General features: G+C 36.8%; 1 protein-coding gene across 1 annotated transcript; it reads right to left on the bottom strand.

Annotated features, from left to right (window-relative positions):
- Nucleotides 1-22,972: 22,972 nt before the first annotated feature.
- HFM1 (HFM1, ATP dependent DNA helicase homolog) lies at nucleotides 22,973-63,048 on the bottom strand. Its single transcript, XM_026057653.1, is given in 38 exon segments — nucleotides 22,973-23,039; nucleotides 23,318-23,475; nucleotides 23,895-24,000; nucleotides 24,311-24,371; nucleotides 24,815-24,913; nucleotides 27,172-27,275; nucleotides 27,395-27,498; nucleotides 28,305-28,423; nucleotides 28,810-28,905; nucleotides 29,322-29,477; nucleotides 30,987-31,090; nucleotides 31,812-31,969; nucleotides 33,090-33,173; nucleotides 34,207-34,292; nucleotides 37,259-37,390; nucleotides 37,476-37,573; nucleotides 37,789-37,861; nucleotides 37,919-38,033; nucleotides 38,892-38,983; nucleotides 39,609-39,689; nucleotides 42,518-42,565; nucleotides 43,527-43,660; nucleotides 45,411-45,505; nucleotides 47,000-47,145; nucleotides 49,247-49,348; nucleotides 49,440-49,483; nucleotides 50,468-50,556; nucleotides 50,639-50,839; nucleotides 51,280-51,441; nucleotides 51,587-51,664; nucleotides 52,016-52,167; nucleotides 54,464-54,596; nucleotides 56,530-56,600; nucleotides 58,416-58,463; nucleotides 59,634-59,878; nucleotides 60,655-60,973; nucleotides 62,460-62,581; nucleotides 62,978-63,048. Coding segments are annotated over 38 exon segments (4,353 nt in total).
- Nucleotides 63,049-72,089: the final 9,041 nt, after the last annotated feature.

The raw sequence follows: 72,089 nt of genomic DNA, 5'->3' as shown, positions 1-72,089 counted from the left end.
ACTATGTACATCTAAATCTACACATCCAAGCCTAAATTTTCCCATCTGTTAAAAAAAGAAAAAGAAAAAGAAAAAAAAAGGCTTGAAATACTTCTCTATTTCTCATCACAGTTATTGGGGTTAATTAATTAATTAATGTTTGTATACCACCATATTGTCAGAAAAATCTTTCCCCTGAATCCATGTGTTTTCAAATATTTCAGTTGAAGAGTTAAATAAATTCTACAAACAGGTTTGAGACAGGATATAAATCGGGGCAGATAATCTTGAGATGATAGCCTTAAAATTAACCTAATATTGCAAAATCTTTAAGAGCAACTATTTACTTTCCCTGTTCCATTTCTGTTGAGGCAGTTGGACTCAGCAACCCCATTTGCTTTCTCAGCATCTGATGCCAGAGTACACAAGCAGAACTGGTGGAAAGAGCACAGCAAGAGAGAGATGTAATCACCAAAGAAATGGAGCAACAGACTTAAAAAGAGCATGAATCTCACAGCAGGTCAGTTGAAATGGCAGCTGTGCATTTCTGGGCTAGTACCAAGTGTCCACTACGGCCTTATGAGAGCCTTGTGGCTTTAGATTTTGTCCCCGTTGACTAAAACATATACATATTTTCTAGCATTACTATCACTTTTTAAAAAGTACTAGCTCAGCCTTAGCTCAGGACAAACTTTCTCCAATACTCGATTTTTCTAATCTCCAAGACTCAAACAAGACATGTGTGGAGAATCTTTTTGTGCTGCCCTTCACATTTACATTCAAATCTTCCTTGCTTAATGAGCCATGGGCTGTTGCTCTGAAACAGAGGACATTAACAGTTCAGAAAAAATAAACCCCTGCAGATTAATCACCTGGCTTCATCATGGGCCCAATTCCAATCAGTAGACAGGGTGAAAGCAGAGTATCTCTGAACACCCTGTCTGCCTGATAAGCATGTTAGCAGATCACTACACTCGGCTTTGACAAGCATGTAGCATATGCGTCCTATTCCGCTGTTTATTTCAAATGAATACCAGAGGTCTCCAAATGTTACTATATTCACAAAACTGACAATTGTGTAGCCATTACATGATTCTCTTCGCACTCCCCCCTTCTCTGTGCCAGTGAAATAATATCTATTTCCTGTCTCTTTATTTTTAAAGAGAATGTCTTAGTGCTTCCCAAACACCACTAAACTGCTACATATCACTTCCAAGTCTGCCATGCAGTAATCCTTGCAAAACGATCTCCACACATTGAGAACCTCGCTTTGCTAGAAACTGGTCACTGACTCATGGTATTCATGCTCCTTCATAAACCACTAGTAGCTTTATTGTTACTTAGCCCAGCTACTCCATTTTAGTACAGGAGGGGCAGTAAAAGAAGCAAACATGATTAACTGTTGGCCAAAAGGATGACAAACCCATCAAAAGCCCTTTGCCAAACCCTGAACATAGCACAGACATGACACAGTGCTTAATTCTCTGGAAACACAGAGAAAAGAAACAGCCGCAGAGCCAGTTGTGCCATTAGCACAACTTCCCCCATCCCACAACAGACTAAGGTCAGAAAAGACAAATGTTATATGGTATTAAAGAGTTAAACAAACCTGAGCTGCTCCAATTTATGTAACAACAATACTCCCCCCATCACCATAACCCACCTTGTCACCCCTGCTGCCCCAGCCCTCCATGGTTCAGGAGACTTTTTGAACAGAGTGATTCTAGCACAAAATGAAGCAAGTACCAGCTCTATTTTTTGACCATTTCTTATTCATCTCCTTTCTCTTGTTGGGTCAAATCTCAGTCCCACTGAGATCCAGATTTGGCCTATTAGCTGGAAAGGGTGAACCTCCATCCTCATTTCTTCCCTTCACCTATTCTAATAGCTTATTTCCCATGTTTCCATTTTTATAGCCCTTAGTGACTACAGGAGCGTGCTGCTTCGATTGCCTTTACTTTATCCTTCCCACAGGTCATGCAGGTCAGTGGCATACCTGGAATAAACTGGGACTGTTATTTCAACCGTCAGTTGTGCATCAGCTGAAAGGCAGAGTCCTGCTGGCAGGGAGACTGAAGCAGCACAGAGCAAAGCAGCGGACAGCATCTTTGATGGCAACTGTGCGCTTCAGCTCCCAGCTGTTAACAGGTATCCATGGGCACCGTTGTTCCCCTGGCCCCATTTCCCTTTGATAATTTTGTGTTGCTATTGGCGCATTTCCCCTGTGACAATGCACCACAGGCTAGATCCTCCACAGATTAAAAACAGCACAGACCTGGGCAGAAAGCAACACTGTGCTGTTTCCCTGAGCTGAGGATTTGGCCCTCTGTTCTGAATAGTCCTCACAGACCTCATTTGATGGTCTCATCAGGCAGGGCACTGAGGAGCACCAGGTTTGATTAAGAACACTGTGAGCAGGGTACGCTCAGCCCCAGATTCCCCAGAAATGATCCTTTACAGACTGCAACCTGGATTCTACAAAATGATCCACATGGGGAGTTCCCGTAAATACAGTGGGGCTTCAAACATCTTTGCAAAACTTTGGCCTATGCTGGGGTCACAAGCCCTGGGCTCAGGCACCGTTAATTCACCACATCTTCATAGAAGCAACAATACTGCCGAGAGGGATGCAGACATGTTTGCTTTATGATGACGCACAAGGACTCTGCCTGGAGTCTCCCAAACAAGCCTTTCCTCTCCTTTAGTGGCATGCAAACAGTGCACGCTACATGCTTTAAATGGGATTCAAGTCACTTCTTTCATTGCTGCTAGAGCAGGTACTGCTGGAGATAAAAGCAACTGTCTCAGAAGAGCAGGTACGACATCTGGTACATAGCACCAAAAATAAATCTTTAACTTCCTCTCATACCTGCCAAATCTGCTCCAAGGAAATAAACTTGGGAAATACTACAAATCCACACTCTTCTCTGATTTCAAAGGAAGAACTGACCTATTTTTTTTTTTGTCCATTTTACACATTTCCTATGACAAGATCAGTTTGCTAAAACAATGGGATATGTTTGGAGTAACCAAAATCATAAAAGAAAACTGCATGCAAATGAAAAAGCCAAGCAGCCTGATGTTTGCTTTGGAGGTAGTTCACGCTAATACCACTATTTATAGCGCAGCAGCACCTCAGGGATCCAGTCATGCTCAGCACACCTACTTGGTAGGCACTATACAAATATGAAATCTGATAGTCCCTCCCCTGAAGCGCACTCATACTTGTGATTTATGGAGACTGGTTGCGTAACTCCCCCATGCACTTTGGGAGTGGTCCATTGTTCAATTATTTTCTCCGATCACATTTGTGTAATAAGTGTTTTCTATACCATTTTAGTAGCTCATCTGGCTTATAAAATGGGAGATTTGTGTATTGGAGAAGATGACCTACTTAAATCAGGAACAATTAAAGATCCACTTCCTATTTACAAGCTTGAATAAGAAACCACATGCAAAAATCAAACTGAAGAAGCTGGGAAATGTTTCAGTGCTACAAATCTGGTCATACTAGAGGGTCTATGGGGGGATCAAAAAGGAAGTATATGTGATTCTTTATTAGCAATGTAAATAGGACACATTTGGAGGCTGTCACCACCCTGATCACTCATCTGCTTTTATTAGTCCTCATTCTTTATTCTTATTGTCTTTGGTTTTCTGCACTTGTCATTAAAGTTAGTTATGTTATAGGCATCTGTTTAGCATATTCTATATGAAAATGCAAATGGAGATGAAAAACAGTAAAATAAATATATGCAGCTTCCATATCATGTGCGTATTTGACTGTAGCATGTCAAATACAAAAGAATTGTTTATCACTGCGAAAGTCTTTCATTCTGTGCATTACTTTTTTTACCAGCAGATGGCAGTTTACTATTATTTTAAATAGGCTCCTTTGTTACTATCAGATGTCTTAAAGTTTTAAGTGACATGTAAAGTCTTTAGCTAATATAAAATTTAATTTTCTTCTGCATCACCCCCTCCAGAGAAAGTAATCAGAACTAAGCTATTTATTTCAGTTTATAGCACTGCTGCTGACCCAAGCTAAACATTACCTATACAGAGTTATCCGACAGCAAGTTCACCCAGCTACACTGGGCATTATCGAGCCCCAAACAATCACCATTGCTACCAGCTCCCGAAAGCACACCTTACACGTGCTGATTCTCAGTCTGTACTCAGGGACTTGCACACAATATTATTAAGCCTGGAAACAAGGGCAATGCAAAGGATGTGACTCTGCACGAAAGGGCCACTAGTTTATTTATCTATGTGTTGCTGGACGCTATCCGAATTTTAGGTGACAAAGAGTTGAAACTGCCGGCCCACTCTTGCTGTGAGGGGCCAAGGAGGAGGCCGGGGTTGTGCCTGGAGGACTCCTGGGGAGACACAGCCCATGGGGCTGCCTGCCCAGGACTGCTGCCGCCCAAGACTCTCCTTTCATTTGCTCAGAGGCCCAACTATGAGGCCATCACTGCTGGCCTAATGCAGAGCTGAGAACAAGCGCTTTCTTAGCGCAAACCTCCAGCTATGAGCACAGCAAAATGAGGGGATGAGTCTGTCAGTCCAAAGAGGCCTCAGCCCCTTCAGGGCACAGCTTTCCCGGGGTCCCCAGAGCTGCCCCTCACTGCCATGCGTGGCTCTCGCAGGCAGAGCGGTGTCCTGTAAGTCCTAAAACCAGGCATCCAGGAGGCCTAACGCACCAACAGCCTCACTTCCCTACTGAGCCCGTGGTGGCACTGCTCAGGCTGTACGAGCCCATCTTCCCCCTCCCGCCCCGATGTCTCCCTCCTTTGTGCCCGTACCACATTCAGGCCAACCTGATGAGGAAATCGGTGAGCTTTTAGTCTGATTTGTCCCCTCATCCAACTCTCTGCCACCAACCACAGCACGCAACTGCTCCTTCTGGCAGTAGCAGCCACAAAGATTTATGCCAGCTTAAAGTGATCACATAAACGCTGGCTTCTTGCAGGAGCAGCACCAAAACAGCAACAAGGAGCAGAACTCCTTTCAGCCTGCACCACGGGCATGCCAGCTCAGCCTCACGCAAGACGATGGATGACGTTTCAGGTATATTTACATTTCTGCCAACTCTCCAGCCACTGAGCATGAGAGCAGGCTGGAACAGGCCTCTGTAAAGAGCGGGAGCAGGAAGGAGTAAAGGGCTTCCCTCACCTGCCCACAGGCTGGGGACAGACTGGTTTTGTGGCTGGGTTGGGATTCTGTTAATTTGTTTTTTCGTTTTGCTTACATGGCAAACTGCCTTTTCCTTAGGGCTGCACATGTCCTGTCAAGTCCTGTAACTTTTGAATTTCTCTGTGTTCCTTGTATTCTCACACTGAAGTGGCAAACAGGCTAAAATTCAGAGATCATTTTGCATCTGTTAAAGAACTAAAGAAAGCTAAAAGTCTCTAAACAAAGAGTATTGATGCACACCAGTGCAGTACACTAAGCGAGCTACCTTGGGAATGCAGAGGTTTTTTTATTGCTTTTTTGTTTTTTTTTTTTTTACAAGAAGTCCCACATAACCTCTTGTTAACGATCTGCACAGAGAGTGAGAAATTCACCAGTGGTATTAAATTAGGAGAAACTGAAAACAACAGAGAGAGCRGATGCATTATACAAATAGGCAAAGAAAGGTGAAAAACATGGGGAGGGGAAAGGAAACGTGATTCCATTTGGGAAAAAACAGAGCATGTTACAGTTTGGGAAACAATAGGAAAGATGTATACATGATATTAGGCGCAGGTTGACCAGGGAAACTGCCAGGTGTAGCGTTTGCACTCCCGTGCCACCGAATACTTTCATAGCAACATGTCCCCCCATGCAGGCTGGGGCTGGATCCACCTCAAGAACTGCAAGTAGGCACAACAGGATGAGTAACAGGAAGGGCAACTTCACTTTGAACATCACAACAAACTGTCGACACCAACATGAATGACGTACTGCCACAAAGCTCATCGTATAGGACTTTTAAAGCTAGGTTGGATAAAATACTCCAAAATGTGCTGAAGGCGACAGTTTAGCACTAGCAGGAGGAGAGACTGCCTAAAGGGACCTTTCCTCACTCTAACTTAGAAGATCCCAAAGATGCAGGACTCCAGGTACTCAGCATGGTGAACTTCTCACAGACAGAGCTGTGCTTGTAAAATACTGCTGACAGAACACCAACAACCAAAAGCAGCAAATATGAATCACATAGTGACTTTTTAGCATTTGATAGTTCCCAAACAATCACACAGGCTGAAAATACATGTTAATCAACCTCTCTTCTTAGTGTGTGCAACAGCATAAACACAGCAGACGTCCAAGTGAATCTGACACCATCCTATCAATTTTTATTTCCATCTGGGAAATACTTTAAATAATATTCAAAGTTGGTTTAACATCAGTTATTACTCTGTTTGATTATTGCATTCCTGAGATAATGGGTTTCAAAACTGTATTTTCCAGYTGAAGATTAGAGAGCTACTTCTAGGCTTCCTAACCTTCTTTAATAAAGCAAGATTCAATCTAGTCTCAGAAGTTGAACATTAATATAGAGGAGATTTGCTGTTATCTTAGTAAGTGTTAGCAGTAATCATTTACCATTTCCATTACTTTCCCACCTAAACCTCATCTACTCATGTTGAAAAGCAAACTAGAGTTCTCGTACCACACACTACCTTCTTCTTGCAGATACTCAGGGATGCATTCCCCTGCTGGACACCAGCTTTTCAGCTCTGCCCCACAGAGAGTGAAAACAAGTTCCAGTCTCAGGGCAGAAAGAGGATTAGTTCCTAGACCTGCTGTTGGGGATATTAAGGGGCAGGCGGAAAAAAAAACCCCACACATCCTGACAAGAATCCAGAGCAGGACTGTGGCCCACAGACTTTGTCTGAGATACTGCATTGCCATTTTTCAAAGACACCCTGGCTAAATCAGGAGGCCTAATCACCACACAATACACTCGTACTCGCCCCAAAATCTGTTCTAAAGACTGAGCACTGTCAGCCACTTCATGTTCCTGTGCCGTGGGTCACACTAAAAGTTAAATCAGCACCCGGACTCTGCCTAGGTTAGCCACTCTATAGCTGAGCAGTATATCGGGGGGGAAGGAAGAGCTGCAATCCAGGCCTAAGAGCCAGGATGTGCATTTCCCCACACTTTCCCCAGGCTTTATGSCACAAGCAGAGCAGCAGCCAAGTGACTTATCTGTAGTCAGCACCTTCTGTTTTCTGAGTTTCCTATCAGAGCACAGAGAAGCCATAATGCTGAAAAACTACAGAACCTCACTTTAAACCAGATTTTCCACCTCCCTTATGACCTGCCATGCCAAAATCTTTGCCATTGGAAGAGCAGGAGATTAAGGCTGATCAAAATCTGCAATTTTGCCCAGGATACGCAGCAAACGTCTAATTAGAAATTAATGGTTTTGGACTATATTCCTCTCCTATAATTTGTTATGCTCCGAAATATCTATACGGTGTAACTTAGAGGACAAGAGAGGGTCAAGTATAAGTCTCTTAATGAAGAAACATAGCAGCGCACGATGTAGGGGGCAGAAGAGATTGCAGACTGGCAATATTTGGCTCTATAGAGATACTGGGCTGCAAAACAGGAACAGAACAGCCTAGGGACAGGAGAACTTCAGGACATTAAATACCTGGTGGCTGAGAGCTGGTGCAGCTGCAACAACCAAGAAGGGTTTGTCTTCATCTGCGTCTGAGCAGGGCTGCAGGATCGCTCCCGATGGAGGCGGACGTGGGTCGTGTCACGTGTGGCTTTGTCCCTGGAGTCTGGCTTCCTGCAATGTGCTCTGCAGAGGGCAGCAGCTGAAGTCAGCTCAGAAACTGAAGCCAGTGAAGGGGGAAAAAAAAAAATCAGACTGTCAGGCGACATGTCTTGCTGTGAGTATGTCCCTGTGCTCTCTGCCTTTGCCTGTTGGTTTCTGGGTAGAATGAAGTCCTAGAAATCAGTGTCTTGAACCAGACACCACAAAATAGAGCTTCAAAATAACTAGATAATTTTAAAAATTTGCACTATAATGTGTATAGCAAAGTTGGGAATTAAACATACAGTAGAGAAATCCATGATTTGACCGTGTGTGGAGGAAGCCAGGTCCCATCAGAAACCAACCTATGATTAAAACCAGGAATGAAATAATACATGAGCGCCTACAGAATGGAAACCACTCTCAAATGAAACAAATCACTTTCATTTCTAACAGAAACAAAAAGAACCTAGAGAGTCAAATCTCCTTTCACCTCCAGGCAGTACGCAAACTCCTGAAGGCCAAGCTTAGCCACAACTTCTGTTGGGTTTTGTGGTAAGTTCTCTCTGATTAAAAAACATGTTTTGGTCCAGCACCTGAGGAGATCTTTGGTCAAACTGCACACTGCTTTGCACTTGGCAATTCTTCTAGTCAGCCAGGGTGTGGGACAAATGCAAAACTAATTCCTCAGCCAAGACTCATCTATTGTGGAACATATGATGAAGTAAGAATATACTCACTAGGTCAGTGGGGTCTATAAATTACAAGTGTTCCAAGAGTTACTAACAAAAGAAACTATAAGACTTCTTGGGTTTCATTTATGCCTACAAAGCTTGTTTACTGGAAACAAGGATCTTTACCCTGGAGTGAATTTTGCTGAATGAAACTCTTAAAGTTTAAGTAAATGCAAATAGCCCACACTGAAAATGTGAAAAATAAACAAAATATAATTTAATTTAATTTGAGCACCTAAGCAAGTCATTCGGAAGTCTGTTTAATGTTTAGGGAGAAAAAGCCTTAGTTCAGTCTCTACAAATGGTTTCAGTTAGTTCTGTGACTTACCATCTCATGAGGATAATCTGCTCCTAATAAGGACAGTTGCTTAGATTTATTACCCCACTGAGGTCTTGTTAAAGATCTAACAAAAATCCTATTTAATGAAAAGCACAATAGAATTTTTAAAATCAGTGTAGGGTTTAATTAGAACCTGAAACAGAATCCATGTTTTTATGCATAAGAAAAGCAAAAACAGATTTCAAAGCTGTTTGACTGCATGTAATTGGCAAAAACTATCCATTGAGCCAAAGTTAAAAAAATGTAGGCTATCATATGGAAACTGGAGTCTATTAATAAATAACAAACCTGATACATGTGCACAGCACTACATTTTTTTCATGTATTTTTTAATTTGCCTAATTTGCTGGGCATATCTTAGAGCAAACATGAGACACGCTAGCTGTTAAGTTGAACAAATCCAAAAGGGACAAAAAAAGACTGGTTGAAATCAATACATTAACATGCACCAGCATTTAAAAACATTCCGTAATGTTCCCAAAGAGTGCAGGCAAACTGCGGCAGTCTCGGTGCAAAACTGCTCTAATCTGTGTTCCCATGTAGTCATTACTCACACATGGAAGTATACAATTCCTACAGTCATTTTTCATGCATGAATAGTTTAAAACCCAAAATCACTGACATAAATACACAAGGGGGACCTCCCTTTAAAAGTTAACATCTTACGAACTCTGGAAGGGAGCATGCAGACACACACCAGCCCCCATGCCGGCACCGTGTTCCGAGAGCGTAGCGTCTGGGGGCAGCTGCCCCCTGTGGCAGGGCACGGGCCTTCCCCGGGCCACCGGTCACCACCAGCCACTTGGCCCCAGCTGCACAGGGCCAAATGCGGCCAGGTCACAAAAGGACGGGGCACAGCAAAGGCTCACAGCTTCTCCCTTCCCAGCACAACACATTTATGGGAAGAGAGGTCAGCTCAACAGCTGGTCAGGGCAGGCAGCTTCCTTCTCGGGAGATCATAAATTCTGAGAGAAAAGTCCCATAGCCTGTTTCTGCTTTAAGAAAAAGGCACTTTCCCTTCTCTGCTTTTCCCCAGGACAAAGGAGGCATTAGCTGGGGGGCAGGCACACATAGGTGGGCTCTGCACAGAGAGGAGCCGCACTTGAAGACAGCTCTACACAGCAGTAGCAAGCGTAACATGGCGGCTTGAAAGGGAGGTGACACAAAATGGTGGCCCAAAGAGGAGGTGACACAAAATGGCGGCCTGGCCCCGCCCGGGCAGCTGGTTCGGTTAGCACGGCAGGGTTGGAACCGCAAAGCAGAAGAGCCAGCAGGAGACTGCAGTCTGGACCAGGTCACGAGACTCCCGCGTGGGAAAAAGCCCCTAGAAGATAATATGTCAATATTCCCTCTGCAGCGAGTCACTCCCTCCTTTACCAATTCAATGCATTTTGTCACAACACATTTCAAGCCCACGGTAAGTGGCCCATTTGCTATTTAGGCTTTTCTCTACATAAAATTACAGCCCTTGGCAGTGCTGCACTAGGCAACCAGCACCTTTGCTTTTAAGGTGCATTTCTGTGCGAGTGAGCCCGGGGCAGCAGGGCTACAACCTCCGCACAGAAACAGCCAGATGACCTGAGCCAACTCCTAGCCCACATCTCAGGCTTCTGCAGCCAAGGCGGCAGGACGGCGCCGGAGGGAGTTTTATAGATCTAGGGACACCTCTGTAATCGAAATTCAGGAACAAAACGCCCAGGGCGAGCCGAGTGTCGGGCCAGGAGGGCCTGTATGGCCTCAGGCTGAGGCCGCGCTACCCCTCACGCAGCTGCACTGCCACTTCCCCACGAGGGCAAGGTCGGTGCCAGCCCTCGCCGCGGAGGGAGTTGCTCCCGGCCCCGCCGCTCGGCGACGCCATCGAGGCCGGGGGTCCAGCCCGCCCGTCCCCATGGCGATGGGCCGCGGCGGCTCAAGGACGCGGCGCCCGCCGCCAACGGCCCCGAGCGGCAGCGGGCTCGGCCCCGGCGGGGGGCGGGGAGCCGACCGCGCCCCGGCCGCGCCGCCCCCAGGGCTCGTCCTCGGCCTCGCTGCTCCTCGCCACCGCGGCGGCTTAGGCTCAGGCAGGCCCTGCTCGCGGCCGCGCCTGTGTGGAGAGGGAAGCGCGCGGCAGCGCTTAAAAAAAAAAAAAAAAAAGGCTCTGCGTACATTTTTTTTTTTTCCAAGGCAGATGGATGATTCTTCAATGTGCCTCAGGCTGGAGATTGTTAGCATAATTAAGAAGGGGAAATGTCCAATATGAGGCCTCTGTGAGAGCCATATTAAAACACTTAGTGTGCAGTGCATCCTGGGGGTTGTATTCCTCAATGACCTTTTTAAAGAAATATGTTCTGAAATCTCTCGTCGGGGTCTGGGGGCAGGCACAGATGTTTACAGATGTTTGCCAGTACTTGAAATGATATTACCGATTCCGCTTGGTGGCAGAGAGCTCATTTCCCATTCCATCTGCATAGCAACTGGAAATGTAAATTTAATGCTGCTTTTTTTTCAGCTCTTTCACTGGAGACACAAAACCCAGCACGGTTTCAAGGCAACATAGAGAGCTGTGAAGCTGGGATGAAATCTTGAAATATCCCAAGCGCTCTCTGCCGTCTGTGAAGCTAACAGACAGGACTACATCTTGGTGAACTGTCACCAAGCTACGATAAAAATACAATTGAAAAGACATTAATAGCTGCCAATGGCAATTCCAAGCAGCATTCAGGATCTCTATATAATTAATGTGCTATGTAGTCCAATTGCCATATGCATAAAACAAAAGTGTTTTTAGTTATCAGATGAACTGAATTAAAAGTCTGGGGCCAGATGTTCCTCTCCTACATTAAGAGTTACAGGAGGGGCATTTTCATAAAACACATCCCCCGAGAGTTCCCGCGGCAGCCTTACCCTGCTTGCCCCTTTCTGGGTATGGACTGGGGTCCTTTTTCCGTGACGAGCCGCTCCAAGGGGGCTGGTCCCAGCCACGCAGCTGCTCCATGCATTTGCTTTGATCCAGGACCTGTGACCCACCGTGCAGCCCTGCGTCAAGATGTGTCCATGTCCAACAGTGACAATACCAATGGCTGTAGGCACAGGTTTTCCAGTGACTATTAGGGCAGCTACAGCAAATGGCCTAACACTGCAGCAGTCTGGCACTGCCAGAACATACAAAGGACGTGGAGGAATACAAGCAAAGTGCCTTAATTTCTTTCATGCATCATTACACGCTAGAAGAGGAAACAGTTCCCCACAGGGCTTCAGTAAACAAAAAGTATGGCCTACTAGCCTACAATTAACTGGGGCCACAGATGCAAACATTCTGATAATCACCTCAGTGAATAGCTAAATGCTTCAATGATTACACCTGAAACCTTAAAAATGGTGGTCAAATTTTAAAATCAGCCTAAGAGAAACAAATAATCCAAACGGGAATATACAGCTGCTTTGGAAAATATTCATGCAGAGTAAATCCAGTCAATAGCAGAAGTTGGAGTTACTCATAAGCTCCTCTGGTCCTCAGATCTGCTCCTCTGAAGGAAAAGCACTTTGGGAACCTGACAGACACTTTGTTTTTGAGCACTCTCCCGAACAGCTCAGATGCTAGCTCATGTGAGTTTGCTCAGGTGAGCAAACAGGCATGTCCCACATCTGTTACAGCCTGTCCACTGGCAAAACTAGCACCCAGTTTTCTCTGTAAGGCTAAAAACAAACAAATAAATGAACAGTAGTTATTAAAAAGCAAGAGGTATTTTCTTTGCACAAAATTCAAAGTGACATTCAGCCAGTACTAAATTCAAACATGCAGACTACTTCTGCTGTCACTATGACTGTCACCTTAGTTTTCCTTCTGTTGTTCACTGGTGCTCTGTTTCACACACATGTGCATGCAGATACACCCATCTACTAAAACAAAATGCAATGAAGCCTCTACCCAGTCTCATATCTGCTTAAACTGATCATGAAGCCACACAACATGCTAGAAGCTACCTATAGGTATTCTCAAGAAAATACAATTAAGCTTAAATAAAATTCTAAAAATATAAGAAAATTTACAGCAGGTGCTATAGGAATTTTCAGACATGAATTTACAGCAATACTTCTTTTCAGATTACCATTTGTTTTGCAGTACATTGAAACATTAAAGAATATTGCAACATTTTCTGTTTTTTGTTGTGTGCTAGCAGGAAAAGGTGGCTATGTTGTTATTCTGCTGGTGTTTCTCTGGGCACAATAGGACAGTCCTTCTCCAGCAAAACTGCGGAGGTTGGCTCTGGTGATAGAATGCGGTTAAAAAGGATGGCCAGATGGTGGCACAGTAAACACCCTCTCTTAAAGGGCTCTACGTGCGTATCCGAAATATCCCTTGTTCCATATGCATATTACAGCCCATACAGGGTTAGACACATACACTCCTCATGCAGAACAACCACCTTCCAAAACGTATGTCAGCAGAGTATTTACTACCAAATCCAGACGGAGTTTGTGATTCTAACATTGTCCCCATTAATGAGAAAAATGTCACTATACGAAAGCTTTTTTTTTTGCTCCTTCTTATCAAATACTTCAAGCAGCTGATAACTAGTTTTTACAGATTGGAGAGTCAGATAGAATTCTGAATCTATTATTTTACTAAAACCCCAGGGGTCAACTTATCACCTGAAAACCATTTTATATGGACAATTTGACTTTCATGTGGAGTGTCAGAACATACCCTAGATGGAAATCTAAAATAAATTATATGGAGTACTACCTTCCTTGTGCTGAAATTTATTGGTCCCACACTACAATAATTTTGAAAATTGTATCCCTTAAGCTACAGTGCTGAGATATTATTAACTGCTTGAACTGAAAGAGCATTTGCGATTGGCTGCTATAAACTCTATGGACAGAGACTAATTTCTATTGAACCACATGCTTATCTGAAACTGTTTTCCACCATTCCAAGCTGCCAATTCTATCTTCTTCCAGAACAATGTCCATTTTATCACCATCATCCTCAGTATGCACTGTTATTTCAGTAAATCTGGTCCGGAAACTAAGAATGTTTCTAACCTTCTGCTAATATGGTTGTCTGAGACAATCACACCCAAGAGAGAAAGAGCGATCCACTTGTACCTCTTACCTTCCTAATATAGGCTATTTTCCTCACTATGCAAACCTCCAGTCTCTCAAATGCATCCCTGTAATATATCACAAGTCAAGCAGATTCATCTCATTGCCCACACTTTCTCCAGCATTTCTACTGCCATTCTTCTGAAGTAAAATTATTCTGATAATATATGTTGATGCTTTGCTCAAAGCTGCCTTTGCCTCTCTCAGTACAATTTTCAGAAACCACCCAACCGACCTCAGCGCCTAAAATTTTTTAAATTGAGGAGATACTGAAAATGTTACCAGTGTTCTAGCTGCTGGGTGATTATTCTCTGAGTAGCAATTCCCAAGCTAGGTAGAAAAAACTCCTCTAGGTATAATATCTAAGACACAAGAATGGTGCCATCAGATAAAAGAAGTTTATTTCCTGCACCCAGTCACCTAACAAGTCTGGACTACAACAGCTAAAATATGTCACAATGAGAAAAAAAATCCTACAGCCTCCTTTCCATTCAAAGAAAGCAATAGCCTTTACAAACTAAAACAAATTGCCAAGAAGGAAGCTCACTAGTCTTCTAACCTCCACATCCAAGTCTCTAGTATTAAAGCATTCCTTTAACTTGTTCTTTCCTGAATGATACCAAGCCTCTTCAAGAGGCATTCAGACCAATTCCAATTCACTGTGACCACTCAGCCCCTCTGCAAGCAGGAGCCCTGTGGCTTCTAGCAACAGCATTCAGCTCAGTGAGGCCTTCGCCAGACAGGAATCAGAAAAACAAGGTTTGGAAGCCTTGGCGAGACAAATCCTTCACTTCCAAATGCTTTACTGCCTGGCTCTCTGACATCTTTCTTTTATTTTAGGCTATATCACAGAAACGACAGGAGCCCATTAATAAATGGACACTATCACAAAGTGGCAGCCATGCCCTTTCAGGAAGCAGCTAGATCTGTGGAAACTGGCACGGCTTGTCTGGGAGAGACAGGGTCCTTTGCACAGAGCCTGGCTTTGCCTGTTGTCTACACCCTGCGGGAGGACTGATGCTGAAGTCATGCTGAAGAGTGTCACATCTATGTTGTAGCTGTTCAGCAATTAGATAATAACTATGCTGAATGCAGTTCATTATTAAAATCACCTAAAATTGCACTTCAGACTGAAATAAATACCATATTTCAGAGAATTTGTGTGGTGAGATGAAAGAACTGCGATAAAATGGCGTATCTATGTTTAGCTTTGAAACATTGAATTTTTGCTTTGGCCCAGCATCTCAGTTGGTCAGTGGTTGCCTACCTTTGACAGAAATTTTAGAAGCATGAACTTATCCTTGATAGAGAAGATAAACTGAGGAAAATATTTGGGATGTTAAAATTAATATTCCTCTGCTTCAGCTATATCTTACCATTTATTAAAGTGATTAGACATGATTGGATAAGATAGAAAAAATTCTGCTAAATAACAGCACTTCTCTCACACCACAAATTCAGAATACTGAAGGCAAAGAAGAGTGTAGAGTTTGCAGTTGGACACTTGTATTAGTAAATACTCTGAGCATTTGTAAGTGCTTAAATTGTTGAGATAAATGTTTTGGAATCTATTTCTAAAAATGATTTATTTAGCTCACATGCAAAAATTCACAATTTCATAGTGGGTAAAACTGACAGAGCCTGAATCTAGCTGGAAGTGTGATCAGATATCGACAGGCAGCAGCTTAAAAATTAAGTTACGCAAGCTGACCTTAATATGTGTGACTATCAGGTTTTCACTGTAGAAATATGTATTTTTTCAGTATCCCTCTCTGAGCTGAAATCATGTCATTTATATGCAAATCAGACTATATTCTGCAGCTGTTTCTTCTCTGCTGAAGCCATAGGAATTATTTGCACTTAATAGAGCCTCATAAATAGGTTTTGCCTCTAAATGGGTGGGGGAGCAGCAAATATATCATAGCCATTTACAGTTACAAGCATCTTTTTATTTTGAAAGTTATATGCATCCTTTAATAGGAAGTTTCACAGTTGCAAAAGAAACATTGTTTTATTTATGCAAACAAAACACACTTCCAGCCTCCAGAAGAAAATCTGTTTTTGCATTTTTCTCCATGCTAAGCTATCTAAAATGTAGAAATTGCCATGTAACATGAACCAAAAGGATTGTCTGTATAATCATTACATGCTAGCTCCATGTAGAATATGTTGAATATAGGAAGAAATTCCTTGCTAGCATACTTGGGCACTTTATGACATTGGAAAGAACAAGTAATCAGTTTACACGGAGTATATCCACCCACCATGATGTCAATCTACTGCATTTCTGTAAAATGTGTAGCAGTTTCACACACCACCGATCAGATGGTTCTCCCCACAAGTGCTGGTGCATGGAAACAACCCCTTTAAGCGCGGCAGGCAAACAGGCTCACTAACACTCCAAAGCACATCCCGCAAGGCTAGAATAAAGGTGGTTTTCAGCTTGGCAGGAAGCATACTAAGATACTTGGGAAGCAGCTCTCCCTATCTGACTGGGACCGCTCATTGAGAATGGGGCAGGCAGTGCAGGTTAACAGTAGTGCAGCTTATCCATTACTTCACAGCCACAGCAAAGAGGAACAGTGATCAGCACCACTTACAGAAAGATAAAGGGACAAACGTTTCATTTCTGCAAGGGCCCTATCACTTACGAGGATAGTCCTTGTCCCCAGACCTCTCCATCTGAACTACTTGTCAAAAAACACATGGAGATTGGGAGTTAGATCACAGGGGCAGAGGAGAGAGCTTGGAGGGTGGCAGCGATTTTCTCTCATATGGGTTTAAAGAATAAATATAGCAACACAGTTCAACAGGGGTGGCCCTTATAATCTCAGCTGTACCAATGGGACCCAGTGCACACACTGGCCTTTTTCTGTCAGACTGTTTCAGTCATTCTGAATTTCATCACTGCAAACTACCAGCACAAAATGTGTGCATCATTTTGTTACGTAAACCCTCAATACATTTAGTGTTTTGTTAGTCTTCTGCAGGAAATGAATTTCACTCTTACTAAGCAGTCTCTCCTTTTCTATTTCCTTATAAGCAAAGGATCTCAAAGAAAACCAGGTGTTCATGGATATCATTTACATATTCAGTCAATAGACCAACTGACATGGTACTGCTCTCTTGCTCCTACATAAAAAGCAGAAGGGGTGAAATAAAGAGGTAAAGATATCCTGTTCTTTTAAGAGATACGACTGATTCTGTAATAATGGTGCTTTAGAGCAGTAACATTTATATTGTACAAAATGACCGATTTTAACTATTCTTTTTTGGATGCGTATTCAATACATTGACTTCCATTCACTCTTTATCATCATGCTGACTACCTTTAAAATCACCAATTTTTATATCTCAGCTAATCAAGTAACTATTCTATAAAGATATAGCTAAGTAAAAATACACCCAAACTTCTTGTACTGTAATGTTTAACCCATTAAGTTCTCAAATACATGAACAAAGTCTACATAATTAAAAATGAATGTGAGAGATGCTGCATACAATTAAATTTGTCACATTTACAGTATTCTATATGCTATAAATGTACCTTATACACAAACATGTGACTAGCAACATGTTTAAACACTATACATATTTTTCTACTAACAATTCTGAAGATCATGGTTTTTGAGTACATATTGCATTTTCTTCAGGCACAGATACAGTTGACCTCTGTTTGTATTCTGAAATCAGTATATGTGATAGGACAAGGAAGCATATAAGAAAGTTGAAGTTAAATTAAAAGCAGGTATGAGCATGTATTTTATTACAGAGAATCAGATGAGTAAGATGGTAAAATCAGACTTCTTGTCACATTGAATTTTCTTTCACTACTCCATTATGGGAAACGGTATTGTTATAACGTAAATGATATAGAATCTTCCCCAGAGTAATGACCATGGCATTCTGCTGTATCCCCAGAATTACTTATTCAATCCCACTGATCCAAACTCAGCCACTCAATAACTCTGTGCAAAATTAAAACACAAGATACAGTCGAACATTAACAATATTTTTACGTATTTTAATCTGTATTCTATCTGTTGGGAGTGGCTTAGTGAAATTGTCTTATGTTATCTCGTTGAATTTAATTAGCATGTTTTATCATCTGGGCAGCATCTTAAAGGAAGCTGCACGCAGCAACACTAGTGGAGCACAGCCATCTTTTGCTGGACAGAAATATGACTATCCAGTTTGCAAAGAAAAGTAGGATCCTTATGTGGATAAAAGAACCCTGACATTTCATGTGCACAGCAAAGGTAATATTCAGAGAGCCTGGCTGTGAGTTTACAGCATACCAGTTTCTCCATACTAACTGTATGAGGTTGCTTTTATGATACATAATTTGATTAATTCCACCACAGAGCAATTCAGCTCACTTACAATTTGAACCATCTTCTGACAGTGCCTGTCTCCTTCTAGTGATTACAGAGGGAGTCCAGGTAAACTAGGTGTATCACTTAAGATGATTCAGTTAAATGACTAAAGTTAGACAGCTCTTAATAGCTAAGTAAGCTGCACTTACCTTTTAGGGCATGGCATTGCATGACCTGGGATTTTGGTCCCCTGGTCATTCAGATCAAGCATCTGTGGAGAGACACCCATGGCTTCTGCCTGGGGCCCATCTGATTTCCAAGGAAATCAGAAGATGGTGATGGGAGGGAGATAAACTCCGCACACTTAAATCTCACCCTGACATGGAATTGTGACATGACAAGGATGTATGTTTAGTCCTGGCAGATCAGAAGGACCGCTGGGCTAAACACAGCAGTAGTACAGTAAGTGTGAGTTACCTAACTTTGGAAGTTTAATTATAAAAAAATTTAGATTTGACTATTTTTTTCTAATACTGCAATCAATTTGCTCTTTCTGCCTGTACTAATTTTGAAGTATAGTCATTATGTAGCTGTAATTAATTATTGTCATGGAGACATATTATGGTTATCACTTTTGATCTTTCAACTATTATAACTCAAAAAATTGAACGATACAAAAATGAATGTACCATATGAAAAATCTTTCCTTCTCTTGAAATAGAAAACACTTCAGTGTATATAAATATTTTCAAATTGGGTTTATGAAAGGGGTTTAGATTTTAAAGAGTCATAGAACTAATATGAATAATGAAGTAAAGCAACAATGTCAAATAAAACTTTTTTCTCTAGAAAAAAATGTTTTTGTACTAGAGGTTTAACATCACTATAAGGACACAACAGCATTAAAAAGACGTATCTTCTGAAATCTGTAAAATGTTGTCAATATTTGCTGTTATTTTCCAAGTATGATCTAGGATGCTGATTTCCTGTGAGAAACAGTCAGGAAGTGATCTAATAAACTAGCTCAAAAATATTCCAAGTAGTCTTGAAAGTACTGAAATGCATTTATTATCATGTGTTCTGACTATGGATCAAATTGGAAATTAAAACCTTTTAAAAGCAAAATAAGTGTCAGTGTATTGCAAATAGAAATCCAGGATACTACCCAAAGAATAGGGGATATGCCATTGATGAACAGGATATGGAAAAGCAAGTAGATTTGAAGAGGAAAGAAAACATAAGAAAGAGCTTGAATACAGTATCAGAAAAGTAATCAGCCTGAACCTTGAAGAAACCCAATAATGATTAATAAATGCCTGCACTGGGGAAAATTTTAAGAGGAAAATAAAATAACTTCAAGGATATTTTTATTTGAGGTAACGGTCTAAATATAAATGTACCACAAGCTGACCATAAATAACTAGTTATATTTAGGTTATGCTAAAAATTGAAGCAAAAGCGGCAACGTCAGCCACATTCTGGACATTATATAAATTACAAAAATATTTATCAGAAAAATAGAAATACATTTTAACTGTATTGGAGATGTAAAAACATCTCCAAACTGAAAAGATACATACTTAGTACAGAGAAATAGAAACTTACCTTATTCATTTTTATGAAGACCTAAGTATAATCCACTTCCACTACAGTCAGTACCTCACATTTCAGAACCTTTAACCAMAAAGGAAGAAGCTTCATGCAGAATAGCAGTAGAAAGTGCAATGGTTGATGTAACAAGTCTGTTTGGATTGTGGGTGATGCCTGAACAACCAGCAGATGACTGAGGTTTTGGAAAGTCAGGAGTTTCAGCTTAAACTGAGATTATATAAATTGTTTCCTTCTCTTCCCCCCTCTTATTCTCCACGTCTGAAGCTCAGCTTTGTGCTGCTGTGTAAAAACCCTTTGTCAAATTTGGAGATACTGAGGAACAGCTCAATTAACTGCTGCAAGCTAAAACCCCATGGAAGGGCAGGATACAGAGGCAATTAAAGAATGCTATGTAATATGAACTATGGATTGGAAAAACTTTGTGTATGCATTCAGGTACCAGAGAGTGAGTCAGGTGCTGAAACACAGACATCCAGTGCCATTTTAGATGCCCCAGGGTACCTGGAACATCTTGTGGGATACCTGTGGTCTTCTGGGAAGGCAGATGGAGATGAGGAAAGATTTTCTAAGGCATCTAAAATGACACCTATATCTAGGTAGTTGCATCACTCCTCAGAAACTTGTTGTCTATAAAAGGATGTTTTATTAGTAGGTGGACACTGATACAGTGGATGAAAACAGGGAGGGATTATTAGTTGAGTCCATCAAGGGCTGGAACTAGAGTCATGTCTGTACCTGGAGAAGAAATATCTTTCAAAATTTTTCTCATATGCACACAATCCAGGGCCAGAAATGCCCAGAAGAGAGCAGGCCATGAGATCCTTATACTTCCATTTCTTGAAGCCCAGAGGACACTGCTTAGTAAGGACCAGCTGTGTAAGCAGTAGCCCATTTGGACAGAGTTTTCCTACAGGTGGTTTTCACAGAGAATAGAAGCTTCCAGACATCATTACATTTGACCGACTTATGTATCCTCCAGAGAGACAAAAACTGACTTTTCTAGGACTGTGTAAGGGCCATTTTCACTCACAGGTAATACACTGGTAAAATTATGGGAGATGGCTAGTTTGGCTGAGACCAAGATAAATCTGCATCAACTACATGACTGATCACCAACCACTTTCACAGTTCTGGTAACATCCCGGAAAGGAGTATTTTGTATTCGATAGTGCGTTGTCTCTTCAGTCAAGGGAAGGGCACATTTTTTATTACAGACAACACTATTAAACAGCCCTTTGTTTAATGCAATACAGATTTCCTTGATGGGAGAAATGGACACCAAAGTTGACCCTAGAAGCTAATTAGGAGGTGGCTCCTGGTCTGGTTGATCACAGATATTTGTGCTGTTTTCATCTGGAAGGAGACAAGATGCTAACTTTGCTCTCTTCTGTTCTAGCAGAAAGGATATTTGCAAAAATGAGGTCAAGGAACGAGAGAGGCAACTCTAAAATGAAAAGCAGACAGTAGCTCCCGTTATTGACTGCCTGTTTTTCAAAGCATGAGAACTGAATATCAGAATTGATGCTGGGAGCCAGCAAATGAACCTGTCCAGAGGCAGCTGAACTGCTATAAGTTTGTTAAATTAACTTAATGCAGAACTCTAAGCAAAGCACCATACGCACTCAAGCGCACATGCAGGGTTTAAAAATCTTTTCAATGCTACCTAGAGACCACAATGAGCCACCTTCAGTGCCACTACAACCTATGATATCATGGATACTGAAAGGAAACAAGGATTTCAGGTCCTCAGGTCCTGCTTCCCAGATCAACCAGACTGGACACCTGTTGGCTATGTAATGGTTTCCGTCTGATATGTCTGCATGGGTCTCTTCCTGTGGACACCAAGACGCAGGGGTAGACTAGCATGTGCCATCTTACTCTGGTATCAGGTTGTTCTCAGTTTCACAGTCTAGGTATAGCCAATCAGAACTAATGGGTCAAGGGAAGAAGGGATGAGACAAGAGCTCTGACGCTAACTTCTAGATGTAATAAAACATTCGAGGTACAGCAAAGTGAGTTATAAACCTGGGCCTGCTGGAATATGCATAGGCAAAAGATTATGGACTGGTCTAGTGTTGAGGCTGCTTGTGCTAGGCCATTCTTACACCATCTGGAAAATAGCTGTATCAGTAAATAAAAAGTATAAAGAAACACTAGTGTAAAATAAAATATAATTAGCTGAGAAATACACAACCATGTAGTACAACAAAACATGGTTGCATTTGATCGCACCACAAAAAATGTTGAAAGGACAGACTGCTAAAGCTCCATGTGTGATTTTTGACTTTTTAATGACACACATCTTGAATAATTAACAGTGAAATTTAACATTCTCTTCATATGGATTTTAGGCAATATTATATATTTTTCTGCCCATTGAATTGCAAGCTCTACTGTTGAAACACCGGGGCTGTAAAAAGATATCCAAATCCAATACTTGGTTGCCTCAGTCTGTACTGGGATGCATAAATGTCCATTTTATGACCTCAGGTGTCAAGGTGAACAGCTAAGCACAACTTCAGAATATTGTTTATAGACATTTTACAATTGATTTGCTTAGAGTCTGGAAACACATTTGCATGAAGGAAGTTACACTTTTTTCATTAAAAAGTTGATAACACTATCAAAAGAAATACAGCCTAGGACAACTTACCATTCTATTATTTTTACTTGTAAATCTAATTATTTTACATAAAATCAGTATTATGAAAAACTCAGTATTAGAGGAACTGACATACATAATAAAAAACAAAAAGCTTAAGAAATTTGTGAGGAAAGCATTTCACTCATTTAAAAATAAGCTGGGACATGTAACAAAGTTTATTTTCTCTCATGTGATTTTACTCTATCTATAAAAATCCCTTAGTTTGAGTACTATTCTCCTGTATTGGCACACTCCAATATTTTTCTCTGTAATCCTGAAAACAGCAAAGTCAACAAACAAAGATTTAAATACTTTTCAAAATGAGATCATATAATTAGAATTCCATAAATGAGACATCAATTTTTATTATTATCTACTCTGTGCAGCAAACTACCCCTTAATAAATAGTCATACAACAGAAAATGAATTCTCTTAACTGTATTTGAATGCTTCACTCTGGAAAAATTACTATAATTTTTTTTCAGCATTTACAATATACTTTATGTTTTAGAAGATGTCATCAAATATTCCAAGAAAGGGCTTGACATCATTGGTTTCATCATCAAGAAGATATCTAATGAAAATTAAACAAATTAAAAAAAAATTATACATTGTACAACAAAACCTATGGAATCAGAAACATTACATAAAGTACAGCCAACAGATATCAAGACAAGCAAAATAATTTTAAGTCTCTTCCTTCCTAAGAAAAATTGCTGCTATTAAAGTGAGAATTAATCCTTTTAAAATTAATTTGCTATAAACTAATGCATTGCCTAAAGGCCCAAGTCCCACAAAAAGCACTTGAACACTACAGCAACATTAAAACATATACAAATTATTTTGTATTACCTGGGATCCATTTCTTTTTCTTGTTCTCTTGTGCAAGTAAAAAAATCCCCTTTCCTAGTGAATTTAGAACAGTCTGAGATTATTTCTGAGCTTGAAGAACATTGTATGTTTTTGAACTCTTGTGAAGGACTTGAATGCTTTTTTTCTTGAAAACTGAACTGCAATGTAAATGTTACAAAGTGTGTATAGTTAAAATAACTAACTGAAAGAGAAACTGCCAAATTGTTGTATTATGTAGTATAGATATTTATATTGAGATTATGGTAGCTGACACGGCCTAAGCACATGCATGATTTGCAGAATCACACCTAAACTGAGTAAGTAGTTTTGAAATTGTTCTATATAAAAGTGAATTGAGTGAAAGATTCTATATGAAGTGAATTCAAGTCCTATTTCTCTTTACCATGATTATCACTCTGAACTCAAAATGTATGGTTGTTCATTATTTGGAAAATTCAGAGAGGTTCAGAAATTCAACATGTCTAAACTGATTCATGAGTCAGATACAGTAAATATGAGATAATGAAATTATCTAATTTTATTACAGGAAAAACTGTTATACATAGTTTTTACTCACCATATTTATATTTCCACTCTGTACAGACAATTTCCCTTTTGATGGGCCATTAAACACAGAAACAACTGAATTCTGGGTATTGGTTTCATTTTGTAATGTGCAAGAACTGAAAATATCAAGCAGAATAATTTAAGTATTTTTACAGAAATGCAAAGTGGTTTATTTTCAGTTTTGGATTCTCAATTTATATCCATCCACACTTAATTAAAAATTCAGTTCAAATCATTTAGCAATTCACATCTTTTTAAAGTTGAAATTTCACTCACTTTCACAGGTTACATTCCAGTTCCTCTATTCCCTAAATCCTTAAAAATTTCAGGAACAACCTTCTATAAATCTAATAATACAGATATATATCAATTATAGATATTATTTTTAACTGAATTTAATCATAATAAATTCCATATAATTCTTACTCTTTTGAAATGTCACTTGTGGCTTTGCTTCTTGTATACTGGCAAAGTGGTTCACATTCATCTGTAATTTCAAAGTGAACAGTTCCATGTACCATATAAGAATGAAAGTTTCAAAAATCGAATCACAAAACAGCCAAAAATCCTTGCAAGTATTTTATGTAGTTCCATAAATAATAGTCTGAAAATTATTCAAATATCTAACACTTGAAATATTTCTTCTGTGGGTTTTGGACTAATTTTTAATGCAGAGATAAGCAGTGATATAAATTAGGCAGTCACAGGTCATCTGAAAAATTTTAAATTATGCCTTTCTCAATTCTCCATTTCATATTAATTTGTCTCTATATAGGTAAGGTTCAAAGTACAATAATAAATCTGGTGGTCAAGTCAATTAACCAAAGATTTTTAGGTAAATCTAATCATCTTATACTACATTACTCTCAAAAAGAGGTTGGAAAAGAATTTATAAGTAGGAAAAAAATTGTTTTGTCACAATAATCTTACCTAAATCTCTGCTGGAAAAGTTGCTAGCAAATACTAATTTCTCATCATCAAAATCATCCCAAACATCATTTCCCAATTCAAAGTTCACATTCAAAGCCTCTGAAAACCAAGATCTGCTTTTATCTGTATCAGTCAAGTTATGCATTAAAGATTCTTTAAGATTTTTTTTTGATGTCATTGTCTCTTGGCTTTTCTGACTCACAGACACTGAACGCTTCCAAGACAAATCTGTAATACATTTATAATGCACAAGTAAAACAAAAAACCTACTGTGTTTTTAAGACCACTTGTTCAAGCTATTAAAAGGATTGCCATGTATGCATTTTCTCCTCAGCATTATCTTAAGAAAAAAGTTATCTTCACTGTAGAACCTAGTAAACAAGCCTTATGTAAATCATTATTTCAATCACTGCAATTTCCTTCTTTTGTTTTGTCAGAACCATTGTTTGATTCTAAGTTTAATATTTTAATTCAGTCCTTTCTTCTCTTCACAGTGTTTTCCAAATCATTCTGAAAGTTAATTCATTGTCTTCCTCTCATACAATCCAGTGCCTAAGAACTAGCCATGACAAACACATATTCAAACATTATTGTTAAAATTCCTAATTAAGAAGTGATAATGTTTAAAAATTTTTTTTTTCTGGTGCAAAGACAATTTTCCTGCTCCCTCACCTACTCTCTTTCCCTTCAGCTGGTTGTATTCTTTCTCTTCCTCACCAATCCAGTTCTGTTTACTCGTTCTTTTTCCTTTGTCTTCTGCCATACTTCCCTCTAGCACTAGACTATGATGAAATCTTCATTCTGTTGCCCAGGACCTAATCTGCCTGGGAAACCCTGATCTAGATCTCCCTTTCACCAGAGAGAGCAGCACGGGCTCCAAACAAAGATCCCATTCCACAGACGTTGGCAATACCAGGAGGGCCCTGCTATTGTAATTTTTGGTATGCAGAGTCAGCACGGTGCATTATTGCACAGACACACGCACACACACTTTAAACTAAATTATAGGTTTAGGTTACTAAATTTCACAGCATATTCTTCATTCCTTGCATTTTTTTCATATGGAATGGAAAGATACCATATTATAGATGCAGTTAATCCTATAAAAATAATAGGAACAGATGTCTCACTTCATTACAATCATTTTTGGTGCATTTTTTTTAAATGTAGCTGGTCCAGTCACATATAGCCAAGTTTATTTTTTCTGCTGTCCAACAAAGATGGTTTTTAGTCGCAATATCTACTATATTCCATTGATGCTATATGATTTACCTCAAGATGTTCCTGAGTATAGTTTATAGCTATATTGGAATATTCATCTCTCTTCCCGTGAATTTATTCTTATATATAATCTATTCATACACTAACTGGTTCCCACAGAGGAACTGATGATATGGCTATGCAACGGTCTTCCGCCCTAAGGCTAGATAACAAATATTGCAAGAAAACAAATATGAAGAGAAAATCTGAAGTTCTAATTTAAAGAAATAAGATTGCAATTTTCTCCTGAAAATATGAAGTAAAAATGAAATGATACAGTATAGCTGCCAAAGCTTAAGGCAGCATGTATTAACTAAACAATGTATCAATTTATCTCAACACAGTGTTTCTCCCATCTGAGTATGATGTAAAAACATTGGAGCTACTACCTCTTTCACCAAAGATCACCAAAACCAGAAAGGAGTCTGACTCGCATCTATCTACAGTCATTAAATACAATGGCAAAAGGTATGCAATAAGGCAGAACATTATGGCTATATACTGATGAAGACTGAAAGTTTTAATCCCAAACATAAAGACATTTAACCCCAAACAGAAAAACTGATAATGAAGACTGACAGTTTTAACTGCAAACATAAAAACTTTTATATCATTTCCACCAGAAGAAAAACAGAAAGAGGAAATGTCTTTCCAGATAGAGATATTGTATTAAATAATAACTTAGTTACAGAATAGTCACATTTTGTCAACTACCAAAAAATGCTATTTCACTAAATTTTTCAGTAAAAGTGAAAAGGAATGGATACAGGGGTAAAATACTTCATGTATTACAACTAGCTTCAGTAGAAATATATTACAGTCATACCTAACAAGAAGTATTTATAGATTTGGACCCTAATGTATCAGAATTAATCATTACAGTTTTTTAAAGGAACATTTACAAGTTTAGATCTGCATTTGCAAATCCCACTGACATCAAAAGGAAAGCCAACTAAGGGCACTGTTATTTCCCTATATATGCTGTGTTCCATAATGCTATACTGGTTGTTGTAATGATTTCAGCAAGTGTCAATTTACAAAGTACATGCAAATCCAAACAGTGAAAATTGTAATTCTAAACATTAGCAATAACTTACTACACTTTCCATAACTCCAGGATTGCAGTTGTTTCGGAGATCTTCCTAAGATATTATCTTCTTGATCCACTGAAGGTGATGAAGATGATGGTTTACTGTCAGACCTTTTAAAAAAAACAATGATGTGTCAGTAAAACAGTTAAAGAAAGTTGCAACAGAAACTAATTTGATTCAGAACACAGCTTTTAATTGTTAAAAGTTAACATATTGTCTAAAATAAGACAGATTTTTTTATTTATAGTACCTTGGCAATGCTGGCATCAAAGATTTGGGTGTGAAAACAAATTGTTTGAGATCCACGTTTTGAGACTGATTTAACATCTGCATCTAAAGAAGACATTATTGTAAGTGACAGGACATACACACATTGAAAAGTGGTTTTTTTAATGATCTGAATAACATCATTAACATTGCATCAAACTAGCATATTTTTAAAGATCATACATTAACTCTTTCTGCTGTCTAGTTATCCGATGGGATAAGTTAAAAGGCTTGAATTACAGGCTTCTTTAGAGCTATCCAAGTACCTTGGCAAGGTCAGACTGGTTATCACTAACTGTTTTTCTTCTCTTATTAGCTATAGGCTAAATCATCCTCTACTGCAAAAAATCCTGTGAGGAGGAAATAAAACACTCCAAAATCTCAAACACCACTCTTGCTGCAGAAAAGACTAGTTTAACACTACATTGCTTTGAAATCTTTCAGAGCTTAAAATTTTTTTTTATAAACACACAGTGTCAATGCAGAAAGATCTCTTAGTAACATTATTCTCATAGATACCACAATTTGTTTTCATTTCGGGTCATATTTTGCCAAAATGAGGTTACAGTACAGTACCTTCCAACTATGCCTCTGTAGCTCACCCACCACAATCTATCAAATCCCATGAAATAAAAACACAGAGTACTTGCAGAGAGGCATACTATGGGAAGCGTCTCAATTAGCAGCTGAACCTTTCACGGATTATCAGGCCTGTAGTACCTTTGTGCTTCTTTGCTGTTCATATTCCACACAGAAGAGACATATTTGCATGTTCATACTTCGGTTATGAAATGCTCTCCAGCAATAAATACATACAAGTACATAAAAGATTAAAATAAATCTATTCAATGGATGACTCTATTCAAATGAACCTTTAATCGCTTTACTGGGGGTACAGATGAAATTGAGTTCCTGCTCCTTAAATCAGCTAGATACAAAGAAAACTTTGAATCTCCCTTCATCTCTGACTTTGGAGGCACTCCAGTTTTACCTGAATAAAGGAATGAAAGATCCTCAGAGTGGTTTAGAAGGGATAAATCCTAACTCTTTTCAAATCAATGGAAACTTTGCCACTAAGCTTAGTATCTTTTATTGAAAGCTAAATATTTAATGCACTCATATTTATACAAAAATGTGACAAGCTTGACAATGTTCTTAAATCATATGCTAGATGTTCTGAAAAATGTTATTAAACATTGTAATCCTTATGAAAGTGTAATAAAATGTTTTATTATTACTTTTATGACTGCATCATAGCAACAACTTAAGCTTGACTTGCTTGCACAACTTCTTTTAATGCAGACATTGGTATCAATGGACTATGCTGAATTATACTAGTCAAAAAGTGACAGAAATAAGAGGTTTAATGAAACTCACAGCAGTCATGTCCACACACATCTTTATTTTTACAGTGATGGTTGCATTCTCTGTTCCCATAGTTCCTGTAGGTAATCTCTTGTTTAGATCTGCCTCCTAGATTAATATAATGCAGAAATGCTCATTTTAAATTTCGTATTTATTGTTGAAAGTACTTCATTCGGCAAAAGAAGGGCTAAAGCAATCTGGGTGCTAAAAGCTTGTTGCCTTCAACAATGTTCTGCCTGCTCAGACAATAAAATGGGCAAGAAATTAAGCAACCATACTGAAAAACAGAGGCACTCCCACCAAACCCAAATTGAAGAAGTATGAGATACCAGACAAGTTTTTTTCTTACATTCATCAAAGAAATGCACTGTAGTACTTGACAAGTTGAAGCAGCAGCATTATATTCTTGTTATACTTGTGAAAGAAACAGTAGAAATAAATAAAGACCTAGTTCTCTATTGAAAGTAACATTCACTTTTCTTTTGACTTCAGTACTAGCTGAATATTGTGATCTCTTTGTTTACCTGCATTTATTTTTGCTGCTGGCAGTCTTTGTGGTGAGCCATGATACGTATCAAGTGAAGAATCAGCTTTCAGTTTTTGATTTATAATCACTTTACTTCCCAGCATTTTCGGTCCTAAGTAAAATGCTGYATACGCTTGCTGTACATCAAGGCCAACTTTGAAAAAAGCCAAAAATATTTAAAATGGATGTGAAATGTTTCTAAACTACTTATTACATTCACTTTTGTAAAGGGTTTAAGACCACAGAAATTTGTTAAGATAATGTACCATTAAAAGCAAGCTATTATATGAATGGGCTCTTTACAACTTAAGATTTAAAAAACCCACACATTTTCAGAAATTAAAGCCATGGTTCCTACATGAGTAATCTAGCTATACTATATAGTATATACTAGTCCCTTTAACAGAATTTTTCTGTATTGTTTTAAAACTAGGATTAGCTCTGGCTTTGAATTGCTGATCCAGTTTTCACTATAAAATTGTACTATAACCTGCTTTATCGGAGTATTAGTAGCTCTGTATTTTCAAAGGAATAAAATGAAGATGTTGATAGCATTTTTGTAGTTGAATGCTGATGTTTCTAGTATTAGATAATTAAACCAAGATTCATATAAGACTATGAGAGACACTATTTGTAGGAAGAGTAGCTTTTATTAGGCAAATAACATTGCTGGAAAACCAGACAGGCTTTTAAAAAATGAAAGCATTTCCCTCGCATCTGAAACAAAAGCAGACTTTAAACTAAATAGAGGCTAGGAAGTCCTGCTTTTAAAATAAGTTATAAATGGGATAATTTGAGAAAAATTAACAGTTCTGTTGAGTTTTTCTGAACTCAATACAGCTTGTAGATAGCCAAGTAGTAGAAAAAGGAAATTCTTTTATTTATTTCCAGTTGGTTAGAAGAAAACACTCCTTTCTTCCTGAGCTACAGGTTTAACTGTAGGAGTACAGATGTTTCTCCTAGGCTGGATTACTGTAATATTCTTAAGGTTCATCATGGAAATAACAAATATACTTCATTTAATCTAGCATACAGCAATCCTCTTTACAGGCGGGGCATGATGACAGAATTTAACACAGCCAGTCCATTTTTTAATTGTATTGCACAAGCCTGTGTTTCAAGGTCATCACCATCTCTCTGCACCTGCTGTGGTAGCTTCAGCTCCAGAGAAGCTGACACTGAGGAGACTAATGGCTAAACCTACACAAGTGAAGGCACAAAGTTCTCCGTTGCAGAAATCTCTTGCTACTGAACCAGATGGATCCATATTTAGTACTTTTATATCACAATGCAGAGTCTAGACATTGATAAAGACAGCTCTTCCCAACATAAGTAACCTAGAGAGCTGATAGGTTATATCTGCTGAAAGATAATTCAGCTTGAGGACGAAAGGCAAAAGAGAATCCTAACTTGTATCAACAAAACAAAATTCTATCTCCTAATAACAGTTTCTATGTTTCCTAATCTATTAATATGCTACTAAATGAAACAGATTTGTAGTTAGGACAGTTAGCTAATACTCAACACAATAAAAACAATGAATAGAATTTTGTTTCCAGATCAGTTAATTTTATTATATTTTTGCCTTGATATAGTGTTTGAATAATTTATTTGAAATCCTTATGCAGTTGTTTTTAATTTAAAGGCATATCAATTAACGTACCATAATCAGAACTAATTAAATTTATACTGAAGTCCTCTGATTTAACAGCTCTTTTCACTTCAATTTTCTTAGTCCAATTTCCAGTTTTCAGCAATACAGAATCCCTGTAATATATCAGTAAACTTCTATTACATGTGGTCAGTGAAAAACAAGATTGTATACTATGGTCCCAGTGGTGTTAAAAACCTAGTACTCAGCTTTGGTTCTTGGATTTTGCTTGGCAAGTGGCCTAAGAATAACCTTCTAATAAAACATGACCTGTGGCCATAAGAGAGCCAGGATCCTGCAGTTCAGTTTCAGTTCTGCCGAAAGTGCCAGACTTTGGCCAGAGCTCAGGCGAAGTTCATGCAGTTGGAAGAGATTTTTTTTTCCCCTTCCCCATTTGCTCCAAGCATAGCTTATCCACCTGGAGAATTTAATTCCATATCTGACTGAAAAACAGTCTCAACAATACTATATGATTAAATAAACCCAGCTAAGAAGCATAAGTAACAATCTGAGAATGTATCATTTTAATAGATATTTTACATCTTTTGCATTTACATGGAAACTGGATTATTAAGACTGCAGAACATGACATCAGAGCTGTACAGATATTTACACATACTCACTGTACTTACAAGCACACCAGCATGATTTTTTTTATGCTGAATCTTGTGTAGTATTTTAGATGACAACAGAATGACTAGAAAATGTTATGGGATAATGAATAATTTTGTACCACTCGGCATCAACAGAAAATATTGCAAAAGGTGCAGAACACAGAAAGCATTAAAACCCAAAAGTCTTTAAAGATGTGAACAAAAAAACCTTGACCATACATACATAATTTTCTGTTTAAAAATGACTTGATTGTCAGCATCTCCTACGACCAATGTTACATAGTGAAAGTCTGGTGCAGTTCTCTTTGTCTGTAACTGTTCAAAGTTTGTTAGTTTGATGGTTACTAAGATTTCAGCCAACATATCACTGTATTTTGCAAGCTAGAAAAAAAATGACATAGAAAAAGACATAATTGCTAAAATGTGCAAAGTAATACATAAATTCATAAATTTTTAACTGTTGATAGAAACACAAAAGCTCAATTTGCTGTGCAATTTTTATTTGTTGTGCTTAGATATTTTTATATAGTATACCAGCTATTGAGCATAGCTGATATATTAAATTTGATTAAGTTTTGAGAATAAAAGGTGGTCTGCATCAAGCCTCTGAAAAAAATCCTCTGTTCAATGCAAAGAGAAATGTGAAAAAAGAAAATAAGGTATTTTTGACAGAGTATGAGAAGAAAATTTCTGCCATTCCAACATTTCTTTATGAAATTTTTATCTTATTAAATCTTTCTTCTGAGAATAACTTTAGAGTCACTCATCTGATACTACGTCAAATGACAAACTAAAATAGGACTGTTGTAACAATAGCAGTATTTCACACATATATCAAATGCTTTTAAAAAAGGTTTTTTTAACTTCAGAGGTGTCTTCATTTTGCACCAACTTCATGAAAGACTTGAAGGTTATTTTTCAGATTTGGTATTTCAGAAAACTGAGGCACAGTATCTATGCGACTTGCTCAAAGACAAAGAGAGAATACATATTGGAACCCCAGAGCTCCCGATTACACGTGATTGGAGCATCAAATTACATCTTTCCTTTGAAATGGTGCCAGCTAGTTTAATATAATCATCTACTGTTTCTATATATTCCTAAATGTGACAAAAAAAATAAGCATCAGTTAATGTTTGTTTAGTAAGTTTACACTGATACTTTTCTGTCTCTAGGGTTTTTTTCTATTTAAGACAGAAGACAACTCTCAAATTCACATATAAAACTAGAATGTTTACTTCTCTTTAATATAAAAAGTTATCAACAAGAATAAGGAACAACAACAAAAAAGAAAATCTGATGTATTTATAGGGAATGTCCATTTCAAAGCTCTCCTTTGACCTCTAAGAATTTCATTATACATGCTAAGGTAGAAGGAAGCCACAACACTGCATATCTTYTGTTAGTGAAGGCTCAAGATTTCTTAAAAGCAGTATTTGCCCTTTCATTTAACAATACTTAAATATAATGAGAATAAAAACATAAACATGAAAGTATTTACCTGTTCAATGTCAAGTTCATATTTTGGAAGATGCAACACAGATTCTTTTATCTGGTTCCCAAAAGGAGGATGTCTGTTCAAAATCTGCAAAGATTTAGTTTCATTTCTGATGCATTAAACTGATAACAGAGATACCAACAAACACATGAATCCAAGAAGTCAAAGTCACCGAGTGATTACACAAAGAACAAAAGCCCTTAGGACTACTAATTTTCTGCTATCGGTGATGCCCAGAACAGAAACTGAGCCAAAAGACAAGCAAATTCCAATACTTTTTCATACTGCTACCTCTTCTGTTCAAGTAACAGCCAACCGACTAGCCCATGACCTCAAAGAACTACTTAAGTTTTATATGAGATGACTCTTGTCTGTTGTCCAAGATTTAATGAAAAAATAATTTTACAGGAAAACTGCGAAATGGGGACAGAAAAGAGAAATCAAACCAATTCTAAAAGGCAAAACAGAAAAACATCAGTAAGGTCCATTTCATTTAGAAGTCCATGATATCTCTTCCAGAACACTGGAAAAAGTTTCCTCAGAAAAGAAGCAAAGTGCCAAACAAGCTGTGCAACAGGACTCTGGCAAAATTCAATTTTGTTTTCTCATCCAGGGGAAAAATCTAAGTTCCCTAAAATCAAGAAGAGTTTTATAGATGATTCAGAAGAATTTTATTTTAATTATTTTATTCTATGACTTTTTTACTAAAACTAGCAATAATGGAAATTCACAATTTTCGTCATTAACAGACATTGAGAGAAACTGTAAATACACATTCCCTTTCATGTTTTTTTCTAACACTCCAAAAAGGGAAGYGTGTATCATCTTTTGTTTCAAAACATATTAATGATGAAATTCTACATATTTAAGCAACTGCTTTCCAAACCAGGTAAGTCAGTGAAATCACCATATGAAATTTGCTAAAACAAAACAATATACACATTTTAAAGAAAAAAAGAGTAGCTGCTGCACATTAATTTAGTAGTATAAACAAATAAATCACTTAAAACACTGCATTTGTGTACAGTCATGTAACAGATACATAATTATACTGCAATTACTAACAACAGTGTTAATACTCAGTATTTTCCTTATGTTTTTCTGCAAAATAATAAATTACCAATTCCAGTTCTCTTGCATTTGTGTCTTCTATTTTTTTAAATGAGGTCAGCCCAGCATTTACCATAGCATTTGATAGCGATACACCTGTTGAAAATTTTAAAATTGTATGCTGTTAAATGACAATGACTAATCTCAAATTATTCTCAACAACTGCATTACAGCATGTAAAAAGAAAAAGGARATCATTTTACAGGTATGCTTGTTCCTAGCTTTTTGCCCAGCAATTATCAAATTTCTTTTCAGTTACTAACTATTTTAATATTTAGTTCCACTTATCCAATAGTAAAAACAAGTGCAATACAATCAAGTATGAAAACATTCAATATTTCGATACTGACAATTTCCTCATACAATTTCTAAAATAAAACAGATTATAATTCATTTTCTGCAGGTCTTATTCATGCAAAACCAAGAGTCAACAGACAAGTGTTCTGGACCTACATGATGAAAAAAAAGCACGTCATTCACACAGCATTGTTTATCTCATATTTTATTCTCTACCCTAGGAATTACTTAACTATATGTTAAATTCATATGGATCTCAATGTTTTTTGAGCAAAATAATAGTAAAAGTCACTCAAGAAGAAAAATACTTATCAACGTAATATTCCAGAAATCTTTGCGGAAATATTTTCCCATGGCTTTATCTGCCACACCAGAAAGTGGACTGGCAAAGAATTCTACATAAAATCTCATTCCTCTTCATGATTACCAGTTCTTTCAAGCTTCTAGCGAGGATTTAGAGTCAGCACTCTGTGCATGAAGAGGCTTTTCTTTACCTGGAACTACAGTCTACTACAATGACTACAAAAATTTGAGATAAAAGATAGTACCAAATACTTAAAGTGGGTATGTGCCTTCATTGTATACAATTCTGTAGGAACGGTAAAAGAACTCTGAAAATTAAGTGGAACCCCTCTCAGAGACTCTTAGGTTGCTTTTTAGAGGGCATGTTAAAGCAACTTGATAAGATTTAACAGGCAAGGACTCATTTGAACTCTGGAATTTCATGATTTAGAGAAACAGAAAGGACTTGTTAAGACCCCTTCTCCTTTGAAGAATATTTGAACACCTTTTGGGTACGACTTGGGGAAAGCACCTTTTCCCATCTACCCTCTCCCTTGTAGAAGCTTTGCAAACAGTCTGAAGACTAAAGACTATCACTTATTACTTCTGCAGGTACTTCAGTTAGAGTTCTTGCCTTGTTTTTTTAAGTGAAGCTGATGGCTAGTTCTTTTGTTCCCAAAATGGCAGAAGGGTTTCTACCAAAGAAGAAAATATGCTAGTGTAAGAGATAAAAATGATGCAGGACTTTTGGTCTATCTTTTTCTGATCAAGAAAAAAAATGGAACCGGAAATCAAACTGAACAAGTAGCGAGGGTGATAAAATCATGGATGGCAACTGATCACTTGTCTGTCAGAACAAGTAAGCAGAAATCAGATATCTGATACAACAGCAAGAGGGATCATCATCACTGAACATGAGTAACAAATGGGAACAGTTGCAGAAATGCAAGAAGAAATATCCTCAATCTGAGTAAAGCCACATTACTGATTACTAAACTATCAATAACATACTGAGGTGTTTAGAAAATAGAGATTTCTAAACATGTTAAAAGGTATCAGTACATTTCTGTGAAGTTAAACAATTCACCTAACTTCACAAAGATACAGAATGGGCTTAGCTGCCACAGCATGACATAAGTTCAAGAATCTGACAGACATCCTAACACAGGCAGCAAATCAGTAACTATTTGACTTAGGGAAGAGAATGAACTGTCAGCAGATAGTTCAAAGAAGCCTGGGAGCTGAATAAATGGAAAGTTGAAAATTAGTAATTCTTTGTAAGATACTCTGCAAGAGTAATGACAGCATAGGAAAAGATACAAAAAAGCAAATCAAGACAGAGATGTATACAGAACTTTTAATAATAAAAACCTAAAACTGACTTTATTCCATTGAATGTGATATATAGGAAAGGACTTGTCTACACCCCAAGCGCTGTGTTGATTTTACTCATCCTAGCCCCCTAGAGATGCTAAACACGAGGCAGACTCCTAAGATGCTCCTTGCTAGGTGCAACTCAGCAYTGATCCAGTAGTAGAAATGGGTTCCCACCAGACTGTACCGCACTGTGCAGAAGCTAACAAGCCCTCTCTCCTGTCTCCTAGTGTAAATGCAGCACCACATAAATGAGGCAATACAGTTTCTACAACTGAGCTGGTAGGTCCGTAATATACTGTGTCWTATGGATTTTCTGGCTTAGGGCTTCACCAATTTGCAGACCTCTGTACTATACAGTTTTGTACAGAAAAGGCATGTCTTTAGAAAAGAAACATAGAGAATACCCCAGTGAATTCTGAAAGCATGAAGATCTGATACAATCAGTCATCAAAGTGGGAGGCTACACTATTACCTCAAACAAGTATAACTTTTTTTTTTTTTTTTTTTTTTTAAATACAGAGGGGTCCAGAATTTCTGAATTCCCTTTCAAATAATTATAACAACTCTGTACTTCAGCCAGAAGGTCATCTAGTCATACAACACAGTGATAGGAAAAACATGATTAGGAACTTCTGATTCTCATGTATTTATGAACCTCATGCACTGTAAATTTACTTCTATTTCAGGTTCCCTATTCACGCCAGTGCAAATTAAAGGGCTTTCATGCACATGAGTAATAGGACCTAATGTGACAGCTCCTTGGAAAGGTGAACTCAGAAATAAAAGAAGTCATAGTCTGGTCAGAGATATGCAATCATACAAATGTGGAGTATGCCCAAAATACTGAGATAAACATTAAGAAAAAAGAACAACACTGTATGAATTACATTCAAAGCCTGAAGAAAATTACTAAATGGATTACTTTCATCCTAGATCATGACAGACTATTCTGGCAACTTTGATACTCAACTTGGGCAAATGAGTATTTGGGAGACTCATTTAATTATGTAAACAGTGACCCCAAAAGTTAAAAATTATAATAATTATGAGTTTCGATCCTCTTTCAGATTACACCTTTATAGCTTCTGACTGGTTTTGGTACCTACCAATTTTTTCCAACTGTTTAGATACATGAAGTGAATTTTCCCAAAGTTTGCACCTGAAACACTTAGCTAAGATCAGAGAGTTTAATAATGCAGAAAAGTTGTTTTTACGTGAAGCCAGAAAATCAGTTAACCCTGTAAAAATAAGATAGACTTGTATTAATCAAATCAAGTGTAATTTATTATCAAATGTACAAAAAAGGATTAAATTTTACCATACATCTAGTAACTCTTATGCCATTTCTAAATATTTTGCCAGTATCTTGTGTCAAAGTAAAGTCTTGAACAGGAATGCAACCCAGCTGAGCCTGAATAAGACTGGAAAATAAACATTTATTTCTTGGTATGTAAGCAGTACTCCTCAGCAAAGCATAGCATCATAAAAGTTTCTATGAGAAAACAAAGTTCAGAATAAAAACAATGAAATAAAAGATCTGATCCACTATATAATGACGCAGAAATTTAACAGGGACTTCAACATTCACAAAATGACTGTTTTTTAATAAAATGTAACAACACAATATAGTATTTACCAGTTTACTTTCATTTCTCTTGTTTTTATCTTCCCTTCCATTGGGAACCTACACATGAAAACATACAAATTTTCTGCCACTCACTTTAATTACTGCTAAAAATATATCTTCTTTTTTCAATGCATTTAACTTTTATACCTGATAGTTATCTTGTTCTTATCTCTATTCAGAGAGTTCAATATTTTCTTTTCATTTGTTCTTAACTTGACATCTAGAAATTCTGTGCAGCTGGAGATCATTGTAACCTGTAACAATATAACTTTTTTCTTAATTTATTTTCTTCTCTGCCATTTTTCCACTATTTCTTCCAACTTTTTCTAGTATCGCTGCCAAAAAATTTTGTTGTTTCAACACTATGATCATGAAAASATGGTCAATCAGTCCTTCCTAATACTGACCAACTTTCTTTCATCTTCCTATGCAGGTCATTTTATGATAAAAAGTAAAGATTTTTCATGAAACTGTTAAATGATTATCCTACTTGAACTTATCCAAAACCAACTGCATTGCTCACACTTTATGACATGCAATTCAAACAGCAACAGTTTTTGTTGTTTATTATATATTTCACTTGGCTTTCACCATTCTCTAGTAACAAAGATAGCTATATGAGAACAGGCATTCCATTTCTTCATGGCCCATTTATTCTATCACAGTATTTGCTTGAAATCAAAATGCCTTTTGTGACAATATAGTTACACAAACAACCTGTGATGTAATGAACAGAGGAAAATGACTTAAAACAATCACGTTCATTCAAAAGTAACATCTGCTTTTCATGCAGCTGTTTTTTGCAATAAAATAAAATTGAATTAATAACACAAGACAATAGAGTATTTTATACATAAATAGAACTGCTTCAGCATCATTATATCTTCATAAGTGAGGTTAGTAACAGAGGAAAAAGGTGGAAATCTAAAGCTCTCCGAGTACAAAGACTCAAAAATACTGCATGTGTAATTAATTTAGGTACATTTCCTAAAGTCTTATACTTCATACAAACAAAGCCTGAGCTTTTTAAAAGAAATAAAATCTTCTGAACCGTATCTTTGGTTCTGTTTAAAATCAGATATATGTAAATTTTCTTTAAAAAGTTAGATTACCAGTTCATTTAAAGTCTCTGTTCCTTTAATTGTGAAAAACTGTTTCACTGTATCAAATGCAATATAATACCATGCCATTAATCTTCCAGTCTCTGTAAAAGAAGAATATAAAGAAAAATGCCAAATATTTTTTCATTGTATATTTTAAGTCACAAAAACTGAATTCTTTTTCTTATTACAGGGCTCTACAAGATTTAACACCACTGACTCAAGATACTATTGCCCCCAGCTGTCTGATAGATATTACTGACCCCATCATAAAGTGGCAGAAAGAAGTATGTGTCAGTTACAGTTTTCTCCAATGAAGATGAATTCACACTAATATATCAGACTGTGAACTGTGGTTGCTGAGAAGCCAACCATTTCTAGCAGCAGATTGTAGAGAAGAGCTGGTATTGATAAAACCTCTCCTTTGCACTGTGTCACAGTCCTATTATCCTGTGATAATGTTCTACACTTTTCTCCTAATCTGCAACAAAATTTCCAGCAACATCAAAAGATAAGATCTGTACAGTGATCAAGTTTAAGAGAATAAAACTTCCATGATTTGTTAAATTAACTTTATCGTATATTCTAGGCACACCATTGTTCAGATTCTGCCCTCTCCTACATCTGTGTATTGACATCAGTGGTTCACAAGAACAGCTGTGACCCTTTGCAGTTCACTGCTATCTCAGTATCACTTCTGAAAACTAGTGTATTAAAAAAAAAAATTACCTGTTGATTTGAAATTATTTGCTTTATCCATCCTGATCAAATCAAAAGACGATAAATCATTTAAGTTCTTCAAACACAACTCTGCCCACAATTTGAAAAAACACACATATTTTTAGTACATACGACCCAGGAACAACATCATCTAACTGCAGTGAACATATACCAGAGTAATTCCACTGAACTCAAGTAAAGGTTGTAGAATACAATCCTGCTCCTACTTAAGTTGGGAACAATTTCTTCTCTCTGGGGAAAGCTCATATCCTCAAAGATATCTGATACAAGACAGTCCAACTCTTTTAGAAAAGCAAAAGTAGCAAAGTAAAAGAAACTAGATGCAAGAAACATAGGCTGCGGATTTAAATTCTGAACGACAATCTGAGAACTCACAGTATTTATGCAAAAGATTTCTACTAAAGTTGTAACACTTAAATAGTTGAAATTTCAAATATCCGCAGATATTTATGAGTCCTTCATTGGGTATTTTCACACTGTACCAACTGCATTTGTGTTTACTTCAGTAAATCTATTTACCTGCTGGTGTTGCTTATCTGCATGAGGATGATCAAAGTGTTTTGTTTGTTTTTATCTTTTTCAAAACCAAGGAAATTAAAAGGCAAAAGTGACATTAATACAATGTTGAGAATTTAAACATAAGTTGCCAAAGCACTCAAAGTGATAGTTCCCATAGCAACCAGAAATCATTCACATCACAAATGCAATGTAGGAAAACATAACTAACGATATATATTACTACAAAATATTTCATGTGTGTAGGGGAAGTGAGCTAGTTTCTGTAACAGCTTCAAAAAGAGGTTGCTTATAAAATCAGAGCACTTCAAGGTAATACAGTCCACACCTAAAAGCATTTGGAAGTGAAGCCTTCCATGCCTTATCCCGTATGAGCTTATTTAGGTCAGAACATGCTTTACTCCCTCCTTTCCTTTCAACCCACATTCCAAAAATAGAAATGTCCTCATCTAAAGGAGACGGAAATGAAGAAAACAATTGAAAGAGCACATGAACTGTATTTCTTTGCTTACTGTTTTTTTATCTGCAAGTTACAGTCCATGTGTCTTATATTTGGAGATTTCAAGCAGCACTGTATACAGTTAGAAACATCTGGAGGTGGGTCCTTGTATCCCTTATGCAAAACAACCTCAGCATAGCTTCACCAAGCCCAGCATCAACCATAGATGCTTCTACATTTTCTGTAGAATGTTGTAAATTTTGTGTAAAATTCAGTAAATGTGTAACCGAAATCCAAGTGATGGCTCTACAAATTTCAAAGTATACCTCAATCTATACTGTGCTTTCATGGACCAGGCCCCCTTCAGATATTTAAGTTCCAAATGGTCAGGTATACAAATGTACAGAAATAGGATGGACATAAGGACTTGCACTGAAGACAGAAAACTGCATTTGTAGATTTGCAGAAATCCAGTTGAAATCTTAGCAAGTAGTGTTCTATTTTGGATTACAATTTATTTGGGATTTATTATAAAACTTAGATAAAAAAGAGTTGTATACTATTTTCATATTGGAAGAAGAGAGGCACTAATCCCCAAACTATTTAGTCAGCTGTATGTTTTCTGACAGAATTGTATTTAATTAAAAAATAGTATTACAAAAAAAACCCTTAAATTAAATGATTGTTTTATTCAAGCCTTAGCCAAAAAAAAAAAATCTTTCAGTAATTTTTATAGTATATAACAGAAAAAAACATAGTACTGCTAAATACAGTTGGTCTTTTCCTATCTGTAAAGTTGGATGCTTCATTCTCACATTGTTACTCACCTGAAGAGTAGATACAATCTCTTTTGATTACCTAATTGCATACTTTTACTTCACTGGTATTGTATTATATATTTGCTATTCATATGCAACATTTAAAGCTAAGTTTGGAATTAACACAGCAAATAATTCTTAAGAGAATCTACTAAATCAGTGCATCTGTGATATGACTTGAAATCATATGGAATACTTCATGCATAGAAATGTTCAAAAGACTGCAAGTCTTCCCTCCACACACCTAAGCAAAATGAGTAATTCAAGCCTTAAGTGCCAAATTTCAGGTAACAAGCAAACAATATACTAAAAGATACTTCTCCAGTGGAAGATGCCATGGTCTGAGGGAGTGGAATTCTCATATTGTACCAGTCCAGATGTCTGAAGTGAAACCATACAATATGCATATTGTGACTTATCAAAAATACATAATTTAAGAGTTGTTCCAATTCGTCAATTCACTGAATCCACCACTGGACAAGATCTGCCACACCCTGGACTTCTCTAAGATTCCTTTTTGATGTTATTTATGCATTTGTGAATGATGGATATGAAAATATCCATCACTTAAATACAGTGCATTCTCCTTCTACACCTGGTGTTTATTATTGCTATCTAACACGCTATAATCATGCAATTTTAAACTGCTTCAGAATAAGCTGAAATTGTTCAAAGTTTTACAACATTTGTTTTCAAGGTTAAATTTATGACAGAGGGAAGATGACAATTTCTGAAACAGGGTTTTTTGAAAGTATGTAAACAGAAATTAATGAAAGTAAATGAGATAAAACAAGGGAAGGACAATTAGCAAGAATGACAAGCATGCAAAATTAAAGTGATCAGTGTGCTAAGTTTTATTTCTGAGTATGCATATTGAGATGAGGTAGATAGAGGCTTTTTTTTTCTCTCTATACAATAAATATTTTTATACCAGTCAAAACACACTGATAGTGTTCAAAAAGTATGGAGTAATAATTAAATGAAATCAATAGCACAATATAGTAGATTACATTTGTTCTGTGAAGAGATCCATTGAAATTAATGGAGACACATAATATGAAAAAGTACSAATGAATCTGGCTTAAAATGTAACATTTTACCGAAAAAGCCCAAAAGTCACTGACCTTGTAATTTTGCTTCAATTCCAGCTTTATCCAATCCAGATGAAAAACCTTCAAGAAGAGACAAACAGCTTTTTAATCTAATACAATTATGTACTTCATCCTCAATACCATAACCTAACAAAACTGATTTGCTGATTTTAGGAGCCAGACAAAATATCCAAAAGTGAAATATTTGTAAATATTTAGTATTCTGGGAACAAATCCAGAGCCTTACAAAGTGCAAGTACATAAGCGCACAGTTAAGTGTCTGTTAGAACAGATGTGCAAAGACAAAAGCTGCAGATGCTCCCCTATATAACATATCATAGTGCTAAGAGTTGTGGAGATGTTGGCAGGAAACTTGCTGGTAAATATGCATTATTTCCAAAGCTAAATATTAACAAAGTTGCAAAATATTATTTAAAATTTTCCTATTTTAGAATACCAGAGACTACCTAAATTGTAAAATCTGTTCAAGTACTAGTTGTGTTATGTCCCAGCCACATGCATACAACTCTGAAAAACTAGTCTCCAGCAGGTTACTAATGATTTCATAGTCATGTGTATGGCAAGTGGCCAGTGATAAAGATATGATCAGCACTAGGGACTGAGATGCTGTTCTGGGTTGAAGACCCCAGTGTTAAGATTATTAAAACTTTGTTTTAGCAAAAATATGCAATATTAAACAAAAGTTATTTCTCAGCAGCAGATTATATATTCAGTGCTGAAAACTACATTATGGCTTGATCCTGCATTCATACATGGCCCAGTATTAACATGGAAAAAATGGATAATTATGAAGCTGTAAATGCCTTCTTCATGTTTTTGAGTTACACTATGCTGAAACACTTAATACTTATATTAATGTAATTGGAATTATTTTTCCTTAAAATGTTACAGTTCACATTAGACATCTTGTTTTCAACCCCTAATGAAACAATACTCCATTAGAACAAAAGAAACAAAGTGTATCTAACATAGCAGACTACAGCCTAGTGTCATAATTTAGATCAATTCAAAAGCAACAAACCATAATGAGTTGGATTTTTTAAAGCTCTAATGTATAAAAATGTTGATCGTATCCATTCCAAAGCTACAGTGGAATCTGTGATGGTATGCAGCACTATTTCTGCATTTAAATGCTCAACAAGATGTCTGTGCAAGCTAGCAAGAAAACAAACAAACAAACAAATTGTAAGTATATTTATCAACTAGTAATAGAAAAAGTGCTAAAACTATTTTTGAAAGTAACAATTTTTGTTATTTTATTGTAAACTGTTCACTCTAATCAGTGAGGTCAATAGAAAACAGTGAATAATATATAAATAATCRAAATGTAATTTGTTGTTATGGCTTAATGTACAGCAATTAAAAATAATTCTTTCAACTGTGCAGTTTCATGATTATTTAGAAAACAAAGCTATGTACATTTACAGCTTACAGCACAGTGTTGAATATAYAGGAAAAAATAAGTCTTAACCAGATTACATGAGATGAATTTCCTGTTTTATTCTTTAATGTCTTAACCTTTCTATATATTTGACTCTGTTGACATTCTGTTCACATCAAGAGAATTCTGTAGCCTGGTATTTTCCAAACTGCTGTCTAAAAATTCAAAGACATGATATGGGTTCAATTCTTGCTTTTTTTGTAATATGCACTTTTTCTGTTTAAGTTTTGCAAGCAGGGATCTACAACTAACTTTCTTTGTTAAATTTAAGATGACCTAGAGATGTTTTTATCTTCTCTAAACATATGTATCATCATGCCTGAAAGATGCAAAATACATGTTAATAAGTGAGTTTCTAGACTTGGAGATTGATCATCATATTGCTGTCAAAATGTAGGGTTTTTTTTTTTTTTTTTTTTTTAAGATCTGCATATTTACAAGTAGAAATTCTAAACCGAAAAAAAAACTTTAAAGTGAATGAACTTCCGTTCATTCATTCAGTGAAATGAGTGATCTTATTTACAAGCACAGCCAACCAACTGAAATTAGTTTAAATACAAGAAAAAATGTTTGAAGTTCATCTCGGATACTAGGTTCTCATGAACTGAAGCGGATATGAAGCAGCTCACCTATTCACTGAATTTTAATATGGATGTAGTATCATGGGAATGCTCTAAAGCTCAACTTTATGTCTCAAAATACTGTAAATGAACTGATTGATAGTGTATTGTTGGCTACTACCATGTACTACTGCTTCATCCACACAGAACTAACATGGTACCTTTAATCTCTTTCATTATCKTCAGTGACTGCTCATGTATAAAGCTTCTTTCACTTTCGATCACTGCACTGGCAACATACAGTCATATTCCCTACCCAGTTCCCAAATTTTGCCTCCTCTAAGATGCATTCTCTTTCCTCTCTCTCACCACTGGAGCTGCTAATCCAAATCTATCTTAGAGGTTTACTATCCCAAACATTTTATAAGGAAAAATACAGTTTGTAAATACAGATAGGAAAGTATGTTGAAAACTCTACAGCTTCAGCTACAAGCAGTCTTTTCCCCTTTCTGCTATGAGCATGTCCTACAGATGAATAAGCTCTTCTTTTTGTCTACTGTTCTTTTCATGTATCAAGTAAAATTTGGTTCTTTAAAAATGAATTTTTAAGGAAACTGCTGTGACTCCATTATTGTAAATATGTATAGATATGTAAATATGTATGCATATGTAAATATGTATAGATATGTAAATCTTCCCTGCTTTTCTTATTTAATAGTCTCTGACTTGCTGCTGATCTGATAAAACAGAAGCTGTTACTTCTGAATAGCTTGATTTGCTTTTCCTTTGATTCTTAAATTTCTCCCAAATATAGCAAAAGAAAAAAAAACCAAACCACATTCTGTAGAAATCATGAAATATTGCTATCTTCAATATAGTGTACTTAGGAAAACTGTTTAGTTACCTGCTCTCTATTATATCTGCACCGCTTAACATCTGTATATACTTCCCCTTTGTACTCAAACGAGTCATGATAACTGCTGTAGCTGTAGTGTCAAACTGAAAAAAAGAAAAAAAAGCTGTAAGAAACTTCCAGTTGAACATGCATTGCATAGCAATGCATGAAACCACTAAAACTGTTTTCTTAAAATGCTTTTTTAAACCATTGCTGAATGCCAAAGCATCTATAACTTAAAGGCAAGCTCTAACTCATGCAGGTAGCGAGCAGGACTCGAGCATTCCAACCACTGCTGGCAAGCCGCTCACCACACCAGCCTATTTGTGTTCCATGTACATATATACCAGAGACACTTCTAGAAAAAACACAGATTTGAACTTTTATTGACTTCCTTATGAGGACCACAGCTAAGGGAAGGATTTGTAACCAGAGCCACAAAAAATAGTTTACTGACAATGAATTCTCATTAGTAATCTCCAAACATTAGAAAGGCTTGAATGAACAGTCAAGCCTTTTATACTCATTTCTTAAGATCTTCATCATCCATTCTAAGCCACTTCACTTACACTAAATATGCATCCTGAACTTTATGTTAGTTTGTTTTGTAATAGAAAAAATACTGTTAGACTGATTTGTTGATTTTTGTACAAGAAGTTTCCCCGAGTGTTGTTTTTTTTAAATCAAATTAGTGTATGTGACACTGAAAGGCAAGTCTTGGCAAATATTTCAGGTCTTGACTCTGTAAGGAGTTGATACACATTTTTGAAGGGGTTTAAGAATCTGAGTCACAACTTAAAGAATCTTGCTGAATTACATTCTCTAGCAAGAATTTCAGTTAACAAAGTTAGGAATACATGAATTTCCATACTAGTTTAAATTTTGGGTCCAGATTAAATCCTGTTTTGTACCCAACACAACACAGTGGCTAATGTAAGCAGCCTCAGCAGACAGATGTGGGGTAATCTGTCCCCCATATTAGACTTCATCCTGGTTTCTAAAAGTAAAAAATTAGAAGCCTAAGATTTAACATAAAGGAGACTTTCAAGAAGTATAATAATTAAGATGGCCACTTTTTTTTTTTTTTAAACCATCAAATCAATGTCTAAACCCTTTTTAAATCTTACAGGATTCTTGGATCAACAACCTCTTGTCGAAGTGAAAGGATTTGTAGCTTGTGAAGGCAGTGGTTCTGAACTCCCCCCTTCTAATTTAATTAGATGTTTTCTTGTTTTGATAGTATGAGAACAAAAGCACATTGCTCACTCTCTGATCTATTCAATATTTCAGAAACGTCTATCACACAATTTATAATTTGTGTGCCAGCTTCCTATTTTTTCTCCAATCCCCAGTCCTTAAGCAACTCAAACATCATCAGATTTTTTCCACAGCAGGGTGAAGCAGTGCTTTTCAAATGACAATGCAAAAGCAAACAGATTTCTTTCTTGAACACAATGTTACCCAACACTAATTTAACCATAAATAACAAAACTGTAAAAAACAAATACTGCAATAAAGCGGTTGGTATTGCTATTTCTTAGTCAAGTTTCTAGTGACCTGCCTTAACAAAGCATCAGCATAAAAGAGCATTAACTTACTTGAGGCCTTCCTGCTCTCCCAATCATTTGCAGAATATCAGTTTCACTATACTCCTGGAACATGCCTCCAACGTAGTGCATTGTGGATTTTATAACCACCAGGTGTGCAGGTAGATTGACTCCCATAGCTAAGGTACTAGTAGTAACTACATCAAATTAAAGTATATTGATTTCGAGATGAACAGCATTAAAATGTCTATTATCAACATTTTAAAATAAGCAGCAAATAAGTGGCTAATTTTCATTGCTAAGAGCTCTTATTTTCCAACAAAGTCAGTGGGAATTTAGGCCATTTTCCACTACACAGAATTAGACATAGAATACAGACACATATTTGCATAACAGTTTCAATATATCTGATGATCAGTATATACTTATTACCAAATATTCTTTAAGAAAATCAAACACATCCCAGATATTTTTATTTAAACATTTCTTAACATTTGTAGATAATCCAGAATCCAATTCATCTTCACTATAATACACATACTGAAGGAACATTTATTCATAATTCTTCATGGATAGATACCTGAATATAGCCATGGCCTGATCTTGCTTTGTAGATCAGTATCATTAAGATTTTTTTTCCAAGTCACTAATCATTAGCATTGTTTCTACCCATGGTACCAAACCAGAACCTTCACCATTACTATCATAATACTTTAACGATACACACTCTCACCAGGAAAACACCAGTCAGATTTGTTCATGTGCAAATTATCTTTCTCACATTTTTTAATTCATATATATATGGAGTGATGGGCATTGAAAATGGAAAGCCAGCTATACAGGTCAACTGATATAATTGTTTCTTTATTCCAAATCATTTTTTGAAATGAAAACTGAAATTAATCAGTTACTGGTACATCAGGAAAGAAGAATCCAACCTAAATTAAAGGCAAAACTATACAATCTCAAGAGAACTATTGTTTCTCCTACTGTGGTAGTACACAAACTGGGAATATTTGTCAAAAGAAATGACCTAACCATAAAAAAAGTTGCAGAGAAAGGTTACTTACCAGTGCAATTGGATCTTAGAGATGCGTAGTCCATGCATATATTTACACTGTGAGTATACACGTGCTCTTTTTCAAAATCAAAGAATTTTTCCCCTTTGAAACATCTGTAGAAGCCGTATTCAAACCCTACCCCCTTCATGCTCAAAGACAGATTAGGCATAATATGACAACGCTCTTTCACTTTTCTCTTAGTTGCAGAAATATAATTCTAACATCTCAGRTGACTGAAATGTTCATAGGAACTATATATCTCAAATGACTTGAGTACTGACAAGCAACTTTGCATTCTTTTAGTGATAGTTCATATGTGCATTCACATTGTGTTCAGCTCTGGTATAGGGTATCAAAGTTCTTTTTGCGAACAGCAATTGCAGAATCACTGTCTCCTGAGGCTTCAGAATTGGCACAGCAGTTGGCAAGGTCATACACAGATCTCCAGGCAGCCAAAGTACAGTAAACAGCAGGGGTGATGAGACTTTTTAACAGCACCATGGATACTGCAACTCTGGCAAGGTATGCCATGATCATAGTAAGTGGATCTACCTTAAAAATTCATATTGAGTCAGGACAACCACTGTACAGAAATGAAAAATCCATGAATCTTTCAATGTTCTACATGAACTACCTAGGCGGTTCTCCAAAGGGTCTGAACTTGTATATGAAAAAGAGAAAGCCTAGATGAGATGAGACCATCATGTCTCAAGCAGACACCTACTCATTCTAGGTAACAGCACATGGAACATTTATCAGGAGCCTCTGTCAAAACACCTTGCATGGGAGCTTGAAGATGGAATCCTGCCTATGCAAGAAGCGTAAAAGTGAAAGATTACCTTCAGGGAAGCCACAGCCACAAAGGACACAAGCAAAGCATACATCATGTGAAAGCTGAGAAAAGTGGCAATAACAGAGCACTCCACTTCAACATGCTGGCTGAGCGATACTAAAGGGGAATGAACATGGCCAGCCTTGTAAGAACACAGGAGGGAGAGTGACCTCTATTTATGCTGAAAAGAAGAAAAGTGTTCCGGTCCTTAGTAACAGGGTACATATAGACTCACAGTGTAAAAGTACACGTGAACCATAAAAACATCTTTATCATTCTCGATTTCACAAAGTAATTCCAAAGGCTAATCATAAATAATAGAATCAGAAACATTACCCCTTCCAAACCTCCATCTTCTCAAGACACATTAATAACATTTTGACTTTCAAAGTTAAATTTACTTACAGAGTACTGGTAAATCTCCTACAGTAAAAGCTCCTTCAATTATTTTTCTATCAGATAGCTCCATACCCGCATGATGATAAGCCACACCATACATTAAAAGATCTGATAATGAAATAATTATATCCATTATTTTACTAAGTTTACTCAAGCAAATATTCATTCACAGAGCTGAAAAGTAGTAGGTTATACTTACCTCTCAGTTTGGAATCCTTCAATGAATTTGCAGATCTCTGTAATCTATGCAACACAGAAAAATAACAATAATAAATCTTTAAAATCCCCAAACAAATTCACTAATGCAAACAGAATATGCAGAGGAGCTGGTACGTTTTCAAAATGCAAAAATAAAGCTTCACATGAAACTAGATAGACAGTTACCCCACTAAAGATTCTAAGTAGTATTCCTTGACGTGTACATTTATTTTTTCCATATTTTCCTGTAGTTCTACTGCATTTGTGCTATGAAATACGTACTTAGTTTATAACTACATGTTAGAATATCGAAAGGACATCATATTAAAACAACTTTTGAAATACACAGTCTTTGGATAATTCCAGCTGCCACCCCTCCCATCTTTCCAAAGGGAACAAACTGATTCTCTGAGGCAGCTGCTGCAGCTTTTGCAGCCCAGTCATCTTTCCAAGTCACAAAATACAATCCAGCTCTCTTAATCAGATGCAGAAGGTGAAAATAGATATAGATACTGCTGACAAAAATATAAGTGGGAACTAGGAAAGCAATGGAGATGCTTTGTTCGCATAAGGCAAAGGGAACCACGGTCGAGGTCCAAAACCAGGAAGGGGCTTCTGCAGCTGCCATGACTGGACAACCCTGAAGTAGATATTAATATAGGTCACAGCTGTATTTAGTAAGGTACCTGATCCTGCAAAGACTTTTCATGAGCTTAACTTCATACACTAGTAAGACCACATCCAAAGGAAGTATTTATATGTTTAATCTTTGCACTGCAAGGCTTTATGAAGTCAATGGAAAATAGTATTTTTATTGTTTAGGAAGAAGATTTTAAAAACAACTTCATGTTTACGAAAGGTACCATGAAAATCTGAGAAGCAAATAAAATTCCCCAAGAAGAGTGTCAATTTACCAAAAAGAATGCCAATTGTGATGATGATTTTGCTGCAGACACTCCTCTGCTAGAAACTGTACTAGCAGGTTTAGTAGAACAGGTAAACACTTAATAAAAACGCAAATATAAATACCTTTGTTTCTGTTCTATGCTCAACAGAAATTTAGCATCTTTTGCAAGAACAGAAGCGGCCTGCTGTACTCCTTTTCTTGTTGCACAAAACTATAAATAAGAAAATATTTTTTGAATCAACTGTTTTAAGAAAGAAACAATTTTAAATGTGATGAAAAAAAAGCTGTTGTACCACAAGTGCTGGTTTTTGTTCAGCGTATGTTTGTATAATACTAGTTATCTTGTAGTTAAGAGTTAAGTCAAACTTGAATTCTGTCTGATTGTCACTGCATGGAAAACCAAGAACAACTTTGCGTAGCTTCACAGGGCGGTGATCTTCATCTATTTTTAGACATACAGCAGGCATCTTACCATCTGAAAGCCATTCTGCAATCTTAAAAAAAGAGCAGAATTTAAATGATAAATTTCTGCTTTTAAGTATGTTCTGTTCTAACTGCATTATTCACGTAATGATTAACTTATTTTTGTCACACACAAACTATTAACACATTTGACATTGATTTTAACATTAAAATCATACGTAAAGATCTGCTTTCTACAGGACCAATATAATTCAGATTGAATTATCTCAGTCTGTTGAGATTATACTTGGAGACAAAAATCACATACAGAGATCTAAAACTGAAGCATGTCCGTACTTGGCTGAGAGTTCTATATGATTGCAGGTCATTAGTTATATTAATATCAATTCATACAGTTGCCATCAACTGACAGCTCCAAAATGACAACTTTGTTATGTATCAATCTGAATTCAGAACTCCAGGTAAGCTTTATAAAATATAATAACTGAAATACAATTAAAATTTAACTTACATCTTCAGCATTCGGGATTGTTGCAGAAACAGCTACAAATCTCAAGGAAGGAACAGTGTCATGATTCTCTGAAAGACGCAAAAGAGAAGACTGAACAGTCTTCATCCGACTGACTACAACTTCTAATGTTGCACCACGGCTTTCATCCTTTATAACATGCACCTATTAAGAATTTTAAAACATTTGCAAAATATTTCTTCTGTTACAATCTATGTATTTGTTAAGTATATATCTGATGCACTATCAAAGAGGTTTCCTTTTATTTTCAAGAACAAAAACAGCCCATAAAAATCATTAATTTTCTTACCTCATCAATGAGAAACAGTCGTACAAGCTGGACTATAGAGTTGTCCCTCCACCTTCTAGTCATGCTATCCCATTTCTCCTAGGAGAAAAAAATGGCAAAAGGAGAAAGATGTTTATAAAGGCCAACATACACCAAAAACAGGAGTGCAAGGAGACATGCCTACACATGATTAACCTCTTTAAATTAAACCAATTAAATGAATTCAAGCTAATGCCATGCATGGTTTATCTGGCGCATTATTATATTGCTAATTGCTGCTTATATGCACTAAAGTATGCATAGGAGTTTGCAGACAAGGACAAAGATCATAAAATTACTCTGAAATTCACTCCTCATGATGAAAAAGGGGCAGACCCGGTAGTATGCAATTTCTAGACTACTTATGTCTGTTTATTCTAGATTTTTGTAAAAACTGGGATTGAAACCTACAGGTGTAGTTATAATAATGTGAGCATGCTGTATTTCAAACAGATCATCCATCTCTGTATCTCCTGTCAGTTCCTTGCAGCTGAGTCCTATGGGTCCAAATTTTTCTTTCCAGTCATCAAAACGCTGACTGCATAGAGCTTTTATTGGAGCCACTAAAAATAATACAAAATTATAAGAGTTATAGCAAAGAAAGCAAATCTTCAACTACATTGCTAAAGATGCTAAATGCACACATTTTGAAGATATTTTCTTGAATTTAATTCTTCAGTTTTCAGCTTTGCTCCTAAAACCATAGAATTCAGAATTGGCTTATTACTCATCTCTTGTGCATAGATCAGTTTTGAGCTCTGGGTCACAGTTCTTCCCTACCAGCAACTGGAAACAGAGCCCTTGAATTAAAGGTATGTATGTCCCYTCATAATCATGTTTTTTTCTAAATCCCACGTGAAAACAATCACTTGGCTATCAGAATCTGACAAAGGCTTTCTCACAGACACAAGAAACCACAGGGAAGACATCCTTTCTAATGAAAGATCATACAAATGCCAACCTTGCTCCAGTTTAGAATACAATTTCTTTGAGCACTCTGCACTCAGAGAGAAAGGGGGGCTATAAATGAGAAACCACCTATAAGTAGGAAATAGGATCCTAAAGGAAATCAAAATCTATTTACAACTAAATGTACAGTTAAGTGTAGTCAGTGTCATACAGAGCAGCCACCACCACAGGTAGCAGTTCTGATACTGGTGCTGATGAACACACACTTAAAATAAGTTTTTTTCTTTTCTTTTCTTTTTTTTTGTCTCAGGGGACACACACCATACTTTTTCAGATGGAAGCTGATTTCTAGAAATCAGAAATAATTCTCTATAACGATTGACATTAGCAACACATATAAGTCTAAACTGGATGGGTATCTATATGGAAAATGCAGTGATTCAAGTGAAAGAAGAAGTGATCCATCAACGATCTGAAAATAACAGCAATAAAACAGGTCTTGCTGTGATTGCATTCTAGACTAGCTAGAGACCACTGAAAATCAACCATCAGCTGACAAGGGAGCCCCAAGACAAAGAGGCTTAGAAGAACCAGTTTCTGCTTCAATAGGAGGTGTAAAACCTCATAAGCATATCAGTGGCCTACACAACAGAGGAAATCACTAACTGCAGAAAACTGATTAAGCTACAAGGAAGTAAACATGAAATTGTCAAAGTAACATCTTTGGCTAGCCATGGGGGCAGAATGGAAGAAACCAATAATTGCTCCCTAAGCTTCAGCCACCAAATCCCTAGCACATGTTAAAGCTACTGGGAAACAACTCTCATATGATTACTGCAAGCTAATTCACATACGCTGTGCTGCTGACAAACCAGGTACTGGGGAACCCTCCTGCAGTACACAACCTGATTAACATCCCTGTCCCAACCTCTGGAAAATTGACATGTCCCCTTCTCCATCATTATCCAACCTGAAAAAGTCAGCAAACCTAATTCCAACATCTGGCCGCTGTTTCTTTACTAAAATTTCTAATCAGAATAAGGCCATTTTGCACCAATTCTCCCAAGGCAATCAAAAATATTACAATATGACACTGAAATGCTCCTCCTCCATCTGCTGACAGAGAAACTATAATACATGCCTGCTTATAAAAGCTCTATTTACAATATACAGCAAACTCTACATCAAAACTATCATTATTATAAGAATGTTGACTCATTATGATTTGAAAAAAAATACAAATAAGGCTGAAACCTTTGTAAGTGTAAAGATTAACCATTAATAGCAAGACTGACAAACATATTACACTGTATCAACTAATTAAAACTGGTACAAAACCACCAATCTCATCTGATTTGCATGATATAAACTCAATCCTCCAGAAAGGAAAGACACAAGTGTAGTCACAGTTGTGACCATCTTCAAGTATTTTTATTAATTTTTATATAGATCAATAAAAAACCATGAAGACCACAGCTCTGTTGCCTTGTACTAGTGGAAAGAAAGCAACTGTTAATGTGAAATCTTGTCAGGTAAGGGGATGGTGGAAAATTTGATCCTCTTCTCAGAGCAACAGACAGGCATACAAAAGATACTGCTTGTTTTTGGGCTCTGCCACTGTGACAGTTTCCTTTGTTTCCCTCTTCCCCCCATAGTGTTCACCTTGCCTTCTTAGAGCACTAACTCTTTACAAGAAGAATTCTCTTTTTATTTGTATAGGCAACAGTGGCTACTACAATTATGCGATGTTGTTAAATACTAATAATAGTTACTATGGTAACAAAAATAAACAAACCCTAAAAGAAACATCTTTTTTTAAGAATGAAGTAAGCCTCAATTTCTCAACATAGTTTATATCAAGATTACTAAATCACTCACTCTTGATCTCAACACTTAGAATGACATTTTCTACCGTTGTCACTAAAATGTTTAAAGCTGCATAATACTTACTGTATACAATTTTAATATTTAACCAAGGCACTGGGGTTTCCATTAGTAATCTGGTAATAGCTAGCTCAAACATAACAGTTTTTCCAGAGCCAGTCGGAGCACAGATCACAAAATTCCTATCTGTATAAAGAAGCTAGGAAAGAATTCAAAGTAGTAAATACAATGCAGCTATCCATTATATCTATTCATACATTCCAAAAGAATTGTCTGGGGGTAAAAAGACACAAAGAAAATGCTTATTACATTGATAGATGTAGTCCTCTAAAGTACTTTGTATTAGATATGAACTTTAAATAATAGCTAAAGAAAGTATGTCTTTTTCTGTGCATCTGCCATGGAAATATAAATGACAGAGATATTGTTCATCTGAGGCTATTATGTAGTAAAATCTACCATTTTGTGACAAACACAAAAATACAAATATCTAGCCTTAGATGACATCAATGCAGAATAACTGACAGTACCCAACTACAACCACATGTAGGCTCACATTTGAGCTATTAATTTTGCACTTAAAGTGCAATTTAAGTGTTTTCCTTCTGTAATCAAATCTTCATCCAAAATTCCAACCTTGCTGAAAATATTAATTTTAATAGAATGTTAAGTTTTAAAATAATTATGAAAGCAGGTTTTGTATGCCTATTCTTTCCTCCTTCCTTCCCTCACATTCCTTCCTCCCTCATCTCAGAAGCCAGGTATGTCTATACCACATTCCTGCGTTTTCCTCTCACCCGGTTAGCTCTACGCTCCTCCCTCCTCCTCAGTGGCACTCACCTGCTCTCCATTCATGCAACAGGCTCTCTGAGCAGCTTCATTTGCTTCCTTCCCTCCCAACTCCCCATGGATTCTACTACTCTTATTTTTTGTTTCTTTCTCTTCTAGAGTTAATGCTCTAAAACTGTTACCGCTGCTAGGAGTTTACAAGGATGGAGAGAGTGAATGGCAGCCCTCACCTACTACTTGATTTATAAGTAATTGTAGCAATGAGTGACACTGACAGCTCTGCTGAACAGCTGCAGGAATTACCTTTGTTCCTCATCTACCACTTCCAGTTTTCCAATGCTCACACAAATCAATAAAGTATGAATATAGAATCTTTCCTGATTTTTGTTAAATAATCATATGTACCATAAGCTATAAGCAAGGCTTACTTTCATGAAAGTTGCAAGAAAAAGGTCATGCAAGATTATTTTACACGTATTAATTACTAACAGCAGTATCAATCAAAAAAGGTTATTTACTGGCAATAAGATGTATAACTCATGGCAGAAAATTAACACACATTTGTAAGTAAGGAAAAACACCACAAACGTCTAAAGACTACAGATATAAGGGAAAAAAAATGCAAGAGTATAGCTCCCCAGATAGTTTAAATGTAAGATTTTTGTGCTCATCTAAGCACAATTCTTAACATCTTCTCTGTGTAAAACATTAGCTAGTGGATAAGAAATTCAAACAAATTTTTTTGCTATACCAATGTAGCTTAAAGTACATACTAAAATATTTTCATGAATGACGATGGGATTTCTCCCATGTGAATAAAAACAAGAATGATTTGAATAAAAAATTTTAAATGCTCTGTTGAAGACTCTGTTGAGACCTGTATTTCCTGTCTCTCTATAATACAATCGTACTCAAATTTGTTGCTTTCAAAGTAAGTTTGGGGTTTTGAAGAAAGAGCACAGACTCTAAAAAGAGGTGACAGATAAATACCACCTTTCCAAAAGGATGGCCTGCTCTAAAATTCTGCTTTTCTTAATTTTCTTCTCTAGGAAAATTGTTAAAAAATATATTACTGATCTGTATGTGTAAATATACACAAAATTAACAATATCACATAAAAATATTTAAAACTGAGAAAAACGTTTTTAAAAAGTTCTTCTGGTCTCTTCTCCCAGATGAACACAATGCTGCTCATCTGCTCAGCTCTTCTAAGAAGAGGTTCTAGAAATATTGTAGCTTTCTAACCCCTTCTAAGTTCTGAATATTAAAGTGCTGCTTTAATTTATGCTATACATTTACCTATAAAGTACTACTTGCTGCTGTAGCTAACATTTTGTACTTACATCATCCAAAGCTTTAGATTGTACATAGTTAAAATAGGGAAACTCCTTAAAAATACTTCTAAATTGGGTCGCTTGAGAGCACATTAAGGATCTGAAAACAACTGAGTGAAAATTCTAAAATTTGTTTTAGAACTATAAAATGTACAGTTTTCACTTATATTACATTCACTTACATTACAAGAAATGTACTCTTTCTGTAATTTAAACAAAAAATTTAAACATATGCAATGATCTAACTAATACAGACTTACCAGAACAATTAGCAAAAAGTAACTTATTAAATGATTTAGTATCATTATTTAAATTCTTGGTGTGCCATATATTCCACATGACAAAAACACTACCTCAAATAGCATTAAGAGATGTCTYGAGATATACCAAGAACTGACATGGAGAGCACCTCCTCTTGTAACAGACTCCATGAAATGGAATATGGTCATGAAATACGAAATTTTAAGGGACAGATGTTTTTTCTACACCACAAAACAGATACAAGAGTAAGCAGAGCACTGCTTTTAACATATCTAAACATTCCACTGCCACACTATATTTGTAATATAACACAAACAAATTAACATTGCATTGTATGCCCAAGAGGGGCAGAGAGGTTAAAGAAGCCCACCTACAATCTCTTAATACTAACAGTGGTTTAAAAAATACTTTCAATTGCTTTCCAAACAAAAATATTCTTATCTAAAAATGAACAGAAGAAAAAGAGTATTGTTTCATTATGGATCCAAATAAGTGAGTCTGACCCTTGTCTGGACTTGCACTAAAGCCAAACAACTAACAGCAACCATCTGATCAGACTGAGGATACAAACACAGTCAGACATAACACCAACAGTAACAAGAAAACTGAGCTGCTGAGGCTTGAGATGGATGTTAGATTCATTTGAAAAGATTTAATAAAAAGGAAAAGGACTAAAACAAGGAATTAAAGTAGTTAAAGAAAAACATACAAATGAGCAAAGAGCACAAGTAATATTAAAGTTTTAGAAAAATACGGATTTTTTAAGAGACTTCTCTAAAATTACCCCTCTAAATAAACAATCCATTTTCAAAAGTGCAGAACACTGAGTATCTGTAATTGGCAACATCAGAACAACTGAGTACTTACTGGTTTTGAAAATTAGGTCACTTCTTCAGCTATTCATATAAATTTAGTTGCCTAAATTTAGATATTTACTCCTCATGACATTTAACCTACTGTTGACAGGTCACTAGAAACAAAGTATTAAAGAGACAGGGTAAAAAAACAACAAAAAAAAAAGTTTGGCAGATACAGCTAGATGGCTAATTATATTACGGTTCAAGGCAGGGGCAAGAACACGGAAAATTATTGTAAAATCTGCTTACAATAAGTTAAAGAATGGAAATATACTGTATATCACATACTACAACATAAATACTGATCTGTAAGGAGTATGTGAAGTTTACTTTCTCTTCAGAATATGGGACAAAAAATAAGATTCAGTTTTCCTAGTAAACCTAAATCCTATTCACTTTTTCTTCATTTAAAGTATATGGGGATATATGTATGTGTGTCTCTGTGTATAAAGTTTGGCCTAAAATAGATACTAAGTAAACTAAAAAATTGTAATGTTATATTTTAAAAATTAATAATTTTGAGGATAAAATGTGAATGTCTGATACGAGAAAAAATTTGCTGGGCAATGAATGATCTATTATAAACTGTCCTATTTTCACTCTAGCTTTGGAGGTCCCAAAGGTAAACACCTATTTATCATTCGATTCCCAGCATTATATTACAAATCAAAACTATTACAGTGAAATGCATGAGTTCCTGTGGCTACATATTAAATGCTAGAATTTTGTAAATGTAAAGGGTTATAATGAACTCAGATATAGCAAATAAAAGGATACGGATTTCTGTAACAGCCCTCAAAATTTCCAAATTTCTTTCTGCAGTGCCTAAAGAAATAAAATTTTCTCTTTTGAATTTCATGAGGTTCCTGTCAGCCCCTTCCTCCAGCCTGGCTAGGTCTCTCTGAACAGCAGCCCAGCCCTTGAGTGTATTGACCGGTCCCCCCCAATTTGGTGACACATGCAGACTTGATGAAAGCGCACACTGTCACCTCCTCCAGGTCACTGACAGAGACATTAAACAGGTCCGTCCCAGAACAGACRGAGTGCTGCAGGGGTCTATGACAGGCACGCATTAATCCCTACCCTCTCAGCCCCAGCATCCAACCAGTTTTTACCCAGCTTAAGCGCGTAGTTGTCCACCCATCCAAATCTTAATGTCCTAACTTGGATGCAAGAATTTTGTGGGAGACAGTGCTGAAAGCCTTGCTAAAGTCAAAGTAAATGACATTCATTGCTCTCYTCTCATCCAGAAATCTAGTCACTTTAACACAGAAGGCACTCGGGCAGGAAACACCTCTTCCATTTCTGATAAGCCTACCATGCCTCCAAATCCCTCCTTAAACCACACCTTTGCCTTACAATTTTCTTTTAGAAGTATTTTTCTAATCTGTACTTCTGTAGCACTTAGCCTGATACACTAGGCACACTCCACAGATGCAATGAGTCCCTGTCCCAAAAAGCTTAAAATCTAGAAATATGTATATTTAAATACTATTAAAAACAATGTCTAAAACAAGTGCTTTATTATTTCTACAAAATTCTCATCACTCTTCTCCATTTTCCATATTTTTCCCATCTAAAATCTAGTTCTAAAAAGATATGTGTGAGCCACACATTCAGTTTTCAATTCCTGATTTCAACTGATAATGAGATTATTTACCACATCAAGGGACAAGGCTGCTACTTTTCAAATTCTTGAGGACACAGATTTGGAGCGACATTTTCGAAAAGGGCCACATGACTTAAAAGCACAACTTCCGCTGACTCCTAAGGCACTTTTAAAAACATGACTTTGTCTTCATAAATTGTTTACCCAATACCCAGCACAAATTAAACAACAATACAAAATAAGTTGTTTACAATTGCAATACTGTCTGTCTAATGTAGACAATTATCTAACTCTGAAACTGTTCTTTACCTCAGATCATGAATATCCATTATTATTACATACCAAAGTAAGACAGTGGGCTATTGGTATTAAGTAAYAATAATTACCTTTCATATCCAGAATCTTCGAAGCATTAGAGAATGATTTTATCTTAATTCCACTTTTAGRAGCAAAGTCCCCATCATTTACCCTATGTAGGGTAAAATCTGAGTCTTTAGTTATTGGAATATGGTGATTATGTCTCTGTAAGTCTTCTTTTTTCATCTCTTTCATGTTTTCATTTGTTTTCAAACAGGTACCAATTTCTTTCATATCAATGGAACTATCTTTAAATTCAGATATTTTAAATAATCTGCAAAAGATACAGGATCTTTATTAATTTATTATACATTATGCAGTTTCTCTAACATTTGAAAAATATGCACGTTTATATTGGAAGCAAAACTAGTAAGACAGAGGCATAGAAGAAGCTTGGATCTTATTTTATTTGCTTTAATTGACATTCTTCTACCTGAAGAAGACTCCTTTCGAAATAATTTTTAGTTTTATTTTCATTCCAGGGCTGAAAGAATAAATGACCTGTCCAGATGGGCTCTCAATCCCCATAGCAGATCAACTGTCAATCTCTGCATAACTAAAAAGAACRGAGGCACACAGCTTCTGAGGAGTGAGGAAGGCTGGGCACAGAAGCCGAGTTTATCTGTGAAACTCCTCCTCCTAGCCAGCACTGAAATCATGAAGGTAGTCTTGTCTACCTTTTCACTTCTGAAAAGGAACTGACCTTAGCTTTCTTGCTCTTTACCAAGTGGATGAAGAACTAAAAATAGTATTTTGAAGAATCCTTGTTATCTGATAGTTTATTTAAAATGAATCAAACCAACCTTCTCTTTACCTTCCTTGTAAAACAGGCTGAGCTCAGGACACATATAATTATAGTACTAAAAGACTGCCAGAAGGAAATTTCTTTTTTTTTTTTTCTCCTTACAGTCAAAAAAATTAGTGCCTGGAGCCCTACTAAAGTACTTTCATCTGAAGAATCAAAAACTCTGCATTTGACAAATACACCTGAAACAACAACATGATTCTGATAGTAGATGAATTATCGTAATTGACTAGACAGAAACATACCTTCTTCTTAATGCTGAATGGATACTCCCTCCATCACTGTTGTCTGGAAAATTAATTAATATTTTATTTTGTGAAATATTTGCACCAGATTGCTGACAAGTTCCAATTCCCTTTTTATATTTATCTTGGTCAGAAGAGAGAAATGATGAAATCACTTTCAGACCTTCACACTGAGAATTAGTTTTATTCCTTTCTCCTAAACTTAACTGGAACACTTCTTTTTTAGAAGCTATACCAAAATGAACAGGTGCTTGTGATTTATCATTTACTTCCTCAGTATTTCTCTTGCACTGGTGTATAGACTTCTGCTGGTATGTCACTCCCTACAAAAAAAAAAAAAAAAAAAATTCTATTAATATTCACTCACATTCCTATTCATATTCATTTTATTAAATAACTTCCACATAAAATAAACCAAGTTCACAAATGTTATATGAACTGATACTCTTACCTTATTGCAAGAACTCTACTGTACGTTTTGTGACTTATGCTGATGCATGTGATGCATCGTGCTGTCAATTAAAACTCTTAAAAATAGGGTCACTTTCTATGCTTGCTATACAAAGCAGAGGAGCAAATCTGTTCCTTAAAACTGAAATGTACATGAAAATTACTGTCTCCTAGACATATCCTTCACTTTAATCCCAGAGACTTGGTAAATGCAAACACTTCTCCTTTCCCTCAGAATAAAGATAGACTTTCTAAAAAGTGATACAATGAGCAGGCTTGATTGAAGCTCCTACTAAGAACAGCCATGTGACAAACCCTGCAATTCTAACACGTCAAAATTCCTAATGAAGTCACTGATGGTCTGGCTTCCTCATCAGCTTAGCTAATTATGTTGTTTTGTAGGGTTATTCTCAACAGGATCAGTGTACTGATCTGGCTGACCACACAAGTATCACTGTCAGCAAGACAGGTAACAGTAGTACTAAGCAGTTGGATGCAGTAAGATGACAAAACAGCTCCATTCACCAGGTTTCACTTAGATTTGCTCATCATTTAACCATATCCTAACAACTTAAAGCATGCATAAAATTCATGAAAAAAAATAGCACAGTTTGTCCTCTACTAATTTCAGTGGTACATATCTGGAAAACTAAAAATTACAATGGCCAATTTGTGACATATCCTTAACAGTTCTACGAACACAAGAAAGCTCATCTGAATTATTCTTAACACTGTAATTCCTAAATAGAGAACATCATAAATCAGCACAGCAGCTGAGAAATGTAGAAATCTACTTGCCAGTGATAAAGCAAAGGAATTCCTTAAAAAATTTTTTCTCAAGGTGATACTGAATGTCTAGATGGAAAGAACCTTACCATCCATCACCGGCCAGATTCCAAATTTTGCCTCCTGAAGAGCAGTTTGAAAAAAGCCCCAAACAGGAAGAAGATAGTTAGTTTCATATAAACTCTCTGATTCTTGGTTGGAGAATGGGTCATCAGGCCAATGTGCTGCATTATGCTCTTACAACTGCTTCCTATTGTTCCAGGTAGCTTCAAAATACAATGCAGAGCAGTGGAAATTTTGATCATGCTTCTCACACCTGGCCTGCTTCTGCATAATAGACTTGTAGCCTGTATACACTCAACAAAGAGGCTTTGCTAGTATTCCAATTCTTTTCCATAACCAGAACATATATAAAACCATCCTTCTGAAACAAAATACATTATTTGTCTACATTTGCTTACCTAAAATATTTCATATTTCATAGCATGAAATAGGAGGAATTATCTGTCAAAACAATTATCTGTCAAGACATTTGACTTTAAATTCAAAATGAATGTCAAATATTTTACCCATATGACTGTAGACTGTGTTTTTCTCCAGTTCTTTCTGTAATTCCTCTGCAGATGGAATTTCAGTAATAGCTGGAGCAGGTGCAATATACCACATCTTTGGCTCTTCATTTTCTAGATATCTATTTTTAACAGACAGATAGAATGTAAAAGCATTCTTTAAGCACCCTGCACAACATCTAGCTCAAAATTACTCACCATAAACAACCTACTCAGGGTTTCCTCCACAAAAGATATTCTTATATTAGTATGCTTTTTTAATCACAGTGAATGTATGAGGCAAAACATCTGCTAATCCATATTTCTTATGTATTCCAGCAACAGTCTAGCCATAAGATATATCATTCAAACCTCAACACACTTTGAAAAACATTACACAGTGTGAGTTCTGAACCCGGAAGTTTCTACTCTCAAGTTTCTGTTGGTAGAGGGAGAAGGGAGTGACAAAAAAAATTTCTGCTGTAAAATGAGTCAGAGTGTGAAAATTTTTTGGAAACAACGTAACAGTAAAGATTTACCCTTGTTTTGTATCTGGTCTTTCATAAAAGAAATTATCCAATGAAAAGGCCATGTCTGCAGAGTTGAACATTTTTAGATCAAATGTGAGTTCTCACAATCTTTAAAAGGCAGCCCAAGGAGCTTCGAAACTGAAATTTCTAGAATTGAACCTGTATAAGGAACACAAAGTTTATTAACTGTATAAGTACAAATATTTCATTTCTAGACTTATTTTTTCTTTTAGAGCTCTCGCCCGCATCCTTAATGCTGTTTCAGAAAGAAAATCTTAATAAAATATAGATCCCATTACTTACGACCAAAAAAATCCTGTAGGACAGCATTTTAAAAGACCTTATACTATCATGACATGTCATTTTTGAAGGGAAAACAGAGATAAGAGCAAATATCCAGACAAGACTTCTGTTAAATTATTTCTAAAAATGATGTTAAGATGTTTTTAGACAGCTGCAGACTATAGACATTCTTTTCTCAGATTACTTTTTTTCATTTTGATGGAAAAATACCTTCTTTCTTAGGATCAGATTCTGTCACTTTCATGAAATAAGTAATTATATTATCTGACAAGAAACTATTTTAATTTACAAGGAAATAAGAAATCTTTTTTTTTAACTTATATGCAAATTGCTTAGCTGGAAACTGGACTATGGGCCCAACACCCTAAAGTCAACAGCTGTGGTCTGAAACATCAGAACCAGAGATTATTTCTAAATTATTTTTCATATACATCAGTTTTAAAAAATGCAATAGATAATTAAAGTATTTTTCCTTTAGCACTTATACTAGACATTAAACACGTTTTCTTCATGAATCTGTGTTGAGTAGTTTGATAGCCCTTAAGTTGGCTTAAGGACAGATTTAAAAAGCTAAATTCTCACTAGAAGAATACCACATAAAAGATTTTATTAGGCAAAATCTTAGGTTCACTGGAATAAATGGTAAAATATCAAATTAACTTCAACAGAGTTTATAAATCCCAGAAAAAGCCAAATCTGGTGATAAAATAACAACCTATCTTATTTATTTACAGAGATAAACTAAAGAAGACACCTTTTTTATACTCCAGCATCTCATTAGTAACATATGAAAAAAAAAATTTAGAGTGCTTTCCAAATGGAATTCAGGTTTACTCAATTACTGTGTACTGTCAGTAATGAATCAAAATTAAATATTTTTGTTTTCTTCTACAGAAACTGTAAAGCTTCAAACATTCCACAGAAATGTTTCTAAATTAGAACAGAAAACATTTCACAATACAAGCTGACTATACTGCATATAATCAGTTGTCTGTGAATATAGTGAAAAAGATGGATTTCAGAACTTCAAGGAATCTGTCAATGCCCCTTTACACTCCTTTTGGAGTAAGTCTGCAACACCACTCCTGCCAACTTCTGCCATCTCCTCCCCAGGTTTTGACACTTTTTCTTCAGCTCTACAGGCAAACTTGGCTTCTCCAGAACTAGTACAGAGACCATACTAATAAATCTAACAGAACTGGTTAACTTGGCCACCATTCTATGGCACACTTTTAATGTCAGCCAGTAATGTAAAGCAGGAGTTCTCAGACTTGGGTATCAGTAGTGGCAGCAGAAAATACCTTTCAGGAGTATTATTAAGTTGTAAGTATTGAAGTAGTAATTAACTTTGTGTTAAATGTTTGTCCCACTAATCAAATAACCACCACCCCATCAGTTCTAACAAGCTGCAAACACTGCACACCACTGTGAAATGGTCTGCAAGCTGGAAATCTTCGAACTATGATTATATAACACCTGTTTAAATAATTTGGTTTTAGGACTCCCACCCTTCAGCAGTCTTTGTTATTCACAGTTTTATCTCCCATGTCCCACAGGCCCCCACTCTCTGCATGTCTTCTACTCTCTGACTAGCCCCATCAAATCCAAATGATTTGTGAGTTAAATGAATCTTAATGGAAACAGACAGATGTCACAGTCATCCTAAGACACTGGAACCCCCTATCACAACACTGGGGGTCTGCATTAGGCTTTCTCCTCTCTGGCTTTCAACTGGGAACCTCCCCCCCCGCCTCCCCCCCCTCCCCAAAAAAAAGCCCACAGCTAGGAAATAGTGTGAGAAGTCTCTTAGACTTTTAAAAACTAAGAAAATGCAAAAGATGTCCCCAAATGGACAAGAATGAGTGTCTTTTCCATATGCTCAATGCTGTTTGATAGCACACAGAAAATTTATATTCATGATGATAAAATTAGCGACATCAATAGATGTTTGTAGCAATGGCATCAAACATTCAGAGTGGAAGGTCAGTTTGTATCTTCAGGCTGTTTTGTACTCCCCATTTTTCATTTAGGATTTAGGTTATGCACATTGATTCACACTTACACAGAGACGGTTGACAACCACTCTAAACAAAGACCTCTCAATGTATTTGCTTTAAGAAACAGCATACTACAGACAAGGATCACCACAGGGCACAGTTTTTGCTCTGAGGCTCCTTCGCTTATTTCTCCTAAAACCCAAACCTTTCCTCAGACCTCTGTATTTCTCTCCAGTGCCTTGTCCAGAAGGCCCAAAGTGGAGCCCGCAAAAGAAAGGCACTGGAGCAACGGAGCAACGACCGCTCGCTGCCGTGTGTGGCGCAGGTGCCTGACAGGGGCAGAGCGAGCCGCCGTCCCCGCCTCTCAGCGCACCTTCCCCGCGACTGCCAGCCCCGACGAAGCGTCCCCTCTGGCGCTTCCCGCTACGTCCCGGGCAAGCTCTCCCCCCCTCCCTCGGCTGCGAAAGGAGAGCCAGGCAGAGTCGCCACCACCTCGCCACGGCGCCTCCGCACCACAGCGCAAAATGGCGGCAGCCGCCGGCCCCCAAAAGTGCGCCATCACCTCGGGAGCGCCGAGCGATCGATGCCGCCTCAGCCCAGCGGGCCGAACGATCGTCCTTCCCGCTCCTGCCCGCCCGCCCGCGCGCCTCGAGGCTGCAGCGGGGCGCGAAGGACCGTTCCCGCCGCGTCCTTCCCGGCGCCGCGTTCCTGCGCGCCCGGGCGCCGGCAGACGGGGCGCGGAGGCTGCGGCGGCCTTTACCTGCCGCCGGCCCGGCCCGGCCCGGCCCGGCCCGCGCAGGGCAGCGCAGCGCCCCCCGCGCCGCGGCCCCCCGGCAGCGGCCCTCGGAGGCTCGGCCCAGCCGCGACCCCCGAAGAACCGCCTGCACCCACAAATGGTGCGAGCAGTGAAACAGATGGGAAAGGAGGGGGCTAAATTCTCCTTAAAGCGGCAAAGAATGAAGGTGGAGGGGGGGACTCCACTGGTGTCAGATTTAGGGCTTGCCCAAGCACAGATTTAGCTGGAAATACTGTGTGTGTCGAGAAGCCCTTACTCATTTTTACCCTGGTATAAATTAGGTGATTTCTGTACCATAGGACTACGTTATCAAACAGATTCCTACAGGCTACAGGAAGAAATAAATATACTTAATATATTGATGTTTATTTTCTAGTGGATTTCTGAAAATCACTSATATACTTTCTTCCTAGAGCTGCTGCTGCTGAGCTAGAGCACCAAAGCCACCTCAAACAATTTATTTGAATTGAAACAGTATCACATAAAGTATTTGTAAAATGCAGAAGCAGGTTGCTATTTTTTTTCCACAGAAATATTGCAGTTTATAATTCTGGACTTGCCATTAGAGCATAGCTTTTGAACTAGTAAATTTAAAATAAATTGCAAACTGTCTCAGAAAGACTAAATTTTAAGCTGGTTCAAAGCTTTATGCCATTCAACAAATACTATAGAGGCAGCTACTGTAAATATGTTATTTCCTCATACATAAATAGATGAAAAAGAGACATAAGATTTTCTCAAATATTGACTGATTTTAACATAAATAATTTTTAATCAAGTTTTTTGTTTTTCTTTCTTGAAATACTGATTAATTTTTAACTTTCCATTTCAAATTCTTAGTCATTCTATGTTTATATAATGTAAATGTAGTTTYTAATACTGTGCAAGTCCAGGTCAAATAAAAGCATACAGTAAAGGTTACACTCACTTTCACAGTTCTGTGTATATGAGTTTTCCCTTTATTACCTCTTGCCCTAAAAAGACTTGCATCAAAACTGTGTCATATTACAGTATGCCAAAATTTACACCACGTTTAGATGCTTTAATCCACCTCCCCATCTAATTACTGGGCAGACAGCCAAGGGTAAGAAGTACTTCATTCCTACTTCCAACATGACAGGAGCTCGGCCAGCACAGAATAACAAAAGATGTTACCATAAACAGCCTAGAATACAATCAGGATTGCTAATGAACCCATTGTCTGAAATTAAATTCTTAAGCCATCCATATTACTCAGTAATTTGAAAAAAAATGGGGAAAAAGTTGAGCACAACTCATTTTATGCTTATAATAAATTCTGATACCAGAAAGCATTTTATTTCTTACTATTAGAGAATGCCTTCTTCAATTCTGGCCTCAGGCAAGTTTCCATCTTAGTTCGCAACATCTGCTTTCAGCTGACCAGACTTTAAACTTTAAAGCAGTAATACAAACAGTTCATTTTTTTAAAACTATTTTTCTTCGATTCCCCTCCCTAGGTGACATCTCCCTCAACACACACACACACAAGTCACATAAAATATACAGCAAAGCAGTCTCTCAACAGCTCTGAGACAGTTTAATTTTTGATTTYCCCCAAGCCTAACATCTGATCTGCCATATGTTTTGTGTCTTTCAAGCTCATAGAGATCACATACTAAATCACAAACCTGCATGTTCTGGAGCAGCACAACTAGAAAATCAGGAACACCAGCCATTGGTCAGTGATCCATATGAGAACAGAATAACATTCATACTTACTAAATACAAATCTGTTAAAAGCTTCAGTTTTCTCCAGAAGTTACGAATTGCACAAATCACTGCAAACAAATTAAATGCAGAAAAGTATCAAGACATAATGAGATGACAATTGTCAGTGTGTTCTCTCAGTTTCCTTTGTTCTGCCTTCTCCACAGTTTTACAGACTTGACAAGAAAAACACTGGCCTCTGAAAAGTACCCTACCTCATAACAGAAATTACTATGAAATATTAGAAGGTCTTATAATCACAGGCAAGCCTTAAACTGTTTTATCTTTACCATATGCTGGAGATTGTGGCAATGATTCATTTATTTAAAGAAAATTATAATAGATTCAAGGAGTTCAAAAATATTTACAGTCGTAAGTTTTTTCAGTCAAAATTGGGAAATAAAAATATAGCATAAACTACATTGCTTAGATTATAAATTTTGACAAGGTAGGGGAGGAAAAGCGCAGGCAAATTTCCTTCATTTTATCATGCTGACTAGCGATCACAAATTTGGGCCTGGCATTGTACCACCCTTGCAAAAAACTTAAACACATGAAGAAGTTTACTGATGGAAGTTGAAATTGCTCATGTGCATAAGCGTTTGCAAGACTGGGTCTTAAGAGCTAAAGGCAGCTCCGCCGGGAAGCTGGCAGGGCGGCCCTGCCTGTCAGCCAGCAGTGATACAAGGCACTCTTCCCCAGGCTCCCAGCAGGCAGGCGGCTGCTGCTGCTGCTCTGCTCCCAGACCGTGCTTCCCCAAGAAGTTTAGGACTTGAACGCTGTTTTTTTATGTAACTAAATTAAAATATATTTAACACTGTTTGTTTCATGATGGGGTGGAGAAATTGTTCTTCTTTTCTTTACTCCTTTACCTTTGTTTCCTTTTTCAGTTTCTCGTTTCCTTTTTCAATTTCTCATCCATACATTTTTTCTTTTAAGACATGAACTCCTACTACTGAACCCTTCAAACATAAACTAACCACTAAGGACCACTTTCATTATGTATAATATTATCATCTTACTTCAAATTAACAAAACAAGAATATTCCACATTTACAACTCCACTCTTAACAAATTCAGCATGCATAAACATGTTATTTTATGTCACTTAGTATTTAGAGACATTAGGATTTTTGCACATAGACAAAAGAGATAATATTGAGTATAGATTTTGACAATTCACATAGCTGTTACTTCCTAATTTTTGTATATTTCAGTCAAAGGCTCAGTTGATAAAATGAGACATATGCAGAAGGAAATCCAATGAGATTGTTACTGTGGTGGTATATCTCCTAAGAGGCAAGTCATTGCTGCTTCCCTTAAATATACGTAAAAGATATCCCATTGATAGTGTATGTGGAGTCAGCTTTTGTATAAATGATGAATGAACTTGACAGTTGTATCTGCAACCACTGTTTCGGAAAATACAACAGTCACTGTTCCATCAACGCACTTTTTTTCAGAAGGAAGGGAGGGAATGGTCATTTTTTAACTAGAGCTATTTTACTGAAGTCAGATCTCAGTAGCACAAGGTACAACAAAACTCTCTTCTGTTTCATTAGTTCTTTGCTCTAGATTATTATGATCAATGATATATACTAGTATGCAATGGCTAACATCTGGATTCCAGGTCTTCCAATGGTTCATTCACTTGACAAGATTTACTGTCAGCATAATTTCTTGTTTTGGATTGAAAACTATAACAACATCACTGAGGAGAAGAATGATTCAGAAAACCCTGAAATATAATACATTCATAGATTTCTTTTTTTTCTTTTCTTAGCTAAGTGTATTATAGAATCTACAGACTTTTTCTCCAATAATTTTCTCATTTGTAAAAAATTCAGACAGTTCTAATAAAAAATAATTTGTTTTGAAGGCTCCCAGTTCTGTAGTGAGCTTTGTGCAGGCACAGGGCACTAAACTCATTTGTTTTCTTGTTGCATTGTGAACTGATTTATAATTTTATTAAACTAATTCTCTGGAGAAAATTGCYCTCCCCTTTTTGTCCAAGTTTTGACATCATAAGCACTGTTTATGAATTTAATTTTGTGTAGAGTGTCAGCAATTTTTTTTAATTTACTCTTAGTTATCTTCATAGCTCACCCTGAATCAGTGGGTAGATATGAATTTTCAGTTAAGTTCCAAGTGCTCATCTTCCAAATCCTTGTTTCTACGAATATTCCTTAATAATATTTGCAGTCCAATTGACTTGAGTGTTGGAGTAAGGATTCTAAGTGAAAGCCTGCTAACCTGCTGCCACTCATTATACCATCAGAAAAAGCCATTATAAAAAGAAGAAATCCACAAAATAAGATGGGAAATGTAATAATAATGACAGGAAATTTTCAGAAAAGGGGATGTTTCTGATCTCGGAAAAACTGCTGCTATAGAAATCCTAGAAATGCTAATAGAAATCTGAGATATTTGTCCATATTCAAGTGACAGAAGACATTTTGTGAGGTTTGAAAATATGGGTCTAAAATAAAAATGAGTTTTAGAATATATTTTTTCTTACATATAGCAGTTTTCACACCAAGAGAGTTTATGTCTGCTGAAATGCTCTTTATTTTGGAATGGACTACAGATAAGGAGACCTGGATTCTTTGCATGACCCTATGGCCACTTAGCATCTATGTGGATGATTCTCCCCCCCACTGAATTTATTTTCTCAATTGTGTGGCCACTCCATTCTCATTAGGAAAAAAAGAGAAGCAAGTATGTTAGCTACTGTCCACTTTGAGATGTTCACCCGCACTCCATTTTCTTCTGAAAACAAACACCAATCCAATAATTTATAGAAAAGCTTTTCCTACTCACTTCCTTTCTTCCTTCCCTCATCCTATTCCATTGCTAAACTTACTTTGATTAAAGTGGAATAAAGCTCCTGAACCATATAAACTGTGTTTAGAGAGACTTAGCTTTTTCCACATGTAAGGTGAACTGAGTCCAGCTAATATGATTAAAGGCTTGATGCAACCAGGTCTAAGACACATGTATTCTAAATATAATTCTGACAATTTTTAAGTGTCCTTCCTAGGATGATAGTCCACTTATCAGTTTTTTCTAATAATTTTCAGTAATGTAGCTATGTGTGCATTTGAAGTTAAACAGCAACAATGTGCCAATTAAATTTCTGCAGACTATATGATCAGAACACCCTACAGATCCTTAACTTTTTCAAAGTAGGTCCGCGTATACAGATTTTGTTTGATCTCTGGTTCATGTCATCCTGGTTTTGAAACATACTGTAACTAGAAGGTATTTCTCTATGATATGTTAGTTATCAGGAATGTAATCTATACTGGTATAGGAGAAAAGAGCAGTGACATTTCCTCAGAATGAAGTTCCTTCTTCTTGGACTGAAATAGAAAGCATAGGATTCCTCAGAGTTTGCATTTCATTCTGTATTTATCAATTTTAGCTCTCATGATCATAAAGAACATTGTCTTGAGCCATATGGTTTTATATTTAATAAATAATTTGATGCTTGCTAATATAATAGTATTTAACACTTATATCATAAAATGGTTCCGTGCAAAACTGTGTCTCTGGTATACAAGTAACACAGTGTAATCTAGTCCTGAGTAAAGCATTAGGATATTATTCCAAAGCAAATAATAAACAGTAGGAAATACAAGTGAAGAAATATTATGTATCTTTTCAGATGAAGGAAAGGCCAACCCTCCTGACTCCATATCAGATACCAGAAAAATGTATGTCTTTTACAGCACTTGGACCATATTGATTTAAGAAGTTATTATGATGTGGGCCTTTGAAAGGTGCCAGAAAACTATACTCTTCTAGCTGCAACAAGACATTGACATTATGGTACAGACAAGAATGATGTAAGTATCTAATAGGTGTCTAATACACTGAACACTTGATCACAGTTACTGAGTTGTACTGACCTTCATCTACAGATCTGTGCAATTCTATTGTCGAGTTTTGAAAGCATTTGAGCAGAATATTTCCTCCAACTTAGCCMCACTTATACCTATGCAAACTTCATCAGTGTTGTATTATATGTTTGGACTGAAAATCCTTGTGAAACAAGTATAATTCAAAACTTGAAAATAGACAATGCCTTACACTCTGCAATGCCATAACTTGCATAGATGTTCAGCTTTTAGTCGGGACACTTCGGCCATTAAACCAGTGCCTAACATGTAATCTTCTGCAAAAGAAAACAGAAAATTACATGAAAAGCAGCAGAATAAATAGCATGAGTACACTCACATTTAAGAAACTGCCAATCGCCAGATGGGTTTCCAAGCCAGCAAGGGACTCCATATTG

This window comes from Apteryx rowi, unplaced genomic scaffold (assembly GCF_003343035.1).
Source record: "Apteryx rowi isolate R43461 unplaced genomic scaffold, aptRow1 scaffold_14, whole genome shotgun sequence".
NCBI lineage: Eukaryota > Metazoa > Chordata > Aves > Apterygiformes > Apterygidae > Apteryx > Apteryx rowi.
The sequence above is the reverse complement of the archived record's forward strand: the minus strand, read 5'-3'. Positions and strand labels throughout refer to the sequence as shown.